This window comes from Miniopterus natalensis, chromosome 7 (assembly GCF_054644295.1).
Source record: "Miniopterus natalensis isolate mMinNat1 chromosome 7, mMinNat1.hap1, whole genome shotgun sequence".
Classification (NCBI taxonomy): domain Eukaryota; kingdom Metazoa; phylum Chordata; class Mammalia; order Chiroptera; family Miniopteridae; genus Miniopterus; species Miniopterus natalensis.
In genome coordinates, this window is record NC_142087.1 from 83178292 (window position 1) to 83243595 (window position 65304).

The window sequence follows — 65304 nt, forward strand, 5'->3', positions numbered from 1 at the left end:
GGAGTGAATTTGGTGGCTCTTGCCTTACTGGGCCTGGTGAGGCCACTCTGCCCTCGCTCAGGTCAGGATCACCAACCAGGCTGTCCCTAAAGCAGTCTTCTCAAACAGTCCTGCCTGTGGGAGCCTCCACAACACACAGGGGACCCAGCACAGCCCCAGGCTGCATTCTGTCCAGGCTATTAGGAGGACTTGGCCTGGTCTTGGGGTCCAATCCCACAACAAGGGCCCTTGTCCAGCACTCACTGCCAGCAAGGCTTTGAGGGAAGGGTGCTGTGTCCAGCCCCCAGGCCACCTTGATCACCTCCTGAGCTAGAAGCCTCCACCTGTCTCTCAGGCCCTTGTGGCCTCTCAGCTCCCAGCAAAACAGCACCACCACCACCCAGCCTGCCCTGCTGCAGGAAGGAGAAGCGCCATCTGAGTCCATCTTGGCCCATTTTTGCAGCACAAGTTCTGAAAGCCGCAACGTGCAGTAGAAAGGTGAGTGTTGGACCAATCTCTAAAGGGGCAAGGCCCTCCTCCTTCCGATGGCACTCACTTCCGGGAGACCCATTATACAGGTACCAGTGCCCTTCACCTGGAGGCCACACAGGTGCTACAATGAGGTGGGAAAGGGGAGAGAGTGGCTGCTTCCCAGCATCGAATCTAAAAAACACCAATGTTTCTCTTACAGGGAATGAGAGGTCCGCAGCACAAAGGCATCTCTCCCCCAAGATCTGGGTTTAAGCTGGGAAACACCTGTGTGGAGCCAGGACCGGGGCCTGCCACCCCAGCAGACTTCCTCCTGCCCAGCGTCCTTGGCATCCCACAGCCCTGGCCTAGGGGTCATGTGCTGCCCACAGCTGGAGTCTCCATGCAGGTCCCCTTCTCCCCACAACTTTCAAGAGCGCAGCTGGTTTCCTGGGAGTTGAACCCCCACCTGCCATACTCTGCAGGATCTTCATAGTTGTGTATTGATCTGTCATTGGCTGGGCTCCCAGTTCACAGCTCTAAGTGTCCCTGCTGCCATCCCCCACCCCTGCCTGCCTCTCTGCTAAGTAGTTAATTATCTATAAACACACTCCAGAGGAGGCTCCAGACTCCAGGTGAAACGCTGCAAAGTGAGGAGATGTTTGTAATAAGTAAGAGTGATGGAGCACTGTGTTGGCTTCCAGTCTTGCCATTGACCCAGCCAGCCCAGTGGGTGGTTGGACTTGAGCGCAAATGCTGGCTCCACCCCAGCTGGAGGGCACCTCTCTGAGCCTGTTTCCTCAGCTGTGAAGTGAGATGGGGACAGTCCCCAGCGAACGGCTCATCGTGAGGATGTACTTGGTAACTGGCCTGATGCCCGGCCGCTGCTGAATCATCACTGCCACTAAAGTCACTGTTGCACAGGGGTCACCTGGCAGTTGCTCCTCTGCTCTTTCAAAGGTAGGTCATTGCGCCCACAGCTAAGGACTCAGAGCTCATGGGCCAGGCCCCCGGGGCTGCAGAGTGTCCCAGTGGCATATGCCAGGGTCTGGGGCCAAGGACCCCCCCCACCCAAGGCTCTGACCAGGTAGCCTAACCCAGGACCCAACAGGAACAGGAGGTCCCTCCTGCCCACCCCTCAAAGCAGCCCCCCCTCCTCCCAGGCAGGCATTAAGAGAGGGGGAGAGTGTTCGGCTCTCTGTGCCTGAAGAATTATGTCCTGACAGGCCACCAGTACAAAAAAGCCCTTTGTCCTGGCCAACTGGCCGCCTGCCAGGGACTCCCAGCCTGAGCCCTGCAGAAGTCCCAGAGGGATCTGAGGCAGCTCCCTGAGGGAGAGGGGTGGGGAGGGAGAAGGAGGGGAAGAGGGGAGGGCTGGTGTCTGAATCCCTCTGCCTGTGGACAAAGAGCTGAGGCTTCTGTGGCCAGAGGGCAGACCTGGGAGAGGGGGAAGGACTCTGACCCTCCAAGAACACCAAAACCCCCTGCAAACCAGTCACCTTGCCCTCTCCCAGCCTCAAACCTGGCACCAGGTAGAGAAGAGACACCAGCAGCTCCAGATGGAGCTCTGCCTGAGGCCATGAGGCCCCAAGGTCTGGTCCCTCTGGGCCAACGGAAGAGCCATGTCGGGATTTGACAAAAGCCCCTCATGCTTAGCAAGGTCAGATACCCCAACTAACGCTCCCATTTGGGTTCTCATTACATCATATCGCGACCCTGCACTCTGGCGTGCATCCTGCCCAGACCAGGCTTGGCCACTGCCCATGAAGCCCCCCACCCCCAGGCCTGGGGATCTCGGAGGGAGGGAGGGAGGGAGGGAGGGAGGGAGGGAGAGAGGGAGAGAGGGAGGGAGGAAGGGGCCCCTTCTGGCATTGGAAATAGGGACTTACCTCCTGTTGGGCCCTGGGCTGGACTGCTGACCTCCAGCCCTGAGCAAGAAGGGCTCTGTCCCTGCAGTCCTGGGGCCAAGCTAAAGCCCCTCCCCAGCTTGTCACCTTCACCCTTGGGCATGTGCCCTTGGGCCCCTACTTTAGGAGAAGCATGTATGAACCACAGGACCCCGAGTTGGGAGGTCCAGGCCCAGGCCCCTCTGTCCATGGGACCTTGGGCAAGGCACAGCCTCTCACCCATAAAACAGGGCAGCTGCCCCCAGGACCCAGCTTGGAGAGCAGGGGCTTTCCTCACCAATGAGGGACAGCCTTGGAAAGCTCCTGTTACTGGAGATGTTGGTGTGGCTGCCTGAGGACAATGGCCTGAGTGGCCCTCATTGGCCTTCGGGCCAGTTTTGGGGGCCTGAGTTCCCACAGACACAGGCTGGAGAAGGCAGCGGCAATGTGGGTGCTCCCGGTTCCTGGCAATGCAATGTCAGCAGCCTGCGGACGTGTGCCTGCCACGCAGAGGCTGGAAGACTGCGTGGCTCTGCAGGGGTGGATCTCTCTGGAATCTGAGCTGGCTGAGGCCCAGTTGAGAAGGTGGGAGAGGAAGCCCTGCACCCCCATCCCAAGCCAGGGGGACGGCTGTAGGCCCAGAGGTCTATGGATATCCTGGAGGCCGCAGGACATTTCCTGGGCAGGTTACATAGGGAACATGTATGAAAGCCATGTGCCCCTGTTCCCAGACAGGGGCCTTGTTCCTGGGGCCTGAGGCCTGGCCAGCCCCCTCACTTCCACCCCTGTTTCTGTGCCCAGCTCTCCTGCCCTGGATGGGCCCCTGCAGGTAAGACAGGTCCCCAACATCCCCAACCTGCCCCACTCTGGGGGTATCTACACTGTCCAATCTCCAGCCTGAGAGTTGGAATTCAGGCCCCTAGGCCCAGGGGCTGATTCCAGAGGGCAGAGGCTCCCTATGCCAGGAAATTAGACCTTCAAATCAGCACATTTCATGGCCAGGGGCAGGGCTCCCATCCTTGAGTCCTCTAACCAGCATTGGGCACCAGGGATTCCTGAGGCTGAGGCTCAGGAACCATCCTCACACCAGGGCGCTGGCTGCTGACCCATTAAGTGTCCTCAGTGGGCCATCCTGCGAGGATGCACTGTGGCGGGGCTCTGGTGCTGGAATGTTGCAGGGGACAGGTGGCAAGAAGCTGCACTTGGCATCCCTGGGAGCCCAGGCACCCTGAGGATCTGGGTTAGTCAGAGCTGGGGAGGGGTGCCACGGGCAGCCCAAGAGCAGAGAGCCCCAGGAGCAGTAGGGCTGAGTGGTTGAGATGCACCTGCACCAGGTGCCCAGGCCCCACCCTGTGGATCCTGGGCCATCTAGTCTCCTTCTTGCTACTGCTCCTCTGTCCCAGGTTCATGGACACAGTGAGGTCCAGCTGGGCCCTCAGGCTCTCGGCGTTCATCCCTTCTAGGGAGGGGATGCTGGACATTCAGCTTCCATATAGGGAGACACGACCATGTGAGGTGCCTGTGGAAGGAGGACACAGAGCTTATCGATTAGGTATTTATTGATTAGTGTATTGATTGGGACCCAGCTGGACATGTCCTCTGAACCAAGCCAGTCACTAATGTGGAAATGAGTCCTGCCAGGAGGAGGGGCAGCTGGACTCCCCCTGCCCTTGGGTTTCTGAGCCCACCCCATTGTAGAGGGGGGAAGGAGGGGCAGTTTGATTCCCCCCCTTTTTTTAAAATTTATCTTTATTATTGAAAGTATTACAGATGTCCCCTTTCCCCACTTTGGCCCCTCCACGGCTATCCTTTTTTATTCCCAGTATGTTTTCAGGTTTGTCACATCAAATGGGTGTCACAAGCATCTGGGGTGGGATGTTTATTCTGCTACTTTCATCATGACAAAGCTGAGGCCGTCCTCATGCCATGCCCCTCCCCAGCATGCTCCCAGCTGTGCCCAGAGCTGTCTGCTCCATGAACCCAGCTCTGCTCCACTGACAAAGACACACCTGTAAACAGCTCATCAAGGCTCCAAGGCCGGAGACAGGAGCAAGCACAGCCAGAGCCAGGGGCTGGGCTACCTGGGTCATCCAGAGAGTGGGCTCATGAATGTTCAGAAGTCTTCCTGATGGTTGTCAATTAAGCCACCAAGCTCCCCGTGTAGGCTCCAAGCCCTTGGACTCTCAGCTCCTCTCCCCCATCTTTCTCTTCCTTCCTGCCTTGGGGACGTGGCAGGTGGGCCAGGCCTCAACCTCCCTCCCTGCGCAAGCCGGACAGTATCTGTTTGGCTGTCCAGGTGCCAGGGACCCATCCAGTTCATTGTCTCTTTCCAAAGTGCCTGACACATGCCTGGCCAGTTCTCAGAGTCGCTCTGGACCTTGTCCAGTGCTGGGTGAAGACAATCACCCTGACGTCTGCCTGTAGAGTTTAAACACGTGTTCTCAGCATTGGAAACGCAGATGGGGCTGTGGCACGTGTCCCTGCTCCTCTCAGCCCCACCGAGGAGGGCATCTCCACTCCCAAGGGCCAGTGGCTCCTCTCATCAGCAACCTGCACAGAGCTCAGCACGGATGCCACGCAAGGCGCTGCCTCCTTCTCCTGTGCCGGGAGCCATGTCCCTGAGTGCCCTGTGCTGGCCCGAAGAGGGGGCTGTTCCCGCACTCCCACAAGGGGTCTGGGTCTGGCCGTCTCCAAGGAGACAAGCACGAGACACACGCAGACAGGAGGATGGGCGGCTGGGAGCCTGGCCCCGTGGCAGCCCAGACGCTCCACACCTTTTCGTAGGTGCCACAGAAGTGTGTGCGGGTTTGGAAGCTGCCATCCATGAGGCCTGGTTGTCACTCACAGCAGCTCTGAGCTGTGACAGAGGCCAAGGTGTGACCATGGGGCCCAAACAGCAGCTCCTGGAGCAGGGCTCCAATTTCTGTATAAACAGAATTACAGACACTGGAGCTGCCAGAGGTGGCAGAGATCCTTGTTCTGAGGTGAGCAGACAGATGTCTGGACCTGGCCACCCACCAGGTCTCAGGACCCTCAGAATGGGCTGCCATCTGGCCAGCAGGAACCAAGGTGCCCTGCAAACATTCCATCAGCCCAGCAAAGAGTCCTGGTGCGTGACCAGCCCCACAGGGACTAAAACAGGGCAGGCCCATGGTCCCTGCACTCCAGAGCTTCAACCAGGAAGCTAATGAGGTCAGAGGGAGAGGGACCTGCAACCATGTTCAAGCCGTCCCAGGCCCTGCGTTCCCCTGGAGGAGAGGTGAGCAGCTCCAGGACGGGGCCTGCAGCCACCTGGTCATTGCTGACCCATGGTCAGGACAGGGCCTGCTGCAAAGTTTGGGAAGGAGGGATGGGGAATGAGGATGAGGGCAGTGAGAAACTGTCTTAGCACCAGGAGCCTTGGCTGGGTTTTAAGTGTGGACACGAGGGAGCAGCTCCGAGCCGGGGGGGGCTCCCCATGGCCTCATGGAAGAGCTCAGCTTCGGTTTATAAGGCTTACAAGGAGGGCACAGAATTGGCTTTTTACGTGGAAAATCCTGTACGAGGAAGTGGGTCCTGGCTCTCTGGGAGGAAGCCAGTGTCTACCCGCAGCTCAGGCCCGACCCCAATCTTCTCCCAGAATTTAGTGGCTCAGAGGTTTCCCCGCCAACGCTGAGCTTCCTGCTGGGTTTCAGGCCAGTGTAGATGCAGATAAGGGAAATGGTCTCCTTGTATCCTGCCTCCAGTGTCTTCTCACCCAAATCAGACTTCAGCCTAGTGAGTCACCCACAGGTGCTGGTGCAGACCAGGGTGGTGCTATTAAGGCCCACACTTCACCTTCCTGGCTAATTAGCTGAACGTCCCCTCTGCCTGCAGTGAGCTCTTCTTGTCTCCTCGAGATGCTGGGGATGCTGGAACATGCGATGCCTGCCCGAGATGAGCAACTGGAATGTGCATGTCCTTCATCTCTGGCCTCTGATGCTGGTGTTTTCTGGCCCTCCCCTCACCAGGGGCTTCATGGCTTCTGAGGGAGAGACTATGAACTCAGAGACCAGCAATTTTAATGGGATTTCTATGTCCCCAGAGTTTTGTGCTGGAGGCAGCCTCTAGGGAGGTGGGTATGTGGCGGGAGGATGTCCCGGGGCAGGGGAAGGGATCCCCCCTTCCCACTGACTCTCCCTGCCACCCTCCTTATCCCCACTGGCCCACACCCAGCCTCCAGGGTGTCCAAGAGCTGAATCCTCAATAAGGCATGACCAGGGCATACGGTACCGTGGCCGAGGCCACTGTCCCAGCTTCTGGAAGGCAGCGACCTTGGGAGACCTTGCTCACTCAGGCCTCCAGACAGCCTGGAGGTCTCACCCCTGTGTGGGCCCTTTCCACTCACACTGATTATGATTCAGATGATGATTCAGGGCAGAGAAGGAAAAAGTCAGGAAGCTCAGAGTGGCCCTTTCAGGGAACAGGGGAATGATGGGCTCTCCATTGCCTGTAACAGCTCTTGAGCGAACCTCACACGGGGAGCTGCCCTCAGGAGCCCTGAGTCAGGGAGACCGACGGACTTAGGGTCTGGGACCCCAAGTGACTCAAGGCAAACAGGAGAAGGGCTTTCCCAGGAAAGGCCCCAGCCCCCTGAGCACAAAGGGTTCCCTCCCTGCCTCTCCTCGGACCACGATGTCCCTGAAGTCAGGACTCCTCAGACCAGGTGCCTAGGGGAGCCTGCCCCTCCAGAGAGGACAGCTGCAAGCACACAGCCCCTGGACACGGTGGTGTAGATGGGCTCCACTTGCCCCACTTACCCACGTCCAATTCTGCAAGGGGATGCCAGGCTGTTCCCGAGAAGGTGGGTTTTGCGATGTGCAGGGGCTGAAGCCATGTGGTCATGCAGGTCTCCCTACTCGAGCCACAAGATATATTGGTGCCCAGTCCCCAGCCATCTACTCCTCAGCATTTGCCAAGGGCCAGGCTTGGACAAGGGTGCTTTGGGATGCAGCATGGAGCTGTGCCCAGGAAGGAGCCCTACCCCCTGATCTGTTGTTTGGGAAGAGCTGGGGAGGGACTTTGATGGGGGGACCATGAGTGCAGACACAGCAGGGAACTGGTGTGCCCCACTGGAGGGGCCCACCTGGTGGACTCCAGCAGTTGGCGTAGCTGACAGCCCGTGGCACCCACACCTGTCCAGCCCAGGTGTCTGCCAGGAGCTGCACAGGAACACATGGTGGGGAGGAATGTGTTTGCGGACTGGAGTAACCAGCAATCGAGGGCTCTGTCTGTGCACACCCAAACCTGGGAGCAGACAGAATGCTTTGCGCCCTACTGTTGGTTTTACTTAGAGGTTTTTATTTTTTATTTTTATTTTTTTTAACTATATCTTTATTGATTTCAGAGAAAGAAAGGAGAGAGAGAGAGAGAGAGAGAGAAACATCAATGATGAGAGCCATTGATCTGCTGCCTCCTGCAGCCTCCTGCACGCCCCCCGACTGGGGATCGAGCCCGCAACCCGGGCATGTGCCCTCACCGGGAATCGAGCCCTCATTGCTTGGATCCTAGGTCGATGCTCAACTGCTGAGCCACCCGGGCCGGGCAGGCTGAGAGGTTTTTTAGTAACAGTTCTGACTCTGGTGTGGACCCAGGTTGATTCCTCTCCAGCAACTCAGCAGCTCTGCGGTTGCCTGAAGGACATGTCCCCCACCTCCTACCCACCCTGCTCTGCTCAGAAAGGCATTCATCTTTCAACACGTTACCAGAGAAACCTCTGGGGCCCATCCCCCATCCCCCATCCCGCGAGTTTCCATAGCAACCTGCTGGTCAAGTCTCATCAAGCTGTGAGCTCTTTGAAGGCTCCGACCCTGACCTGGATCTCTGTGAGACTGGGAGCAGAGGGGCACTGTGGCAACAGCCCAGCTCCTAAAGGGCAGGCCAGTGACCAGGGGTGCTGTGTCCATGGCCTCATTCATTCCAGAGCACATCTTGAAGACAGGGAAACTGAGGCCCAGAGAGAATCTTCCCATTCAGCTCCAGTGAGGGGGAGTCATGCAGACGGGTTTTCACTGCCTGGTCTACCTCGGTCTTTATTGTGCTTTATTTCCTTGGTGAAATGATTGAAGGTCGGCTTGGTGTTTTAAATTACAAAGCTAACGTGTGATGCCTGTAGACATTTCTGCACAGAGAATTGGAATCAGGGAGTCCCTCCCACTCCCCGCTGCCCCGCCCCACTCCCCATGCTCCATCTGCAGGAGCTGGAAAAGACCAAGGTTCCTGGCAAGTGAGCGCACCTGCACCCCCAATAGTCCTCCGCAGCTGGGAGCACAGATGGGGTGTCGGGGTGTAGAGAGAAGAGGGGGGGTGTGGAGCTACCTGGCTCCTGTTGCCATGTGGTTGTGGGTGAGTAGCTTCCCCGCAAGCCTCTGTAGAGGCAGTGGGGAGATGGGGAGACAGGTTCCCTGGGCAGTGGTGTGACCTCGGGCGCTGTCTGACCTCGGCTTCCCTTCATCCACAAGCCCTGATCAGCCTCCCTGCAGCCAGGGGTTGGGAAGCCTGTTCCTCCAGAACAGTCCTGGCTCCCTACACATGCTCAGGGCTGACATGTCCTCGTGGACACCACAAGTGGGGACCACAGCTGAGAGGTACAGAAGAAGAGAGCCAGACACTGGGCAGGAAGGCTGGGCTTCACACCTGGCCTCTCCCTGAGGCGGGGAAGGGCAGTGACTCAGGGGTGAGGACTTGCTTTGAATCCTATGTGGTTCTCAGCCCCTTCACAGGACCAAGCTCCTACTCATGTGTTCTCTAAGGGCCAAGGACATCTGAGTCTGACGGCCTCTCTCCTGGCACCCAGACCACCCCACCTCTGCCTGTTCTGTGGGGTGCACCATCAGAAAGACCCTGGGAAGATAGAGTACACCCCAGAATTCACAGGTGCCAAGTCCCTGGAACCACCACGGGAGAGGGGCTGGCCCCAGACACCTCGTTGGCCCCATGCTGACTGGGAAGCCAGGCCCGCACCTCCTTGGTGTTTGCCCTCCATTAGCCACTTGACCTGTGCTCAAAGCCAGCTTTCTCCCTCCCCACCCCAACTGAACCCCAGCTCCACCCTTCATACCTGTCGCAAGCCTGGGGAGGGGCCAGGCTGGGATGAGTCTCCTCCCAGCAAATCTACCCAAGGCCACCTCCCTTGGGCCCTCTGTCTCCCACTTCAGGCTGCATTTGTCTACAAACAAGTGAGCCTTCCCCACCTGGAGCTGGCAGGTGCCCATCTGTGCCAGCTGTGTGTACAGCAGATCCAGCAGCTGGAGGGCGGGGTGGCACATGGTGAGTCACCAGTGCTGCTCTGCCTGACTGGTCACTGAGGGTATACAGGTCCTATGTCAGTACTGGGATGGAAAGGAAAGAAGAGCCAGCCCCTGACCCCTGGGTGGTGACAAAGGAGGTGCTAAAAGAATGGCGAGTGTTAAGATCAGGGTTCACTAGGGCCGATGACTCCAGGACGAGGGCCTATCAGGGAAACTTCCTGGAGAAAACTGTCCTGGGAGAGGCCTTGGGCAGGATGGTCAGTAATATCCTGAGGTCACTGGCCTGGCAGGAGCTGCAGGTGCCCCACAGCACCAGGTTTGTACCTGGGTGGCCAAGAGGAGCCCTAGAGACTCCCTTGGGCAGGGCAGGCCACAGGCAATGAGGGCTCACGGCTGAGCAGGCAGGAGATCTTGGCATCCACACCAGCTCAGGGAGGAAGTCAACACACTTATTCCAATGCAAATGTCAAACCCACAATGTGATGAAAAATTAGCAACGCTGAATGTCAGGGTGAGAGTCAGCTCTACCTCTGACTCCAGCTGGCAGAGGACGGGGCTGAGTCCTTTATCCAAATCCTGGGCTGTGGCTTTGGGAGGAGGTGGTAGCTAGAGTGGGGCCATCGCCCTGGCCAGTTTGGCTCAGTGGTTAGAGCATCTGCCCTTGGACTGAAGGGTCCCAGGTTTGATTTCGGCCAAGGGCACATAGCTTGGTTGCAGGCTCAATCCCCAGCCCCAGTCAGGGTGTGTGCAGCAGGCAACCAATAGATGTGTCCCTCTCCCACCAATGTTCCCCCCCCCTCTGTCTGGAACAATGGAAAAACGTCCTTGGGGGAGGATTAATAAGAAGACAGAGTGGGGTCTTCGAAGGGCTCACACCAGCCACCACCAGACTGCCTGTGAGGCCAGCGCACACGAGGGAGACAGTTTTAGGACTCTGATCTAGCAGGAGGGCCACAGGGGGAGAGAGCTCCGTCTAGACCAAGAGAGAAAATTTAACAATGAAAAATATCTGATCTAGAATTGCCAAACCCAGACCTGAATTCACTGTCCTGGGCTGAGGTCAGGTCACAAAGAAAGGACTGAAGGTATTCATGGACAGCAAGCTGCCCAGGACACAGTTTGTACTACAAAAGCTCTCTTGTTTGGAATGTGCCATTGGCTTTTGCCAAGCAGATGCCCTGGGGTCCTGGGCCCAGTTGTGGGCTCCATGCAGAGAGGAGTCTGGGTGGCTGGGCTACCAACACCCAACCATGGTAGGTATGACACAAGCCACCTCAGGGCAGTGGACAGACCAGGGCAAACTAAGGCTGAGTGACCACACATCATGTGGCTTCAGAACTGACTATGCTGTGTCAGAGAAGAGCTACATGACATCTAAGGGAGGGGTGACAGAGATTGCAGCCAGGGTAGCAAAGAGCTGCCCCCACAGCCCCCCAGAACCCCATTGTCCCCTCAGTCCCCTAGTCCAGCAGGTCCTGAGGGGCTCAAGGTTCTGGCCATGCTTCTCTCGGTCTCCCGCAGTGCTAGGAACAGAGTGTGCATACAGTAGGTGCTCCGCAGGTGCACTTGGCCAAGTGGTCTCTGGCTCCGCTGAGCAAGAGTCCTGGTTCCAGGTCCCTCTCTGTCCACTGGCTGATTGCAGACCTGGACAGGTCCCTTCCAAGCTCCCTCCAGGCAGGAGGGCCAGTTGAAACGGCCCTTGGCTCCACTCTGCCCACTGTGCTTCCTGCTGCCCAGCCCGCCACCTCTCGAGGCCTTCCTTGAAAACCAACAGATAGCTTCCATGTGAAGGGGTCCGAGAAGAACTGGGTGCCAGGGTCTCCAGTTACACCTCCTCTGCATTCCAGCTTCTTGAGCTAAACCATTTTACTTTCACATTGTAGAGAAATCACCTTTTTGCTGCACAAAAGTAGATGATGGCTGCAGCCAGGTAGGGATTCCTGAGGACCCAGTGGTGCCAGGATTCTGGGGCTTCATTGGTGTTCACCCCAGCAAGTCCTCAAGGACTCTGCCGCCAAAGCCAGGGACAAGCCGAGGGACGGGGGCAGAGCCCTGGCTGGAGGACTCAGGAGAAGAACCCATTGGAGAGGAGAACAGAGGGCGACCACCTGGGGGAGCATGAGTAAAGGTTTGCAAACAACCCCAGGGCGCCCCGCCCCGCCCCCGCCCTCCCCACTTCCTGTGTCCTTTACTTCTGGCTCAGGGACAGCTGAGCTGCAGTAGGAGATCAGGCGAGATTTGGGCATGAGCTTCCAGAAAGCGAGACCGTAACAACAGAGATGTCACTCTGGGCAGCTTCCACCTTGGATGTGGGGGACAGGCTTGGACCTCCTTTCTGCTCCAGTCTCTGGAGTCCCCCAAAATAGATTAACTTTGGCTTGGCACTGGCCAGCCTCCTGCCTGGGGCTCCGTCCCTGGGTTTCAGTTTATTTTGTTTATTTTTTTAACCCTCACTGGAGGATATTTTTTCTATTGCATTTCAGAGAGAGTAGAGGGAAGAGAGAGAGACTCAGCCATCTCCACAGCTGTGCCGATCAGAGGTACCTGGGACTGGACAAGGTGCCCCATGGGACCCAGGTGGGCCTGGTTCACCTGGTCCCCGGCAGGGGTGGGATGATACACAGATCATTCCAGAAACCAGGGTGGCTGTGTGGTGGGACCCCAGAGGGCAGCTCATTCGGGACCCAGTTCTGCCACATGCTCCAGTCGCATCCCCAGGAAGACTCTGGGGCCACATCCTGCCCCTCCTCTTCCCTCCAACAGGGGCACCCCCAGCTCTCTGTGCCTTGGTTTCTTCCCCTGCAGAATGCGGTGATTGGTGACACTCTCTTGTAAGGTTGGGGTGATGTGCGCAGAGCAGAGAATGAGATGCAGGCCGGAGTGGGCATGTGGCCACCTGGCTGGGCACAGAGAGGACAACAGAAGCTCTGGGCACGTTGAGGAGCAGCGGGGACCGTGGGTTGCGCAGAGCCTCAAACACCCATCTTTCCCCACTCTGCTCTGCTTATTCTGTCATCTGGTGGCCAGTATCCAACCCAGGGCCTGTGAGTCCTGTGGGGAGCAGAGCCTGGGCTGGGCTGGGCCCCCCAGGAACCTTTCCACTGGTTCTGAGAGTCGAACCCCTGTGTTAGCCAAGCACGTGGCACGCAGTAATCTTCCCTGCAGATCGACTGGATTCCATGGACTTAAGCAGACGCGGTGTGTGTGTGTGGGGGGGGGGGGGGACAGGGTGCCCTTCCTCACACTCCCTTCTGCTAGTTCAAATGAAGATGTAATGGCTAGACTCCAGCAGCCACACTGGCCTCTCTGGTGACCCTGAAGAGAAAGCCTTGTAGAACAGAGCTACAGGGCAGGAAGGACCCGGGTCTCTGGCCCCACAGGGCCGCCTGTCACACTGGTCCAAACAACCTACCTCTGGGCTTGTAGACCATGAAGGACAAGTATGATTCTATTCTATTGAACCCACAGTTACTTAAAGTTTCTGTTCATCGATGCCAAGCCCAAACCTAATCCTAATTCTAGGTGACAGTTCCTAGAAAAACAGAGAAATTTCTAAGGCAAACAGTTAAAAAATCCCTGAATAGAAGCAGATAATAAGTTTTTTCCCCCCACAGCTGTGGAAGAGGGAGGTCAGAGGGGGTCCCCTGCCTCCCATTGCAGCCTCCTCCTCACAGCACGAAGGGGCAGCTAGAGACTCCCTAGAGCACACTGGGGTCCAGGTTTTTCACCAGCCCCCTCAAGCCTGCAGAGAAATCCTGGTACAGTGTATCATGCTAGCCCTGGTGTCTGAGGGCCACGCTGGCCCTGGCAAACCCCAGCCTCAGGTCTCCTGGGATGACTGTGCAGCCCTCAGTCCCTTGTCTCTAGCAAGGACAAGCAGGGGACACAGAGGATCCTGGTTGGTGCTATGGGCGGACAGAAGTGAGCTCAGCAGCTGACCCTCAACCTGTAGGCACCAGCCCAGATGTGCCTGGAGCACCATCCAGTTATCCCAAAGAAAGGCACCCCAACCCAGAAGTTTCTGGAAGCCTTGCAGCATAAACCTCTGGTTGGTCACCTGGGCCTGCAGGCCCTTCCTCACACCCCCACCCCCACCACTGCAGGGCCAGGCTGGGAGAGGCTGGTTTGAGTCCTCCTAGCCCTGAGCCCAGCTGAGCTGCTCTTCCTGCTCAGCCCACCCCAGCGGCCAGGGAGGGTCTGGTGGTTGGAACATTCCAGAAGGTGGAGCAGCATAGTTGCTCAGCACAAACCTAGTGCAGCTGGGCCCTCACCCAGGACCCTCAGGTGGGAGACAGGATGTCCTGCCCTACCCCTAGCACCTCACCCAGTTGGGCCCTGGCAGGTAGCTGGAGGTCAAGGGGAGTGAGGTGGAAACCTAGGTGGAGGGAGTGACGGGGCAGGTGCCAAGGGCAGCAGAAGCTGGCTCCTAGGACACGAGGACAAGCACTGTGCACAGAGCGCACACCCAAGGACCAGGCTGATGTTTCCTCGGGCCCAGGACCCCGCTGCTCTGGATGGCAGAGGGAAGGCCAGAGGCAGGAGCCTGCAGTGGGCGAGCAGTAGTTTCTGCTGTTTGAGCCACAGCTTGTGGTCCTTAGTTATGGCAGAGAGAAGACACTGGCAGAGCCCAGCGCCCTGACCCTGAAGAGCGAGACCCCTCCCCAGTGGGAGCACAGTAGCCTCTTGGTGGAGGCTGTTGCTGTCCCTGCCACCATGAGTCCCTGCCACAGGCCAGCAGCCCCGAGACAGCATGTGAGAGGAAAGAGGCGCACACTGTCCAGGTTGAATCACGGTGTTTTACTAAGTGCGCAGGTCCACTGGGCACCCGGACTTGTCCCCGTGTCATCAGAACTTCCCATAACTTTCTACATGCCTCCCCGCCACCAGATTCCACACCCAAGGTCCCCGGGAACCCGTGCTGGACCTGTTCTCGTCAACCTGACAGTGAGCTGAGTGAGTTAGCATCTCTCTGGTCCTGGAAAACCGGACCCGTTCCCTGGGCATCTATCCTTGGAAAACCACAGGTGGTGGAGATGCACATGTGAGGTGGCGACACATTTATGGAGAAAAGGCCCGGTCACCGTGGTGCGGGGCGCACACCGTGGCCCCGTGCGTGTCACACGCAAGGCATGAGGAAACATTCTTTGGAGCATGAACGAAAGTGCAAACACAGCCAAGGCAACAGCGCGGGGGGGCTGCGGCCGGGCGGCCGGGCGCGTGGACATGGCGGGACGGGCAGGGGCGGCGGACCAGCACGCTGAGCCCAGTGCGCGGGAGGCAGCTGTGGGACCCACCCGCTCTGCGCCCTCTGTGGGGCTGGTTGGGGGACCACAGGTGGAGGAGGCCACGGGGTCCGGTGTCGGTGCCTGGTGGTCACCAAGGGCACAGGGGGTGACCTCAGTGAATTCCCATCAACATGCATTAAGGCAACAACTTTATGAAACCCAGTCGGAGTTGGGTGTGCGACAAACAGCCATGTGCGCACGCCTGCCTAGAAGTTCTAGGACTAGGGCCTCCACCAGGAGGGTCCCCTCCTGTCCCAACATTCTCAGTGGGGTCACCCTCATAAGTATCCAAGACAAGAGACCAACGACTCCTCCCCAACCTTACAAATGACTTCAAGATGTTGCGAAGAGGGGTCTCACCTCCCAAGGAGCATCCCTTTCCCACTCTCTACCCTGTTTCCTAAAGCCTCCCCCCTCCCAGCATAGCAGCCCTCTGATCAGCTGGGACCCTGTCCTTCTCAAGACTCCTGCATGCTACAGGAGCTACATGGTGTCCTGGCCTGGGCAGCCAGCTTTCCCAGGACCTGTGGAGAGAGGAGAGGCGCGGCCCTGATCCACCACACTGCTTCCTTCAGGAAGCCCTCCTTGGTTGTTTGTACTTAGTGCTGGGTCGGGGTCCAAGTGGCGACTGCCCCTGGGGACAGGAACAGAGGAGGGCAGCTGGGACAACCACACAGGCTCCCCAGGGCTCTAGAAGCAGCCAGCCCACCCCTGCTGGGCCCCACCAACCTTCCTACCTCACACCGATATCAGTACATACAGGCAGGTCACTTGGAGACCCGCTCGAGGGGTCATGGAAGGCAGGTCTGTGCCACCCCCTCAGAGGGCACCTGAGGACCATCTGTACATTATTTACAATTCAGGGTGAATATGAAATAGTTACAAACACCAGCATTTCTACAGAGATCCCCGGGGTCCAGCGCCCCTCTGGGTTTCAGAAAATGTCTAGAACTGTCTCAGCGCCGAGTTCTTTCCACCATCAGTGGGGACGGGGGTACCTGGTGTACGAGGGTCCCCTGAATGTGGGGCAACAAAGAAAATGACCCCCTCTCTCCCATGTTCACATCTCAAACCCACAACCACAGGAGGGGGACAGCCTAGTGAGGGAAAAGGTAGGTTAGTAAGTTAACACACTGAAAACGCACGATACTGCCTGGCTGGTGACAGTGCTGGGCTCAGACATGGGGATTAGCGGGCAGATGGCCCCTACGGAGCAGCCCTCGCGGCGTGGGGCCCGGAGCCGGGGCGGGCGGTGTTGCTGAGTGGGCAGCTGTATCCTCCAGTGGGGCAGGCTGGGCGGGCAGGCTGGGGGGCTCTACAGCCTGGCCATCCCTCCCACTCCAGGTGGCCCTGCGAGGCTGTGGCTCACGGCTCCACATGGACAGAAGAGGGGGAAGTTGGGCCAATAAAGAGAGCAGCACCCCACTTGGCGGTGATGAGGCCAGGCCACGGGGCCAAAGGGCCACAGGGAGCTGGCCAGCACCAGTGTCACATCTGGGCACCCCCACAGATGCCAAGACCTCCCTGGCCCAGCCCAAGCCATCGCTGGGCATTTTCTACTCTGGACAGGGACTAACCAGCTGAGGGGTAGGGCATCATGGGACCCTGATGGGCTCCAGCGGACCCTCTGCCACTTCTGCCCAGGAGCCCTGCCCTGGCTTCAACCTTCTAGAATCCCTGTGACTCCTCATGACTTAAAGCAGAGAGAGGCCAAAGGGCTGCCGAGTCAGAATACAATGCGTGTGCATGCATGAGGGAGAGTATGCATGTGTGCCTGTGTGCTTGTGCCCACGTGCACGTGCGCACAGTGTGAGGGGTATTGTGCACTTGTGCACTTTTGCTTGTATGTGTGTGAGGTGCATATTGTGCGTGTGCGTGCAAGCATGTCCATACGTGTGGGTATGTACATGTGCATGTGCGTGCTTGTGCACTTTTCCGTATATGTGAGCATGCGTGCACACTATGTGCCTCTGGGTGTGCCCGTGAGTGAGCATGTGTGCTACATGCACACAGGCATGTGAGTGGGCACGGGTGTGTGCCTGTGGAGTGGGGGGGTGTTCCAGCAAACACATATGCTCATCTTAGGAACGTCTGCTCTCAGCCATACTCTGGTCACACACTCACACCCAAGACAGTATGCAAGCTTCCAAAACACCCAGCCTCTGTCCTGTTAGGTTACTTCAAAGGTGGGGCCCCACACAGTGGATGGGCACTGAGGAGACATGTGCTGCTCAGGACTGGGTCTGGGGGCCCCTGAGGAGGAGCCTCGACCCCTCGTCTCCCAAGACCATCCCCCATACAGGTGTGGGCTCAGCCCCTCCTGCTGCAACCTCAGAGACCCTGCTGGCTCAGGTCCAAGTCAGTATGGGCTCATACAAGTGCCGTGAGGAGATGACAGAGGCTGTCCCTGGACCCAGTGTTCGGGGCAGTCGCTACATGGTGGCCTTAGCTGAGCCCAGCCCTGCGCCCATGGGGTAATTGCCTCAGAGGACGCCAGGTGCCAGGCTTGCTGTCCATCACCCCATATGCCAGGCGCCTGGCACTGCCTGCTGAGGGCCCACTCCAAATTTGAGCTCCTGGTTTAAAGTTGTTGCTCCTCTGTCCAGGTGCCCACAACAGGGGGATGGGGGTTCTTGCTCCCCAGGGCCCAGTGTCCCTGACTCCCAAGACATCAAGAGGCCACAGCCAAGGGACCAGTCAGCAGAGGAGAGCGGGTGGGAGACAGCTGGTTCCAGCGAGGACAGGAGAGACAACCTATAAGATAGAGCTGCCTTCGTCTAACGATGCTTGGGGACCTGGAAAGATTTTGCCAGTGGCTACGCCCTCATCCAGCCATGGGTCCTGTCAGGGCACTAGTAGGGGACAGGCGAAGCAGGGCCCTGGCAAAGGGCAGGGGAAGAATCTGCTCGCCCCCAGCCCCGGGACCCAGGAATGAAGCCCAGCCGAAGGCAGTGCCCCTGCCCGCCCAGTACAGCTCCCCATACGCAGGTCTCTGGCAGAGTGCTGGCTACAGCCAGCTGACTTGAGCCCAGCCAGGGGAGAGCAGAGAGGACAAGGGGATGCCCACCCCCCAGATCTCCTGTGGCAGGGAAAGCCCCCAAAGACCCCCTTCCAGAAACCTGTGGAGCAGGAGCTCCCCGCAGAGCCAAGCCTGGGGGCCTGAGGTCACCATGCTCCTGTGTGGTCCCAAGGCCCCATCCCTTCCTCTCTGGACCAGGGCCCTGGGTGCAGGGCTGGCTCCCACCACAGGACACTGAGAATGCAGGGGGAGGAGGGGACCATGCTTGCCGAAGCTCTCTGGATGGGTGCCGGAGGCAAGGGGCATCGCCCCAGCTGTGCGCATGAACCGGTCCTCACAGAGATGGGCCTGCCCCTTGCTAGGCACCCTCACCCTGGCCCTGCTCCCTGACCCTACACCTCCAGCCTGCCACCAGGGGCCTGTCTTCCGCCATCACCCCGCCCACTCACACCTGGGCTGGTGGTCCACAGAGTGGGCACAGCTGCCTGGCTGCCCTTCGTTGTTAAAAGACTTATGTTAACCTTCACTGAGGAGACGACCCCCCACCCGCCACCGCTCCCTGCACGGGCACCCACAGCGTGACTCCAAAAACAGGCCCTGAGGGTCCCGCCTCGAAACCTCAAGGTCAAGAGTCAGGGAGAGGCAGGCAGGGGCTTCATTTCCGGGGCCCTGCCCAGCCCACGTCGCCAAAGGGGCCCTCGCCCGTGGCCGAGCGCGGCGGTGGCCCGCACGGGGTGCAGAGGTCCGAGTCTGTGTCCGACTCGCCCTCGGCGATGTAGGGTCTGACTTTAGCACAGGGTGCCACGGCCGCGTAGCAGCTGTTGAGAGCGTCCAGGTTCTCCTTGGACTGGGAGATGCTGAAGCCGCTGAAGGAGCGCTCCAGCTCCTCATGGTCCACGGACGGGATGGAGATAGACGTGTCGCTGTCCCGCAGCGCGCCCTCGTGTGGCCTGCTGGCTGGCCCGTCCTCCTGCCGCAGAAACTCCGTGCTCGACCGGTTGCCCCCGCTGTAGGCAGACAGTGAGCGCTCGTGGACAGGCGGTGGAGGGATGCGCACCAGCGGGCCATGGTCCCCCACGGGCGAGGCACCGTGGCCCTGGCGCTGGTGGCCCTGCTGCTGCCACGAGGTGGAGGGAGGGCACTGGGTGGGGTGTGCAATTGGGGGAGCTGAGAAATTCTTGTGGCCGACAGAGCTGGTGGAGCGGATGAGCTTAACAATACAGCCGCCACGGTCCCCGTGATCACGGCTGTCCTCGGGGCTGTGGTATGGCGGCGCAGGCTCCGGCTCCTTGGCCCCGAAGTACGCCTCAGTCTCTGAGGGCGGGATCCCCATGCGCTGTGTGTAGATGCTGACCAGGAAGTCCAGCTTCTTCTCCATGGACAGGACCTGCAAGAGGGGCTGCTGGGCAGGCTGCTTCCCAAGGTGAGGAGACCAAGCTACTCCCTGAGGTGGCGGGACCCGGGCTGATCCCCGCAGGGGTGGGGACCCAAGCTGTTCCCTGCAGAGGTGTAGAGGCCGTGGGAGGCAGACCCACTAACAGCTCAGCATCTGACCCCACCTATCATTGTGTGTGGTCTCAGGGCTTCAGAGCACTGGACTTGGGCCCTCCTGCTAATCTGGCTGCCACGTTGCCCACCATGGGCTCACCCCTCAGAGCAATCGCCACAGAGGGATGGTGCCCTCCCCTCAGAGGACTCATGGCCCCTCCTCCCTCAGCTGCCAGAAGCAGAGCCCAGTAGGAGACCTTGTGCATGGATCCTGAGAACTCACTCCTAGGAGAGAGCTCTAGGAACGAGGCCCCAGGTGAGTCAGAGGGCAACCAGCAGGGCCCTGGTATGTGGCGTCTCTCAGTGGCCCCCACCACTGCAAGGGGAGGGGGTGTAAATGATGCTCCTGGCCCTGAGGGTCTGCAGCCTCAGAAAGGAAAGTGCCTCCGACCTGGGAGGGGTCCAGATGTAGCACACTGAGCTGTGATGGACCCACGTACCTAGAAGTTCGAGGGCCCCTCCCTCAGCGTCCAGCCCCAGACACGCCCAAGCTAAGGGCAGGGCGGCCTTCCTGGACTCTCCCACCTGCTTCTCCACCTTGCCCAGCCGGCCCATCATGCTGGGGTCCTCTGGCAGCTCCGCCTCCGCCGAGCCCTTGGTGCGGTCCTTGTCTGTCATTGCCTGGCCCCTCCCCACGATCTGGTCCACTCTGCCGGGAAAAGACCCCGCCCCGCAGCATGAGTTCGAGTGGGTGTGGTGGCCTGTGGCCCCCTCTTCCTGGACCAGGCCATAGCCCCCAGATCCAGGTTCCAGGCTGCACCCAGAGCTGACTGGGGGGCAGCAGGTGCCAGGACAGATGGACGCCGGGCACCTGTTCTCACCTGGTTCTGGACCTCCAGGGCCAGTTCCCTGTCCACCCTGTTCCAGTGGGCCAGCACATTGGTGAGAAGGCACCTGAAGGTACTGGGGCCATTCACCCCTCAGCTATGCCCCTGCATGCTCTGCCCCCCAGCCCTGCCCCCACCCGAGCTTCCCTCCTTCATAATGTGCATTGAGCCCTCCACGCAGCCGGTCTGGTGGGAACAGAGTAAAATGTCCGCAGTGGGAACAACAGAAGCAGGGAGGCAGGGACACAGACCAGCATGGAAACTGCCCACGCACAACCAAAGAGGGGACAGGCAGAGCCACCGCCAACCAGAGAGAGGGTCTTTGTGTGCTTGCACGTGCACATGCATGTATATGTATGTGCACACGTGTCGTGTACATTGTGCATGTGTGTGCCTCGTGTTCACTGTACATGTGTATGCCGTGTACATGTGTGGGCATGTGTGTGCATTGTGCACACCATGCACGTGCACATACCACACACGTGTGCCTGTGCACGTGTGTGTGTGTGTGTGTGTGTGCGCGCTTAGTGTGTGTGCACACACATGTGCAGGATGCAGAATGCAGCTGAGCTTATCTCAAATCAGGCCTTAGGTCATGAATACCAATAAGAGGAGAAGGAAGCTTCCCTTAGGGCGGGGGCTTGTTTGACCAGCAAGAGTAGGAAGGGCTCACAAGGGCCACAGGCGCATGAGCCTGAGAACGCTCACTCAGCATCCAGGGCCTGGCTGTCTACAAGCCATGGGGCGGCTGCTGCGAATCTGCCAGGCAAACAGCACTTAAGCCAGGGTGCAGCCGAGCAGGGCAGCGACCCAGGCCGAAGCTGGCAGTCCCCACCTCATCTCTGGCTTGGAGCCCCCAGCACAAAGCCCACTTCTCAAGTGTGGGATGCAAGGTCCTCATGAGTTGGCTGGGCCACATTGGGGCTTCTTTACTGACCACAGGGCCGCCCTGTCTGCCTCTGATGGGGGTACTTTGGGTGGTTTTCTTTCTGTTGCAGGAAGCAGAAGAGGGGTTCAGGCTTGCATCAGTCACAGTGCAGCCTCCTCATGCCCCCTGGGCATCATGCTGGACTCATGCACCGAAGGGTCAGCAGGGTGGGAGGTGACGGCGGGGGGACCCTGGGGTCCAAGCAGACACCAGTGGAAATGGACAGGGAGAAAGGGTTCTTGGTGTTTCCACGTGTCCATACAGTCCAGGCACAAGTGCTCAGCGCCTTCACCCCTGCCACATGACGGGCCACTTGCCTGGCTAGTCCCCCTGGGAGCCGTGGCCGAGGGATCAGCCTGCTGCTGCTGCTGCTGCAAGGGGGGTGGCTGGGAGAGGGTCCTCTGAGGAGCCCGCACCACCCCTTCCCCAGGCCTCAGGCTGAGGAGTCAGGCTTAACTCCCCTGTGCTAAGACTGTCCTCCTGCCCCCTTTTCTGGAACCGTGAGTCCCTCTGGCTGTGATGGTCTGGGAGGCCTGTGGGGCTCTGAGGGCAGCAAGACCTTCCCAGCTCATGGTTCTCAACATCCAGCTCCATCACCTGCAACAACACCCAGGAGGACAGCGTGGTACCACATCCTTGAGGTTGCAGGACATGGCAGAGCAGGAGATCCAGAAAATATTGTCTGGGGCTGTCTTGGGTCAGGCCTGCTCCCCCTAGAATGCCAGGTTGAGATGTCTGACAGGCTGACCTTGCCTCCAGGGGCCCAGGCCCCTGGGCCCCTCTGCTCTGGAACTGTCAGCACTGCCAGGTGTGTCTCTCCTCACCCTTACATCCCTGCTCCGGGGACTCTGCTCTCCCTGGACCAACCACACCTGCCAGAGAAGGTGAGTGGGTTGCAGGGCCCTCTGAAGGGTCCCAGGGACGCTGAAGGGCTCTGAAGTCTGGATTTGTCACTAAAGAACCTGCATGTGCTAACTCACCTCCTAAGTGTGCCCTCACCATCCATTCTGCCCATCAGTCAATGTCCTCATCAGTAACGCTAACTGTGACGTTGATAACACTCACTGGGAACCTGACTCCCATTTATCCACAAGGACTACCATCACGAAAAGCACAGGAACTACTCAGATCCTCCCAGGGCCCAGGTCAACCCTGGGGGGGTGGGCAGGTGCCTGGCCTCTGAGTCAGGCCTCAGGTCTGGAAGGCAAGGACACCATGGTCCCTGGAGCCCTGAAGTTCCTCCCTGCACATCTGGATGCCTCCAATCCTTGCGGAGCTGGCCTCTGTCTCTGCCAGGGAGACCCCACCCCAGGAGGAAGTCACACAGACTGTCCTTGGAAAACTTCCCCTGCTGAGAGGAGCAGCCCCTGACACAGCCCACCCGAGCCCTGCAGAGGAACACCTGCTCCTGGCCTGGCTTTGTCAGGGACAGAGAAACATCCCCTCCATCCCTCGGAAGAGCAGTAGGGGCTGCCGTCATGTGGCCTGGAGCGAAGGGGGCTGGCCATTCCACAGACACAAGGCGGGAGTGGGTTGGCATCCTGACCTAGGTGAGTACTGGGGTGACTCTCTCGGAGGGGCCGTGGGTCCTTTGGTGGGGTACTTCTTGTGCCGGGGAGTTGAAGGGGGTGGGGGACCCACAATCATATCTATCCTGGCAAGTAAATAAGAAAAGAGACACCAGCAAGCGCGTCGTGAAGCACCACAAGGGTCAGCTGGGGACTTGCAGAGACAGAAGGCACAACCTAGCTCGAAGCAACAGACACTCCTTACAACCATGTCCACGCGCAGCAGCAAGCTCGCTTGATCCTTCCCGTGTCCCAGGGGGCATAGCACGGGCACCACATCGTGGTCGTGCCCAGCCTGCCCAGCTAGGCCTGTGTGCGGGGTCCAGCACCAGAGGCGCCAGCTTTAACGACACTCAGGACTGCTGGCCAGTGACAGACCCCTGGCTCCTTGGGGACACTTAGCTTCTCCTGACATAAAGAGGAGGAAAGGGAGAGTTTAGGAAAGAAGGGCCTGGGGAGCACCTCAGCGGCAGAGAGGCGTGCGCGGGAGGCCAGCAAGGGGACTGTTCTCACACACACGTGTGCACACGCACTCACATCTGCTTGCAAACCCAGGCAGACTCACACACTTGTATGCACACTCACACACTTCTGCTTGTGCACACACATACAGACTCACACTCGCAGAACACTCAGACATATGCACACTCGCACATGTTGCTCACATGCACCTTTGCTTGCTTGCACATACTTGCATACCTGATTTGTTTGCACACATGCACATGTGTTTGCTCTCAGACACTCGCACATTTTCCCCATGTTCAAAATCACACCCACATTTGCTCACATGCACAGCACAGGTCTAGTCAGTGCTCTGGGAGGATGCTGAGCAACTTGCCACAGCCTAAGCCCCGGTAAAGGAAAGTGTCACCCCATGACCCCTGCCCACCAGGAGCAGCTTAAGGCCCAGGGAGACCCCTCCCCTGGCATCCAGAAGCAGGACAGAGGAGGCACCCCAAAGTGGAGTACGCTGACCTCCCAGAATGAGGACCTTATTCCTTCCCTGGGCCGGGAGCAAGGCTGCTCTCCGGGACTGTCCCCCGACTGTCCCAATCCTCCCGCAGCCAGGGCCCACAGTGGAGCAGGTTTGTTTGAGGGGCTTGCAGGCAGGGAAGGGGCTCTGACAGGCAGAAGCATGTCACCCACCTCAGGAGTGGCCCACAACAACAGCTATGTGACCTGCTCACAGGCACCACAAACACACATGTGTACACAGCTTGTTTGTATATGTGGAGGGTGGGTGCCTATGATCATGTGTACTCGGTGTACATGTGTGTGTAATTATGTGGTACATGTATGTGGGCACCAGGCTAACAGCATGCTTACGTGTACTCACATGTACCAGCACACATGGGGTGAACATAGGTCTATGTACACACCTGTTCACCTGTTCACAGGTGTGCTTGTGTGTTCCCCAGGTCCTTGCTCATGTCTGTATACATGCATGTACAGGTGGCTTCTGAGGTGAGCAAGCCAGTCCTCACACATGCGGGCCTGGAGACAGCAGTGTGAGCCCTGCCATTGCCATGCCGCAAACACACTCCCCAGCCCCGCTTCCTGCCCAGGAGGTGGAAAGCCCTGTGAGATGGGGCGGGTGGACGAGCCCCTCTGTCCTGGAAGAAGAGATGCCAAGGTGCATAACGGATGCCTGATGGGGCCCATGAATGCCCTACAGTTTTACCTCTTAAAAGAACTACTCTGTTCCCAACACACATGGACACATGTGCACATGCATGATGTGCGCCATACAGGGCATATACAGAAACACAGGCACACATGTGTGCACGCACGCACATGTGCACATACATGCACAGGTATACATGCACACAGAGACCTATACAGTGCACTCACGTGTGTGCATTCACACATACATACATGTGCGCACATACATGTGTAAGTACACACACACACACATACACATTTGCCCATCATAGTGTGGGCAGGAGGAAAGAGAAGGAGAGACAACAGAGATGTTAAAAACAAACACTACAGGAAGTCTTTGCAGGGCCAAGAGGAAGGGCCTGGATGTGGCAGCAAGCAGGGCTGGCCACCGTGCCCCTACAGCCCTGTGCATCGCCCCGCCTTGGTGGGGAGCGTGCAAGGCCCCCACGGCACCCATCTCCCCACCTGGTGGCATGCTGGCATTGGCCCAGGAGGACCTGCCTCGGCGCCCCGGAGCTCGGGGCGGCTCTTGCCTGGACTGCAGGTTTTTGATGCGGGACAGCATGTCTAGGTGTCCGGCTGAGTACTGCTCGATCACATCCATCACGTCATAGGGCCGCAAGCTCTCCTTAAACTTCCGCTTGGACACCAGGAACCTCATGACACTGAGGGAGATGGGCAAGGGCCATGAGCCCCGGGAAGAGACCACCACAGGCCACCCGCCAAGCGGCCTGGGGCCCTCCCTGCATGTCCGAGAATGTGTATTGGACAGCGTGTCCCAATTATCGGGGCCCAGCTGTGCAGACAGACCTTCATCCACCCAGGACCCTGTGTGGGGGCTGCTCCTGGCCATCCACTGACAGCCTCGAGCGACAGGCAGGTGGACACTGTGAGCCACAAGGAGCCGGAACTGAAGGGGTGTCGGCCACAAGGTATCCCCCCCAAGTACATACCCTCACACAAGCCCCCCAAAACCCAACACACCAGGGACAGAGTGACCTTGCCCCTTTATGGGCCCTGTGAGGGGGCGCCTCAGACACCTGGGGCCACTTACCACACGGCCCGGATGCTGACTTTGAGGCCGGGGGTCAGGTCTTCCGTCACAAACTCGCAGTGACAACTCTTGTTGTCATCCACAATGTCCTCCCCGGGGAGACTTGCTTCTGGGTAGAAGGGGATACAGCCCATGAAGGGATGGGTTCTTTGACACGGTGGCAAATACTCATCAGGGAACCCCTCAGGCACCCCGGGTGCACTGTCCACCCACGTGCTCTAGATTCCACCTCTGTTCTCGCTCAGTCACTTTGCCGGCCGTGGCCTGCCGGGCGCGCCACGAGGATTAAAGGGGCATCCCTGCGAGTGGGCAGATGGAGGGACAGAGTGGGACGCATCCACACCCAGTAACAACGGAACATCGCTCAGCGTGAAATAGAACATGGTTCTGTCCTGTGCGCACCAGGAAGGAGCCCAGAGAAGGCTCTGTGAACAAAGCCAGACACAGAAGCACAGACGCTGCATGGTCCGCTCGTGTGACTCGTCCAGGACACTCCGAGAGGAGGGTGGCTGGTGCGGCCAGGGCCCGGGGTGCCTGCTAACGGGGGCTCCTTCTGGGAGAGGAGATGTCTGGCGCTAGACAGTGAGCATGCAGAATGCCCCTGCACTGTTCACTTTAAAATGGCTAATTTATGCCACATGAGTTGCACCTCAATAAAAGAAGAAATGGGTAAAATGGGCGCTGTGCTCAGAGGTGGGACCCTGGAAGCAGCTCGACACAGGTGGGCAGCGACCTGACCCACCTTCCGAGTTCTGCCGAGACGCGGCCCCCTTGACCCGGAAGGCCTGCCGTGCGCGGCTGCGGTCCCCGAAGCTCCAGCTCTTGGGCACCTTGCTGGGACTGTCCTCCAGGCTCTGGTCGGCACTGGGCGATCGCCTGACAGGCTGGGCCTGCGGGGACCCCTTCCCCTTGGCGGCCACGCCTCGGGGGCTGGAGAAGACACGGTCTTTCAAACTGACCTTCTGACTGCTCCCAGGACAGACGGGCACACACGCACACAGAAAGACAGCAGAAGTCACTCGGCAGAACGCTCACGCCCATAATCTGCTCTTAGCCGACGCCGTCCCACATGGACGGGAGAGCTGCAGTCCCAGCCCGGAGAAACTCCCTCCAGGGCAGCTGCCCTGGGCCGGAGCCCTCGTAGGGGAGGGAGTCACGGGGTGAGGGAGACGGAGATGGCTGTGGGTGGTGAGCTCCACCGGGGGTCCCGGGCTGGCTCAGGTGCTTGGCCGAGCCGAGGTGTCAGTGGACTCTTAAGTCACTTTTGTCTACCACCAAAAGGGGCTCAAGCCCTGTTCGGACTGTCTGGCCAGGCCTCCCTCTCCAAGGTGACACCCACAGCAGGACAGGCCTCCAAATGCCCAGCAAGAGCAGCTTCTCCCTGGGCACCAATGCGGGCTTACACCCACTCAGCAGGTTCCCTTTCTGCCCCTCCACACCCTGTAACTGCCCCAGGGTCAGGAGGGCAAGGTCTGCAGCTGAGTGCTGGACCCCTCGCCGCCCAGGGAGCAGGGTGAGCGCAGCGGGACAAGGAGCATCCTGGGGGTGGTATCTGTCCACCTCCCCTCACCCAGGGGCTCCGTAGGCTCCGCACCTGCCCCAGGGCACACTGGGAGCTGACCACCAGATCCCGGAGGGTGGAGTGAATGGGTCTGCCCTAGCCTGAGGCCACAGGGAGTGGGTGACCACCAGCCACAGCTCTGTGGGGGTCCTCGGGCCTCCCTGTCCACATGTCTCTTGGCAGCCATGGAGATGGGTCTGACACCCAAGTTCGCCTGGCTCTCATACAGCAGCCAGGACAGAGGGTGGGTCACCGTGGTCAGGGTGCAGCATTAGGCCAGGGGCCCGGCGGCCACTTGCTTTCCCCCACTGAGCAGTCCCCCAACACACACCGCATGTGCTGAGAGAGGACAGCAAGGTTCTGAACTGTGAGCCCGCTTACCCCCTGAGCAGGGCCCCTTGCTGCCCCTGGGGGCTTGTGATAAACCTGCGCAGGGGGCCCTGTGGGAACCCATCATGCCTGCTCCTCCTGCATCACCGGCCCCCCCGCGGCTACCCCAGGTCAGCCCTCCATCAGCCCCAACCCCAACTCACAGCCTAGACACACCTGCCGGGCGGCGCAGAGATGACCAGCCATGGAAAGGAGGTGGCCCGCCACCCAGTCCACCTAGCCAGGACACTGTGGCCCAGGTTGGCGCCCCTGCTTGCCTCCGGGCCCTACAGACTGTCTGTGTTAGTTCAGGGATCTCTGCAGGACAGGGAGAAAAGCCTCTTGGGCAGATGACCCCACGGTGTGGAGCCCTTTGTGGGGGCAGTTCCTCTGGAGCCTCTGGGTGTCCTGTGTCCTGTGAGCACAGGACCGGGCGTCAACTTGCTCAGGACACCGGCCCAGAGCTCATCACCACTGAATCCAGGACAAGGCCCAGACGGGCAGGTGGGGACCAGGGGATGCTCAGTACCAGGCATCATGAGGGCCTCTGTATAAATGACCTTTCTGTGTTCCTGTCCCAACAAAGGCCACCAGCTGGTCCAGTGAGACCATGAGAAGTGATAGCCCTGCCCAGCCAGGAGAGCTGGGGACCCCAACAGAACCTGTTGCCATGCATCATGAGGACAGAGCCAAAGGAAGGAGCCTTTCCTGGTCTAGTCTGGCCCTGCAGTCCCCTGCTTAGACCAGAGAAGGGTCCCCTGCTGGAGGATGCCACAGGGTGGGCACCTGGACTTCCACAGTCATGGAGGCTCAGTGACCCCAGGCACTTACCCCCTACTCCAGCCACCCAGACCTGCCCAAACTCCAAAAATCCAAACGCCAGTGGTTCTGCAGGTGGTGAGGGAGAGTGCTCGCTCACTTCACAAGCCAAGGACGGACACCAGTGCATGGGAGGGGCTCTTGCCAGATGACCACAGTGTGAGGGACAGTTTTGAGGTATCCATGCTCTGGCATTTACATGGGCTGGGGAGCACATGTAGGAGGGTGGGAGAAAGCCGCAGTTCAGCTCCCCCCAGGAAAATTCAAATATGTGGGGCCAACTGCAAGCTGGGATGGGGTGAGTGAGAGGTCCGCACAGTGGGCCAGCTCAGCGGGGCGGGAGCTGGCATCCCCAGAGCGCTGCCCACCATGGTTGGACCATGGGTGCCCCAGGGAAGGGGGAGGATGAGTGATGCTTGTGGCTTGTGCACAACAGGGCTGAACTTGGCCCGACTCCTGGCCCCTCTAGTCCCCAAGCAGCCTCACCACAGCCCCTGACCCGAGGGAGCAGCCCATGGCTGGAAGCACCATGGACAGAGCTCCAGGCAAGCAGAACAGCCTGTGCCAGACCCAGATCTCCCCTCCTGGGGTTACAATTCACCCCCACAATGCCTACATCTGTGAGCACACAGGTAGCATGGACAAGTAAGGGGCGACCCTCCGAGCCACGCTCAGGGTGGAGGGGATTCGGAGCATGCACAGGTGCAGAGGTGTAAGCATGCGGCCGCCAGGGCCCTGATCCTGCGGTGCAGCCCCTCCTGACACCTGCAACCCCACACTGGCCACATGCACATGGACAAGTGAGTATCTGCCCACACCTTGCAGTGCTGCACCAGTCAGGGCTGGAGGCGGGCAGGAAGAAGATGGGGCGAGGGGGTGGAGCACTCAAAGCAAGCAGAAAACAGACACTTCCAACACCCACCAGCTGACAGTGGACAGAGGAGTGGACGCACAGTCAAGGTGCCCACGGTGCCAAGGGCGGGCACTTCTTCACTGGCCCATTTCCAGTCTGCCCTAAACCAGGCCTATGCATGAGAAGGGGAGCCGTGGACCTCTGGATTTCTGGTGTGTCTAGTGTGTCAGGACCACCGGGAGCCGGGGACACACACAGGATGGAACTGCCCCCGGCAGGCGCGAGGCGGTAGTTAAGGGGAGCCACCCTCAGGTGCCTAATAGAGGTGCTAGATTGATGCCTGGAGAAAGGCTTCCTGAGTGGTCAGGACCCTGGGGCAGATGCCCTTTCTGGGTTCCAGAGCCCCGGGCTGGCCCCCTCCTGCTTGGAGCAGGGCTCCTTTGGCTTCTGGAGAAGGGGTGTTGGATCAGAGGGTGCCTAGTACTGCCCCACGCAGGCCATGGGCCAACCTGTCAATCAGAATTCGGTCTGGGGGCCGGGGGTGGCCTCTCCCTGGCTCATCTAGAACCTCTAACAAGCAGCGTTTGGAGCGGGAGAGCCGTGCAGCAATGGTTGTCCGTGCCACGCGTCCACGGTACCTAGAGTGTCCAGGACAGCATCCACACAGGCCCTCTCTGCACGGTCTGCCTTTACTGGAAATGAGGAGAGCACAGTTAGTCCCCGGGCAGGGAGCCTGGGCAGGACGAGTGGGCACAAAGTGCAGGTAAACTGAGGCACCACGACCGCCCCTGGGGTAGCTCTGGGCTCGGGATCCACTAGCCACAGAGCTTGCATCTGAGCAAGGACCGTAAGGAGGCTGCACATAAAGTCTTCTGCCGGCCTGGAAAAGAAAACAGTCCCCTATTTTTGGAGAAAAAAATTCCCTGTTTTTCCCTCCAAAAATACCTTTTCCTTCCAGAGTCAGAGCTTGGGCCACGTCTTTTAAAAAGATGTATTATTTTTTGCTGTATTCATGCAAACAGAAAAATAATACATGGGCTGAGACTTTGCAAAAAGCTTGTTCTAGATGGACAGGATTCTGGAAAGCACATGTTTTGGGGAAGAAACATGCAGTTTGGTTTCACAAACCAATCAATGAGATTTCACTGAGCCTGGCCAGCTGCCCAATCAGAGGTGGGCCTCGCTTTACCCAGGAGGCAGTGGCTGCCTCTACCTGGAGGGAAGCTCAGGAGAAGGGGGTCGGGGGCCAAAGTCGGTTCATCTTGGGTCCCTGTAAAATCGGACTCCATGAGCAGAGGTGGACCTGCCCCAGGGAGGGGGCTCTGCAGGAACTGCTACTCCAATGGTCAGCACCCCAGGACCCCCGACAGCCTGGGACTTATCTCTGCACCAGAACACGCACATTTTTAGCAAAAATGAAAGCAACAAACAAGAACTACAAGAAATCCTTGGTTTTCCTGGGGCCTCTCCCTCTCCCTCCGCCTTCAAAGCTGTTGCCCTGAGACAGCAGTTCTCAAACTGTGCACCTGAGTAATGCAGACACGCCTGGTGGTCTCAGCTCCAGGGAGGAAGGCTCAGCTTTCACACGTTCATTTAAACATTCGTGGCACCTGCTGGTGTCTAGACACCTCTCTCCACCCCTGTACAAAGAACACACCTAGCTACCTCTGGTGCAACAGCAAACCCAGGGTCCTTGGAACCATCACTGGCCCTTCCCCTGCTCGCTCTCTGCTCCCCCAGGAGGACCCTGCGAACCTGGCGAGTTTCTTCTCTGTGGGGCCTGCCTACCATCTGGATGAAGGAGGGAGCTGTGATACAGCTGTCCCAGCAAGTGCTCTCACACAGAGCAAACCTCCCTGTGACTTCCAGACCTGGACCCGCACCTGGCAGCTCTGGCTGCTCACAGAAGCCTCTCAGATTTGAGGCAAATGCTCTCTCCCAGGGCACCACCTATGTCAGCCACAGGTCCATCAGAGCCTGCCACAGCTAAAGACAGGGACCCCTCAGCCAGCTCCTCCTGGGGTCCCAGGCCTGCGTGTGCAGCCCCCACCTTCAGGCTTTCCCCTGGGGAGAGGATGGTGGGGGTGGGCTCTGTTTCCAGCTCCTGTGAAGGGTCCTGCTGTGACCAGTTCCCAGACCAACTTTTCTGCTGCAAACCTCCCAGCTCAGCGACCTGCCCCTGAAGTACCTCCCAGGGGCCCCTAGGCCCCACGCCAGGACGGGGACAGTTCCTGCTGGTGTCTGATGGGGCAAATGCCCCACACCTGGCTCCTGAACACCCAAGACAGGAATAGCTTGTTAACTTTTTTCCTGTGGCTCCTGTGTAGGGAAGCGCAGCCTCAGACCCTGACGGAGCCGAGGAAGGTGGGCTACTGACTTCCCTCTTAGAACACATGGCTTCAAGGATTCTTGACTCCAACCTGTCCCCTCTGGGCTCCAGGCTGCCACTGGGGTTTTCCTGACTGTCTGTCAGTCAACCCGAGTGTCACCTGAGAGCTGCCGCTTCAAGCCCAGGGAGCCCAGGCCCACAAAGGTAGAAGACCCATCACAGACACTCACCAAGACCAGACTAGACAGACACGCCTATGACAAGGAGGGGACCCACATGGACAAGGGGCAAAGCAGCTGGGGGTAGGGGTCTCCTCCAGGGACAGGGCAGGGACAGTGGAGGGGGGGAGTCAGATATGGGAAGGGTCAGCAGGTGGGTCAGGGATATACCCAGAGCAGCACAGCCCGAGACCCCTGGCTGCCCCAGCCCCCAGCTCCAACCCCAATAGGAATGGCTTTGGTCTGATGCCACCACAGCCATGGCACATGCCCACCATGAGCCAAGCCCCAGAGGGGGTCTCACTGGAGCTGAGCAAAGTCCCAGCATCCACCCCATCCATCTACCCTTTACGGAACAGGGTCACCTCCCAGGCAGGCCAGGGACACCCACCACCTCATGGGTACATGTGGCAGAACAATTTCTCACACACTTACTGTGGTGCTAAAAAGGGTGTGTGACTGCCCCAGGGGAGAAGCAGAAACTCACTCTCCGTTACCTGGCTGACAGGTGCGCCTCCCAGGAGAGGCAGGCCCTGGGGGAAGCCTCTGGGTCATGGGCAGGCAGGGACACAGGACACACGGGGAGGAGACGGAGGACTGGTGTGCGGGAAGCAGGGAGCATACCACAGAGCCTGGGAGGCCCCCGTGTGTCCTCACCTTGAGTCCTGCTTTCAGGGTCAGCACCTCATCCCCAAAGACAGAGCGCACGTGAAAGGGCCCAAGAAGGGCAGTGACATGATTAAAGGCACTTGGGGGGGGATTTCCAGATTGGGGGAAGGGAGGGCAGGAGAGGAGAGAGAGAGAGAGAGAGGCTGAGACCAGAGTTGCCAGGAGGGGAGTAAAGCCGGGGCCATGAGCACAGGAAGCCGCCTCAGGCCACAGGTGGCCTCCAACCAACAGATGGACAGACCAGTGAGCAGGGAGATGAGGCACTGAGGCTGCCCTTCCACAGGCGCCCAGCGAGGCAGAGCCCGGCCTCTGACTCCTCTGGGCTAAATCAACTCCCATCCATGGTTCATTTTCTCAGCCTCTTTGAGGGGTCCCTTCACTGTGGATCTTTTGCCAGTTCAAGGCAAAATAATTGCCCATAATTTCCATTCCGGGCAGCCATCATTCCTTTCTTGGGGGTCCGGGGAACAGGGTGGGCTCAGTTCAACTCCATCTCCCCCACCCAAGCAGCCAGCGGAGCTGCCTGTGGTCCAGGAGGGCGGTGTCTCTGGCCCGTGGTCTGGGAGACTGGCCTCCCTCTGTAATGTAGACAGGGCTGTGGGGGCCCTGGAGCTCAGAGAACTCAGCACAGGGACACCCACGCAGGCTGCAATTCATCAGACATGAAGTTGTAATGGGACCTGGACTTTCTTTTTAACACCAGGAAGATGGCGGGCCACCACCCCCTTTCTGCCTGCAGCAGAAGTCACCCACAGAGTCCCTCCTCAGGGTCACTAACCTGCCTGCCACAATCAGAGCAGGGGGGACCTCCTGGGACCCCTGAAGATCAGGAGACCCTGTGCTAAAAAGGAACCTTCCCACTCTCCACAGAAACCTTCAACAAACCAGGATCTCCCCCTTTCAGGCAGTGAAGACCCCTCCTCAGAGTGGCCCTCCTGCACCACCTGACCATGACTCCCAGGTACTGACCCTGCTGGCCTCCCTCACAGAAATCCCGGCCTCGGGGGCCTGAGACCTGCACTCAGGGGACACAGAACACTGATATAAGGGACACATCACCATGGGCAATCACCATCGGGCAGGGGTCCAGCCACAGCCCCACACGGAACTCCCATGGGGCCCCGCAGCAGCCCTCACCTCCCGGCCAACACACATGCAGACACGGGAGGTGGGCGGGCACTGACCTGGGAGATGGCTCCGGCTGCGGCTCCTTCCTTCAAACAGAAGCAATAAGACTGTCAGGGCTGACCGTCAGACACACCCCACCCAGGGCCCAGTGGGCCTCCCCTGCCTGGCATCCATCACATCCCCATCTTGCCCTGCCCACACCCACAGCCCATCACCCCTATACCCCCAAGGAGGCAGGTCCTGGAGGAAGAGGGAGTCCGGCATTACAGAGGGCTCACGCTCTCTGCTGGAGACCCATCTCCACGTCTGCTTCTGCCAGAGGGCTGGTGGGACCCACCGGTCATGGAATCTCTCCCACAGAAGTTGTCCTGCCAGCACGGGACCCTCTCCCCAAAGCGCACTTCCCCCAGTGGGTCTCCCTCCCAAGTTACTGTCCTTTCTAATCTGGACAGTGACACCCCCACATCTGCGAGGCTGGTTTCTCTCTGCTCAGCAGTTCCTCCTTGGATCCACCTCTCCCTCCCACCCTTTTGCATCAGTGGCCTGAGAAACCAGGTGACACCTCCCATGCCCTGCTGGAAACCTCGGCTGAACATCCCAGCTCGTCTGTCCATCTGAGCAGGTTCTGCTGTCCACCCAGCCCTGCGACACGACTCAGTCCATTTCCTGCCACGTACAGCAGGGACATGTTCCTTGTTTCCAGCCACGACCTCACCTGGGGCCCTTTCACATCCGTAGCTCCTGCAGCATGCTGGGAATAATAGCCTTTCATGTCCCATCCCCAGCAGTCTCTCCTTCCCCACAACCAGGGCCTCTTGCTCTTGCTTGTCACAGCTCTCCCAAAACTGCCCGCCCGTCACCCAGTCCCCAGGCCACTTCTGCATTCATCACAGCAACACTCTGCTCCCACCTGGGCCTGTGCGGGTTCCCTGTCTCTGCCGTGATAGAGGGCCACGAACTGGGGCCTCATCCACAGAAGGCTGCCCTGTCCCCTCCTAGAGGCCGGGGATCCAGGCTCAGGAGTCGGGGCTCCCCTCCGAGGCTGCAAGGGTCGGTCCTTCCTGCCACCCCTACTCCTGGTGGACCCAGGCGTCCCTGGGTTTGTGGCCACTTTGTCCCACCTCCACTCACATGGCTCTCTCCACTGTTTCTTGTAAGGACATTTGTCATGGGGTTTGGGGCCACACTGGTCCAGAGCAACCTCACACTGAAATCCCTCATTTAATCACATCCACCAGGGCTTTTCCCAAATAACGTCGCATTCACAGGTTCAGGGCACCTGGTGTCTTTGGGGGGTGGGGCCAGCACTGACCCCACTGTAGCTCCTCTGCCCAATTCAGAGTTCTTGACACGGGGACCTTGGGGACCACACTCCTCTCCACTGCACACCCCACCTCTGTGCCAAGCACTCAGATATCACCAGGTCCGGGGCTAGCCTGTGCCGAGGTGTCCTTCCCTTGCCAGGGTTCCCATGGGCTGCGTACCCTTGGGAGGACAGACACGCCCAGTTGCCCCACCCCACCCAAGTTGCAGCCCTGGAGCCCCTCTGCTGACCTGAACGTGAGTCCGGATTTACTCTTGAGGTTCCGAAGCAGCTCCAGCTGGTTGAGCGGCGGGATCAGTCTGCGGAGGGGGAGAGGCCAGTGAGCTCCCCCATACACACATCCCCCAGAGCCTGCGGACACCTCACCCTGGTTCTCGCCAGCATCCACTTCACACACAGGAGCTCAGGGGACATGGGGTATGGCTGTCACCAGCAGAAAAAGGAGAAGTCCATAGCAAGGAGCCCAGGGGCACCATCTGCATTCTCTGGCCACAGCTGTCCCGGGGCCTCCGCCCTGGAAGTGGCTGATGACCAGCATGCACAGCTGAGGGACCGGAGACTCTGGCCCCTGACCACATGGAGCCAGTCAAGCAGGGCACTGGAGCACAGACGGGGGCTTGCACCCTCTGTCCCCTTCCCAATCCCTGGGCCCCAAGGGCAGCACAGCTATTAACAGAGCACCCAACAAGCTTAGGCTCCCAGACTCCTCTCTGCACAACCAGCAAGGTCATGGAGCTTGCTGAGCTATAGAGAAGCTGCTTGGACGGGGAGAAGCCCTGGACCTGGGACAGCTGGCTTGGCCCTGCTCCAAGCCCTTCCCCAGACCCAGTCACACCTCCTGGGACAGCCTCACACCCAGCTCTGCCTGCTGGCCACTGGGCAGGTCCAGGCAGAACTGCCGTAAAGGCCAAGAGTAGAAGCAAAGCCCTCCTTTCCCACCAGGGCATAAGATCTATGGACCAAGGAGGTTCCTGGGGAAGCCCCAGGCTCCCCCACCTCCACCCCCAGGACCAGGCAGAAGCCTCATCTGGGACTTGTGTCTCCACCCAATGTCAGGGGAAACTTCCACACCCCACTCTCAGCTCCTTGCCACCTCCTGCCCTCACATTCTCACCTCATTTTAAGGACCCAGCGCCCACCCACCGTGACACCCCACTTAGCCTTCAGCTTGCTGAATACCAATCCCTCCCTAAAACCATTCTCCAAGACCCCTTCCCAGCCCTAGACCTCAGCCTTCTCCTCAGCCTCCATCCTTCTTGTCTCTGGGGACCCCTGACCTGCCCAGGGACTGTGTCAGAGCCTCTACTTGGCGACCTCACTTGGGGTCCAGCCACATAGGCCTCACCCCAGCCCCTCCACGCCAGCCCCTCCTGGGCCTGCTCCACCCCTCCCAGGGTTCAGCCCTGTACCTTCCAGAGTCCTTCTGACTCTCTGTCCCCAGGACAGGCTGCAGCCCACCTCACCTGGCCATCTGCCACCCTCAATGTGATAAGCTCTTGTCATTCTCATGCTCACACACTCAGTGGCTCCCCAAAATAGAAAGGCTGTGGACCCCACTCCCCACTGCACACATGCCCCTGAGGTTGGTCGCTGTATCTCTGGCTTTGCTCTGGTCCCTCCACACTCCTCTTCTGTCCTTCACACCCCTCCCTCCCCCAGGGCCTAGCAGTCACTGCTCCTCTGCAGGCCCTGCACAGCCGGCCAGGGCAGTGGTGCTCCCTGCACACGCTGGGGAAGGGGTGGTCCTGGGAGCTCTCCCCCACCCCCACCCCCACCCCCAGGGCTTTTCCCTATCCTCATGGATCGAGACTAAGCAGAGGGCCTGGGCCATCTGGTCACTCATGCTGTGGGAGCAGAGCCCCCCGGACTGGACATGGGAGCAGAACTGGCCTCCCCACTCCCCTCCACCACCCACCCACCAACGGGCCTGGAGCAGAGACCCTGGGACTGCCCACACACACGCAGGTCCAAGATTAGGGACCACATGCCCAGGGCACATAGCAGCAGAGGACAGAACACAGGCGGGCAGGGCTGTGGGCAGGAATATGCAGGCGCCACGCCCACGCCCACGGTCCGTCACCTCCGAGGGCCGTTGCTCGTGGAGGACAAGGGTGCAGTGTGCTGACGAGTGGGGAGCACGGCAGGGGGCATCGCCCAGGAGAGAGCGGTGGCTTCTCTGAGGGTTAGCCTGCTCAAGGACAACTCTAGCCTCCCGGGCCCAGTGGGGGGGCAGCGGCGTCTCTGCAGACCCTGGGGGATCTGGGCCGGCTGGAGGTGAACAGGAAAGTCTCCTGGGTCTAGGAGCCTGTCAGGGCCTGAAACAGGGCCGCCCCCACTGCTGGCAGCCTGGAGCCCAGGAGTCCCAGTTCCGCAGACAGAGGACACTGCTCCCACCAACACCTTCTCCTTGCATGAGGCCTCAGGGTCAGCAATGGTGATGCCCGTGGGGTCTCAGGGCCTGCCCACCGTGGAGCCTGGCCCTGCCCTGCTCAGCATGGCACCCTCCTCCCCTCTGGGGCTCTTAGGGTTAACTTTCTAACGAGGTTCCACACAAAATGCCACAGAAGAATGTGACCCCTGGAGGTGGCAGGGGAGAGCTTCTGCCCGGGACCCCAGCTCTGTCCACGTGGGGAGAGCGACCCCTGCCTCTGCAGGCCTGCACCTGGACACCCAGCACACTCCCATCCACTCCTCAGGGAAGCAAGGAGTACTGCGTGGGGTGGAATTTCCTGAAGCAGCTCAGCACCCCCAATCTTGGCAAATGACCCCATTTCCTCCCTTCAGGCAGGAGGGAGAGTCCCGTGCAGACACAGTGATGGGGTCCACAGGGAGGACTGCACGCCATCTTTCCCGGGGCCTGTCTCCCTCTCACGGCAGCAGGAAGAGGGGGTGCCGAGTCCACAGGAAGGCACCACGCAGGCTCAGAGAAGAACTGCCCAGGTAAAGGCCCTGTGGGCAGAGTGGAGCTGCCTGCCAGGAGCGGACCCACTGGGGGTCCCCAAGCTGGAACGTGGGACCCCAGCTCCAGCAAGGCTGTGCTGTGCATACATGGGGCCCATGGGGTGGGGGTGGAGGCACCAGGGAGAGACCCCAGCCACTGAGACAAGGCAGGAAGCAGGACAAGGAACAGAAGACCTGGACAGACGGATCCAGCAGAAGAAAGCGGCTGAGGGGGGTGCAGAGGACAGTTGAGAGAGGGAACAGGGAGGCGTGGAAAGTGCACTCCAGGCGGGGACACAGGGTGGCGAGGACAGCGCCTGGCCACCGGCCAGGTCCAAGGGCTGGGGCAGGGGTGCAGGGTGCTTGGCGGGCAGCCGCTGGCTCTGCGCACCCGGGTGGCCCGCGACAGCTCCACAGAGGACACCACACCACACACTTTCTGTCCCATGCATTTCCTACCTGGAGGCCCCGTAGGTTTGAGCTTGCGAGCTTTCAAGTGTTTTCACACACACACAAGGGAAAAGAACGAAAATTTAAAAAGAACAGGGTAAGAAAAGAAAATGAGAAATAGTCGAGGAGAGTGGGGGAAACAACAGAACAGAGAAAATTAGCACGCAGTCCACCCGCCTCGGCTGGGAGGCGGGCACGGTGCTGACTACTGGAGGGCGGAGCATCCCGGCCAGCGGAGGGGCTGGCAGCCTGCCCGGTGGAAAATCCTCCGAGGCAGGTGCCCGTGGGGGAGGCCTTTGGCCTGCCAGGCCATCCCCTGACTTCAACACCCTCAGGAGGATCCTGCCCAGCCCCCTCGGGTGAGGGGTCCATGGGTGGAAACCCCGGGGGTGGGCACGGGGTCTCCTTGGGCTGGGAAGCCCGAGGGCTTAGCTTCACCCCACAGGGTGGAGGGCTGGGCAGTGCCCACCCACCCAAGGGCATGAGGCCCAAGCAGACACCGGCAGCCCCCAGCCCGTCACCTCAGACCTCCATTTAAGCAAGAGCCCAGCAGACAAATCCTAGGGGCGGCCACTCTTCTCCAGGCTGCCAACTGCTCTTGCCCAGAAAGCCCTTTGCCTGCTGACCACACAGCCTCAAGGGCCTGTTGGCAGTGCCTCGGCCAACCACGCCCAAACAGGGCTTCCCGCCCCTTCTCACCCAACCCAGGGCGCCTGGAACCCCAGGGTATCTGGGCCTCCTGGCCTTAAAGCCTCGCTGGGGTCTGGGGTCACACTCCTTTCTCCATGCAGAGACCCCGGTCCTCTAAAGTGTGGAGCCGCCCCAATGGTCACTGTGCCTGGGGCGTGTGCCCGAGCTCTTGGGGGAGCCGTCCCTGGAGGGCCCACGACACCATGCACCTGGCGAGGAGGCTAAGGGGCCTGGGGGATGGAGGTGGAAATAAAAGCCACGAGCTATGAAACAAGGCAAAATCAACAGCGAAATAAACCACACACAGAACTCCATTTTGAAAAGTACATACATTTTAAAGAAAACAAAAAACAAAAATCATTCAAAATAATGGACAACAAAAAATGAGGTTTCAGGACAGACAGGAAATGAAACCGCCGAGGCACGGGGCTGGGCCGTGGCCGTGGCCGTGGCTGCAGTGGTACCTGTACATGGGCACGGTGACCGTGCGCTCGTAGTACTGCCACGTCGAGTGCAGGTCCGTGCGCGACAGGTTGGTGGCGTAGAACCTCCAGGCGGACTGGCGGGGGACACAGGCGGGTCAACCTCAAGGGCAGGGCTGGGGACATAGCGAGCACTCGGGGCCCTCCCACCTCTCGAGGGCATCCAGGAACCTGTCCCCGCCCCCACAGGCCTCAGTTTACCCTCTGTAATTGGACAGCATGGCTGCCTGCCACCGCTGATGGCGTCGTGGCGGGGACAACAGAGCACACGGCAGCCTGCTCCTCCCCTCATCCTCCTCGCCTGACACCCAGCAGTTACAACCCGGCATCACGGTCAACTCCTGCCTCCCCAGTCCTGAAGGGACATACGCGGCCCATGCAACCTCAGGAGCTGGGAGAAGGGACACAGGCCTCCGCCTCCCAGCGTGGCAGCCCACAGACAGTGGGAGAGCCAAACCACACAACGTGGCGTCCTGGCCTGCTGGTTAGATGTCCTCTACCTGACCTGGGCCTGTCCCCAACTTTTGTACGTGTAGTGAAGTAACACAGAATTCCCTGTGTTAACCATCTTAAAGTGTACAGTCCAGAGGCATATAGTGCATTCATGTTGCCGTGTAATCCTCACCACTGTTTGGTTTCACACCCTCACACCTGAGAGTGAAGCACCCCCACCCCCACCAGGCCTGGCAGCCCCCGGTCCACACAGTGCCCCAGGGGTTCCTGCCAATGGAATCCTATAACGTGGCCTCTTGTGCTGGCTTCCCTCACGGAGCATGTTTGCAAGACCCAAATATGTGCCACATTCTTTCTAAGGCTAAATGACATTCAGTCTGATGGGTGACACCACACTGTTTACCCTTCATCGGCAATGGGCAGAAGCCGTTCCCACCTTTTGGCTGTTGTGAATGAGGGCTGCTGCAAACATTGGTGTGAACGGTTCTGGTTAAACACCTGTTTTCACTTCTTTTGGGTGTATATTTAAAAGTGGGATTGCTGGGTCATATATGAAAATGTTTATTTTTTTTCAGGAAGCCCCAAGCTTTTCTGGAGTGGTTACACCATTTCACGTTCTTGCCAGCAGTGCTCGAGGGCCCCAATACTCCACATCCTCTCACACACTCTTCTATTTTTCTATTTTAGTCACCCCATGGATGTGAAGTAGTGTCTCACTGTGGTTTTGACTTGCATTTCCCTGAGGAGTAATGATGCTGAGCATGTGCCTTTGTGCTTGTCGGCCACTTGTACATCTTTGGACAGATATCTTTTGAAGTCCTTTGCTCACTTCCTAATTAGGTTGAGCTGTAAGAGTCCTTTATAGCTTCTGCACACTAGGTGCTTATCAGAGATCTGATTTGCAAACACCTTTGCCCGTTCCACGGGTGTCTCTTCATCCTATAGTGTCGTTTAATGCACCTAAGTTTTTTAATTTCAATAGTTTTATTTATCTATATCTTTTGTTGCTTGTGCTTTTGGTGTCATTTCTAAGAAACCAAAGTCATGAAGATTTATACCTATGATCTCTTCTAAGAGTTTTATAGCTTTAGCTCTTATATTTATTTTCTTCATGGTTACCCGGGATTGCGATTAACATCATAAACTTCTAACAATCTAGTCTGAATCAATACCAAGTTAGCATCAATAGGATACAAAACTCTGCTGCTGTGCAGTCCCCCTTATGTTGTTACTATTACAACTACACTTTTATACATCGTGTGCCCAGAAATGTAGATTTGTGATTACTGCTTTATGCATTTGTCTTAAATCATATAAGGAAAAAAATAAGCTATAAACTAAAAATATACTACTTGCTTCTATCTCTACCTCTGTGGTTACCTTTACCAGTACTCATATGGCCTGGGTTACTGTCCAGTGTCCTTTCATTCCAGTCTGAAGGACGCCCTTTAGTGTTTCTTGTAGGCAAGTCTACCAGTGATGAACTCCCTCAGCTTTTGTTTACATGGGAATGTCTTCACTTCTTCATTTTTGAAGGATAGTTTTGTCAGAAATATAATTCTTGTTTGACAGTATTTTTCTTTCAGGACTTTAAATATATCATACCACTGCCTGTGGCTTCCATAGTTTCTGACAAGAAATCAGCTGTTAGTCTTACTGAGGGTCCTCACCCGTGAAGAGCCCCTTCTCTTGCTGCCTCTACAATGCTGTATCTGTCTTTGGGTCTTAGTAGTTTGATCATAAAGTCTCTTGTGGTCTGTTTTTACTCCTTGGAGTTCATTGAACTTCTTGGATGTATAGATTCATGTCTCTCATCAAAGTTGGGAAGTTTTCCACCTTATTTCTTCAAATATGCTTTTTTGCCCCTTTCTTGCCCTCTCTTCTTCTGCCTCATAATTTCTGGTTGAAAATTGGATGCTTTGAATGTTGTAAGAGCAACTTGGTGGCACCTGTGACAGTCTGGCCAGGGCCCAGGGCCCACACTCGGCAACAGCCATCTGGAAGTCAGATTCTGCTCCCTCCCCATGGTTTGTTGTTGCTGCTTGTTGTTGATTGCATTTGTCTGTTTACTGACTTTTCTAAACTATTTCATACACGCTGTATTCTTTGTTGTGTGTGGTCACTCAAGTCTCTGCTCCATAAGCTCAGTGGTCAACTAGTGATTTGACAGAGGTTTCCTTAAACCCAAGGAACCCAAAAGGAAACACTCAGTCTTTACAGGTTGGCTGTGTTGGGCACTCCTTCAAATTTACTGAGGCTACTTACAACTCTGTGTTAGCCTACACTTCCTGCTTGCACAAAGCCCAAAGTTCCACCTGAGGGGAAGGCCTAGGGTCTTCTCCAGTCACCTCTGATCCTGTATCCAGCCCTGGACATGTGTGTGGCCTTCTAGTTCCCCAGTACATGGGGGTCTTCCCAGAGTCCCAATTTTTCCATGTGTCTCATTCCCAAACCTGTTCATCCCAAGTTTTTCAGTTTGTCCATTGCTGGTCCCATCTGCTGTCCCTGGCCCTAGTGGCTGCAACTAGCACAACCACCTTCGCATTCAACAGACACCACCTAGAAGGCTGCTCCAGCCCTGTAAGTTTCCAAGTGAGTAAAACAAAGGCAAACGCTCGAGGTAACTCAGAAAGCACTGTTGGACATGGAGTGGCTGCTGCATTTCTCATGGTGGGGCTGGCTGGGTGACTTAGGGCAGCACAGATGTAGCTCAAGCACCTACTGGCTACCTGAGTGGAGGGTGTCTTTGAGCCCCAACCCCACATATGCAGGACAGGTGAGATAGTGTCCCTGTCTACCAGGGCACTGTGAAGAGCAACTTGGTGGCACCTGTGACAGTCTGGCCAGGGCCTGGGGCCCACACTGGGCAACAGCCAGCACCAGCATCATCACCTTGTGCTGTGCTTGCTGCTATAAGGCCTGGGGCTTCTAAACTGATTCTCAGCACATGAACTTGACTTCCCATGCCCAGCACGTTCCTGCAAAGGGACAACACTGAGCAGGGCTTTGCTCCTGGACATGCTGGAGTCAGGTCAGGGGGTTCCACTGGTCCTGAATGGGGACCACCTGGACTCACCTGGATAAGGCCTGCAGCAGGGTTCCGCCTCTTCTCAAAGTGTTTCTGCCGATGCTGCTCCTGAACTTTCAGGGCAAAGCCAGACCCCAAAATGCCCTGCAAGTCATTGGGGTCAGATGGTGCCCCTGGGACCATAGCGCCCCACCCTCACCCCTCACTTACCTCTTGGGCTCCACCTCCTACCTCCTTAGTCCCTAATCACCTGGACACCAGGCTGGGGGAAACACTTGGATTTGGGGTAAAGGACACATCGGTTTGTAGAAGCGTGGCAGTGCCCACACTGAACACATCTGGGCCCAAAGGTTAATCGTCCTTCCCTGGTCTGTTCACATTGTAGCAAGTGCAAGCCAGGATCTCAGTGAAGGGGCCACCTAGGATAGCAGCCTCTCCAAGACTGCCACTTGCCAGCTGGTCCTCTGCCCAGCCCGGCGGTGGGTGGACAGTTGACAGAGCCCTCACCCCTTCTGCAGAAGTTGGGGTCTTTGGTCCCCTGGAGACCTGACAAGGGAGCTGTGTCAATGTGCAGCATTGATCCTAGCCTACTGGCCAGTCTCACCAGACTGGGAGGAGCTGTGGGGTCAGAAGATGTGGGGTCAGAAGCCACAGCCTGGGGATGCTCGGAGCACTCTGATGCTGTGTTAAGAAAGCTACCAGCTTCAGGCCAGGGGAGCCCCACTCAGGTTCCCAGGAAGGGTGCCTCCTTGCACCTGAGCTGCCATCTCCAGCACCCTGAGGGCTGTGGACCGTACTGGGAGCCCCGCTCCTATCCCACATTCCCTTAGGGGATGGGTGCACAGGGCAGCCAGTGGTCACCTGGGGAGCCCTGAGACCCCACCTTCATCAAAGGCAGGAAGGGGAGCAGGACTCACAGCAGGAAGAGCAAAGAAGGAGACACCAATGAGGGTGAATGTTGCTGCCAGGAGCCTCCCGTTCCAGGTCTGGGGGTACTTGTCCCCGTAGCCAATGGTTGTCAGGGTGATCTGCAGGACAGCGAGTAAGGTCACATGCCAGACCTAGCAGTGGCCACGTAGGGGGTCAGGGGGCACAGGAGAGGTGTGGATGAGGGTCCCCAAGGAAGGCATGCCTGGCAAGCACGTCCTCAGTAAAAGGCAACAAGCCCAGCAGCTGGGACTCACCAGGCCCCACCAGAGCGCATCTGCGTAGGTGTCGAAGTGATCATTCTCCCCCTTCTCTGCCAAGTACACCAGAAACGAGGCCAGGATGAGGCAGAGGAAGCCGATGTACCAGGCAGTAACCAGCTCCTGAAAGAAATGGCCGTGTCAGAACACCTGGCCAGTGTCCAGCCCAGCCCGCCCTCAAGAGCACTGGGGCCGGCTGCCCGGAAGCTGTGTCTGCAGGGCTTTAGGAGCAGACAGTCCCCAGCAGCCCAGGCAACAGCTGCCCAGCCACATGGTCCCAAGCTTGGGGCAGGCAATAGAGGTGGCTTGTTTTCCTGGGTGTCCCCACACCTGAGCACTTCACACCCGGGAGGACGCTGGCTAAGGAAGCCCAATATGCATGTCCGTCCAAGTTTGGGAGTGTCCCCAAGCACCCAACAGGCCATCAGGCCACAGAACGTTGGAACCTGATACCCTAGCTCAACTTCCCTGAGCCTGGGGGAGACACCCTGATTACCTGCAATCCTTGGGGGATCCAGCACCACAGCACCTTGGGGGACCAAGACACTTGGTCCTGCTGAGCAAGTCCCCACCTCAGGGCTCAGACAGGAGGGAGAGTGGTTAGCGGGGGATGGGGGCCAGTGAGCCCACCCACCACCAGGGTGGCACAGCCAGGTAGGGCAGGGTCTGGGCCTCCTGGGAGCTCCCTAGAGTGTGGGGAAGTGCTCAGGCTGGGACGCGACTACAGCCACCTCCTGGGTCCCACTGCCAGCGACCACCACCAGCTGCAGCCTAAATGGGTAGTGACTGGGGTATTGATCCCAGCACACCTACCCAACCTTGGAGCCAGTGGCTGTGGGCAGGGCCAAATGGACTGGGGGCTGCTCAAGAAAGCTGGCCAGACCTTCTGGGCTCCATCCAGCTAGCCCTTGCACCCTTCACCTATGGCTGGCTCACCTTGCTGTGGGCATAAACCACAGAACCCAGGAGCTTCCAGGTGCCGCCACGCCGGTCCATGCGGATCATCCTGAGGATCTGCAGGAAGCGCAGGCTCCGGAGCGCAGAAGTGGCGAAGACGTTGCCTTGGGAGCCGGCGGCCAGCACTGCGATGGAGGCGATGAGCACCATGATGTCTGCAGAGACGGGGAGCTCAAGGCAGTTGTGCGTGGGGGACAGTGCCTCCCACCTGGGTTCCAGGAGGATGGACAGATGGGTGGAGGCATGTGCAGAGCGTGCGGTGGGGGGACCGTGACTACTGTCTGCCCAGCCCTGCCCTGGGCACCCCTGCCCTGCACTCCCGCCTTTCAGGCCACATTAACCATGAGCCCTGATGCCAAGAGGGTGGAGCATCCTGCAATCTTGCTTGGCTTTCCCGCTCCTTCCAGGGCCCGTGTCCATCCTGCACCCTCACTGGGCCTCACCGATCACACAGAAGGGCTTCCGGGCAAACTTGAGCCGCCCCCTCCAGCCACGGTACCGGCAGCAGCAGCCCGCGGCCCAGATCCGCACAAAGTATTCCACACCAAACACCACGATGGTCACGATTTCCTGCCGGGGAAGCTGCAGCTGAGCCACCTCAGGGACTAGGGCAGCAGCTGGGTGGCACGGGCAAGCTAGAGCCATTAGGGTCCTCCCCAAAGCCTAGGGCAGCCCCCGGAGAGACCAGGGAGGGAGGGCTCCCCAGAGGTGCATTCTAGACAGGGGAGGCCCCCCTGTCACCAACAGCAACACAGGAAGTACAGTGGTTGCCATGGCGCCCACCCCTGCCCCTCATGGGATTGTAGTGTCACCACTCTTGCCCCACCTGCACCCATGCCTGTCAGGGCACACACCGTGTCTCCATGGCTGGGGGGACACGGGTCCTCAGGTCAGTGAGAACGGAAGGTGGGGATGGGGCTGACCAGGCTGGGTCAGGCTGGGGTATAGCCGGGTATAGGAGGAGGGGCAGGTGGGACCCCTTGCCAGAGGCCAGCTCCCCTCCACCTCGGGGGCCTCACCAGGATGTAGAGGGCACCCTCCGAGCTTTTCTCGTACTCCTTGATGGTGGAGAACACGGACAGCACAAGGCAGGAGAAGACCAGCAGGAACCTAGGACCAGGGAGGCACCGTCAGGCAGCGGCAGAAGCCAGGGGGCCAGGGCCGGACGCAGAGCAGAGGTGACTGCTGAAGAAGCCCCCATTCCCCTCACCCATCTGGTCAGCCCTGACACCTCCTGCTTGGGGGAAGTCCCCAAAACTCAGAGTAAAAGGGAGCAGGCCCGGCAAGACCCCCACCTGCCCCACGGCGTAGGCGGCATTCCCCTCCTTACCCATGTGCCCTCCCCAGGCTCTGTGACAGAAACTTCCTGTCTTCCTGTTAACACTGACCTTCACAAAAGGCCACCCCAGGGCCGTTGGCTATGTCAGTGTGGGAGGTCCCATCATGCATGACCAGGTGTCCATATGGGGGTCCCCTCTTGTGTGACCTGGCATCCATGGGGTTCCCCTTATATGTGACCCAGTGCCCAAGGGGAGGGTCCCCTCCTGTGTGACCTGGTGTCCGTGGGGGTCCCCTCCTATGTGACCCAGTGCCTAAGGGGAGGGTCCCCTCCTGTGTGAACTGGTGTCCGTGGGGGTCCCCTCCTATGTGACCCAGTGCCCAAGGGGAGGGTCCCCTCCTGTGTGAACTGGTGTCCGTGGGAAGATCCCATCCATGGACCTGTGTCTACTGGCCACCCTATAGGTTCCTGACTGACAGGCACTGGGAACCACTGTGCAGGCAGTGTGGACACCGAGGCTCTGTCCAAAGCGCCAGCCAGAACAGATAGGGTGGGTAGGGGTGGGGTCTCAGGGAGCAGAGCCCCTCATGTTGAGGACCTAGTCCAGGGCTCCTCAGGGGCACAAAGCCCATAGCTTGGGGAAGCTGGATGGGAGCCCCACACCATGCCCCTCCCGTGTGTCCTCACCACCCGGACACCCCACCACCCCAGCCCCAGCTCCATAGGCCCCAGGAGCAGAGAACATCAGCCTCCTGGTGGCCAGGGGAGAGGGGGCTGAGGTCCTTTGGGGCCAGTGCTCCATTGTCCAACCTGAGCCTGGACCCAGCGACACGTGCTCTGGCCCAGCCCCACCCTGTCCTGTTGCTGGACATCCCGCCTGCACCCAGCCCGGGCTGCGCTGAGTGTGCTCAGTACCAGGGAGCCTCTGGTGGCCCTGCCCCGTGAGCCCCACCACCTGGCGACTACGCCAGGGACACAGACCCCCCTACGGGGCTAAGGGCCCCTCCCAGGAGGAGTATGGGCATGGCAGAGGCGCCAACAGAGGGTAATGGGCACAGACAGTGCCTGCTGACACGGTGCCCACAGAAAAACAGTCACATTTCAAAACCACAATTAATTTCCTTTGCTCATTAGCCAATTCATTCAATTAACTGAGCCCTGGAAGAAAGGCCAGATATCTCGTGGGCCTTACATTTGTAATTGTCTATCTGCCTGGTGGTGTTTTCTCCCGATCCAGCTGTGGGGAAGGAGTGCCCATGCCCAGAGTGGATCCGCCAGGGGCAGAGGATGGCAGACTCCAGGTTGGGACCTGGAGGTTGGGCATGGGAGACATGGAAGGCACTGCCCACCACAGAAGGGGCACCTCTTGTGAAGCAGGGAGCCAGGGAGTCATGTAACCCAGTGGGCTTCCCTGGGGAGGTGTCCATGAGGATGATCTGGAGTTGGCGGGGCCAAGAGTGCAGAAGGGAAGGAGCTCCTGGCAGAGGGAAGAACAAGACGGAAGGCCACAATGGGGAGAGTGGCACATCCAGGACCCAGCAGAGGGCGGGCCTGCAGGCTGCAGAACGGGCAGGGAGATGCCTGGCACTGCCATCCCCATGCGGGGATTCAAACAGCCGAGTACAGGGCTGGGCCCTCACCGACCACTCCTCATGCCGCACAGAAACATTCCTCAGAAGTCCCGAGGTGACCAGGCCCTCTCAGCCCTGCTTCCTGAGGGCAGCTCTGACGGGCATTCCAGAACATTCTGGGATGGCCTAGCCATGCTGTACAGCCTGTCCCAGCAGGCAGTAACCGGGAAGTAGGGAGAAGACAAGCCCTCCCCTCCCCAGTGACCCTACTCCAGAAGGTGCCAGCAACAGCTCCAGGCTTGTTTTTGAAGTTTCAGAACAGACAGTCACAGACGGTACCCAGTTGGGGAGGCATCACAGACTCAGGAAGGAGGCTCCCAATGCCCACACCCGAGGAGGAGGGTCAGACAGGGAGGCCACATGCGTCTCCTGTCACATCCCCAGAGCAAAGACAGATTCCACTCGCCATGCCTGCATGCCCAGGACTGGGGGGCCCGACTCGGGAGAGGTACCCCTCCAGACTGCAAGGCCTCCCTTCTCTGCTCCTCCAAGCAGATGAACATCAGACAAAAGACTTTTATTTCCAAGCCTCTTTCTGTCCGTAAGCACCTTGGTGTCCAGCTACTGCCGCCCCCAGCACACAGTGGCATCCCAGGCCCCCTAGTGGGGACCTTAGAGATGGGGAAACTGAGGCTTTGAGAGGGTGATGGGGGCTTTGCCTCTGGCCTCATGGTCTCTGAGCACAATGCCCTCAGTGCCCAGAGACACCGCATGAAAGTCCAGCCCTGGGGAGACCGATCTCAGACACGAGGCTCCACTCTCCTGCAAGGGGGTGGGGTGTAACCATCCTTAGCCCCGCAGTCCATCCAGGGGTCACCCTGGGCAGAGCCCGAGTTTCCCTAAGACGCTCAGGGATGTGAACATAGCAGTGCTCCTGCCTGTTCTCCCACAGACCTTTCCCATCTCCTGCGCCCGAGCATCCTGGTCTCTGGGAGCAGGCAGCTGCTGGCCAGGAGCTCCTCTGCCTGTTCCTGCAGTTCCTGCCCCTCGGGAGAGGTGAGGGGGCAGCGCTGGCATGCTGTGGCCCTGCTGGGGCGGCCCTGTGTGCCCAGAGCACTGACCCCCTCAAGTCCCAGAGGACAAGTGCAGCCCATGAGGATCTAGGTCCGCTTCCTCCCGAGAGACGGACAGGACAGGTGAGTAGCCTTGTCTGCCCGCAACTAAACGCCAGCACCGCCCTGCCTCTCCAATATCTGGATCAAGGCCCTGGGACCCCCGGGGGTAGTGTACCAGCCTTCCAGCCAGGTAACTATCCAGGCTGCAGGGAAAGAAAAGATGGAAGATGGGAGGCTAATTATGATAATGAATTCAAAGTGGAGACTATCCTGGCAGCAGTTGCCAAGGAAACAAGCATCTCAAGCAGCTGGTCCGGATTCCAGGGGCCAAAATGTGGGGCAGGCAGGGCAGCCAGTGTGGGAAGCGACCTCAGACAGTGCTCACCTGAGCGGTGGGAGAATGGCCTCCCCGACTGCGAGCAGCTGACGCAGGCACTGTGCTGGCCAGAGCGCCCAGTCACTAGAGGCCACAAGGGAGGTCGGCCCCAGCACTCCAGGACCCACAGCAGCAGGAGACACCTCAGCCAGATGTCAGGGGTCTTCCAGGAACAGCCTGGGCTCCAAGCAGAGGCACGACCCCTCATTTGAAACAGGAGGATGCAGGGCAGAATCCTGAGGGGCTTCTGGGAGCCCCCACTCAGGAGATGGCTGGGGTTATTAATCTCATTTTACATATTTAATGAAACAAACATTTAACGAGTGGCAGAGGTGGCAGGGGTGGCAGAAAGGCAAGGCAAGTCATAGCCTCCCCTTCCCCTGCATCAGGAGGCTGATGTACAGAGAGACGGGCAGGGAGGGGCCAGGGTGGGTGGGAGGTGACAGGAGCCACCAGGGTGGTGGAGGCATAGTCATCACCTAGAGGAGCCCAAGTCAAGGCCTGAGGACACCCCTCCAGGTGGCCAGCCCCAGCCGCACCTACAGGTCTCAGGGTGCACGTTTACATGCAGGCGTGTGTGTGCATTCTTCCTGCCCTGCACACTTGGACGAGGGGGGCCCCCCCACCCCCTTACCCCCCCCACAGGGAGAGACCTCTCAGCTTGTCTCCCCTCCCCCTCCCCATCTGAATGCAGGACATATTTTTTTTGGGAAAAAGATAAAGCCAATGCCGCCTCATTCCTGATTCCCCTCCCCTGGGGGGGGGGGGCAAAAGGGAGGGTGCCTCTGTGTAGGTGGGATGGAGCCCCACTCCCCTCCAAGATCCCACAGCCTAGATTCCCTCATTCCCTCCAAAGACTGACTCAGGAGATGGCTGGGGTTATTAATCTCATTTTACATATTTAATGAAACAAACATTTAACAAGTGAATGGCAGAGGTGGCAGGGGTGGCAGAAAGGCAAGGCAAGTCATAGCCTCCCCTTGCCCTGCCCCTGCAGGCTGCTCTCAGGCAGAGCTGGAGAGGTGAGTGGGGAGGGGTCCCCACATCGAGTCCCCATAGACTAGAATTGGTAGCAACACCAGTCACAGGACAGCCCTGAAAGCTGGAAGGCCCTCTTGTCATTTCACAGATGAGAAAACGGACACGCTGAAGCAGCTCTGGGATCCTGCAGGATGGGCCCAGCCCCCTCCTCCAGGAGGGGGTTCTGCAGAAACTCCCCTTCCCAGAATGATGTCCATTCCTACCAGTGCCCGGGGACTGGGGGCCAGGTGAGGGGCAGCCAGTGTGAGGCCCAGGCAGGTCCCCCTGCAGCCTAGTGGCCGGGCTTTCCGGGGAAACCCCTCCTGCCTCATTGGCAAGGACTGCAGCTAGCACTGCAGCCTGGAATCTAATTTTGCCCCCTAATAAACTGCTTTGCCTCGAGGACCCACTGCCACTTCCAATCTGTGGAGTGATGGGAAGCCCAACTGCTGAAGGCTGCTCCAGGCACAAATCAGACGTGAAAAGCCACTTCGCGATCCTGCCAGGGCTGGAGAGCAGGAGGCCGCATTCGGGGGATTGTCCTGCACGCAGACAAGGCTCACCAAGGTACAGCCTCCCAGCCCACCTTTGTCCAACTGGGCACCGGACTGAGCCTACTAATCTGAAGATGGAAGGTTCTGGCAGCTACACCTGAGCCTAAAGGCACGGGGAGGGGATTCAGGCAAGCCCTCAGGACCCTGCCTCGTACAAAGTGAGCGAGCGCTCAATAAACTGACTCGAGAGGCCACGGCTCAGGAGGTCCCAGACCTTCGGAGGGTCCAGCTCCTGGCTTAGCATTCTAGGCCTTGGATGGCCTGTGCCCCAACCCCACCCGCTGGCCCCTCTCCCAGCTGGCTGGACAGCCACTCCACCAAGCCTTTTCACACCAACCCCTCATCCAGCCCTCCTCTCCCAAAAACCAAGGCAGGAAGGTGACCTCAGGGGACACCTCATTGCCCTCCACTGGCCATGGCCCCCGGATGGGCAGCGTCCCTCCCCAAGCTTCAGCCATGGACTTTTTCCACGACAGGAGGTTGTGAAGGTCGGGTCTTACCCTCCCCCAGAGAGAGCGGGCATCCCAGGGAAGTCCTAGGTGCTCCGGGAGCTGCAGGCCATGTGGAGGGCTGTCCCCCTCAGCCAGGCCTGGCAGGAAACCCGGTCTCAACACCCACCCAGCTAAGGCCACTTCCCCAGGTGCCTCCCAGTCGATCCCCAGGGACAGTGGCTGCACATGGGGTGATTAGCTCCCTATTAATCACCTATGCGCGCACAGAACAAAGGCTGGACAAAGGCTTACCAGAGCGCCTGCCCCCATCCCACAGCAGAGCCCACCACCACCTGCCCACACACATCTGGCCAGCAGCGACCCTGTCTCCACCGTGGGTCCCTCACCTTCTCACCCCCTGCTTCTCACAGACAACGGCCCCCAATCAGGTGTCCTTCTGCACATCCATCTCCCTCCCAAGACCTCAACTCAAGCATCTCAGCTCTTTTTTGTTGTTAATCCTCACACAAGGATATTCTTTCCATTGACTTTTTATTTTTTTTAGAGAGAGCAGGAGGGAGGGAGGGATGGAGAGAGAGAGACTGGGGGAGAGAAAGAGAGAAACATCAATGTGAGAGAGACACATCAATTGGTTGCCGCTGCACATTCCCCAGCCAGGGCTGGAGATTGAACCTGTAATCCAGGTACGTGCCCTTGACCAGGAATCGAACACGTTACCCCTCAGTGCAAGGTCCTATGCTCTAACCACTGAGCAACACCAGCCAGGATGCCCTGACTGTCGCATCTCTCCATGTCTCCATTGCAGCCACTGTGACTCCCCCACTGAGACCAGAGGAAGAGCACCCCACTCCCCTCCCGCCTGTTTCTCAGCCTCACAGGCCAACTTCCCTGCACCAGGGCCCTTGCACATGCTCCTCCTGCTACCTAGAATTCTCTTCCGCCCCACACCCATCACACAGCCACTCCTCCTTGACCCCTCCAAGTGGGGGTCCACCACTCTCCTCATCTGCTCTGCTCACCCAGCCCCCAAGTGCACAGCAGAACCCACACTCAGCATCACTGAACTGTTTACTTAAAACTGATTAATCATGTGTTCTGTGGATTTCACTGCAGTTAAAGAAAAGGAAGGAAGAGGAATAAGACAGGGCCGTGCTGTCAGGTCTGAGACGGTGGGCAAGCCCCTGGCTGCCCCAGGCAATGCCCTCCCCACCTGTGCCTCAGTTTCCCTCTGACAGGACAGACTGGGATGGGGAGAGCCATGGGCACCCACCTACTGGCAAGGACCCCATCTCCATCACCACACCAGACACCCGCTTGTGAAACCTGAGTAGGGACACTGTGTGTCACACTGAGGTGGCTTCCTGACTTGGGGACTCCCCTCACAGAAGGTGTCTCTTTCCATGGCTTACACTGAGCTCTGTCTTTGTCCGCCTCAGTCCCCCCCACCCCCGCCTTGCTCCAGCTCACTCTATGGGGCTCAGTCCAAGGCTGCATCCCCCGGGCCTGCCTGTCCTGAGCTCCCCTGCCTGCCACACAGGCCCCCCATGCCTCATCTTGGGCTCCTGTAAGTGCCCTGCTTTGTCCGCAGAGCTGGCCTGAGCAGAGGGCCACCATGGCTGACTCCACCCCTGTGGGCCCCATATCCCCCACCCTGCTAGGTCCACCATGCAGGGCCGGGTGTGGGGAGATGGTGGGGAGAGGGCAGCACTGCCCTCTACTCCCCCAGGTTGACAACAGCTAGGCCTGTCTCCTCCCATATCAGTCTCCCCCTAACTTGTCCTAAAGACCCTCCAACCGGCTCTCAGGATGGCCCCATCCCTATGCTCCCACAACTCAGAGTTTGGGCACACTGATCCCCTGAAAACGTCCCTAGTGACTGTCATCTCAGTCTCCACTTGTACACCTCCAGCAACAGAGGGCTCACCACAGGCAGGACCTCATTTTAACATGCCCCCTCCCAGGCCAGCCTTGGTCCTGACTTCCAGGTTGGCCACCAGACGTGTCACCACTCAGGATCCATGTCTCCTCCCCTGAGCCACCAAGGGCCCAGAGTGAAGGGGAGTTGGGGACAGGGCCTCCATTTGGAGGCACGAGGATGTGCTATTTGGAATTCCATGAGGAAACCATCGCCACATGTCGTTAGCACAGAAAAGGGTCAGAGTCGAAGTCTTAGCTTGTTTAAGAAATGCACAAATAAGCCCAGATGCTTAAAAATAATTCAGGAGAGACCAATAATCGTCCTGCGTTTTTCAGCATCTTCCCAATTTCCCACAGTGGTGGTTGTCATTTTTGTGATCAGAAAAGGTAATAAATCATAATGGCGTCCCCTTGCTGAGACGTGTGGCGCTGTCTGCCCACTGTCTGGGCCAAACACCGATTTCCTTCCCCACGATGTTAATTCACCTCAGCCCATTAACCGCACATGTCAGAGAGGATGCTAGCTGGGGAGCAGAGAGCCCTGTGGGCACAAAGGGCTGAATATGAAAATGGAAGCAAGTTGTCCAGATGAGCAGCTCCTTCCCCAGCACCACTGGGGTCAAGCCCCCACTCTGAGGGCTGGGCTGGTTCTCACAAGGAGACATGGTTCAGGACCATGGCCAGCATCTGCTCGACCCTCTCCTCCAGGCTGGCAGGGCCTGTCCCAGGAAGCCACTGTGTCCTTCAGGAAGGCTGGGTCTCTGGGATAACAAACTTCTCAAGTCCTGTGGACCCAGCCAGGCTCCTGTGGTGACCTGTCCACAGAGTGTCCCAGCTTAGCGCCCTGCATGCAGGAAGCAGATACCAGCCAGCAAAGTGCTGGCCAAGGCTCCTCCCACCACCATACCCCCTTCTGATGGACCAGCTGCTGGAAGCACTTCGTCACCTCCCCCTAAAACCTGGGGTCCCAGGAAAAACTGACCTTACCTCCTACAAAGCATCAAATATTCTTTCCAAACCTAAATAGAAAAGCAAACTCAAACGTTCTAAGTTCTCTAGTTAGGTGAAGACTGAAGCTCCATGTAGGGATGGAGCAGACTGGGCAAGACCTGGGGGAGGGAGAGGCCTGCACTCTGCAGACAGCCGGACAATCTAGAGGGAACACCATCCACACTCCTGGAGACAAAAGTCAGGCTCGGGCTGGCAGCCTGGGATACACCCACCCTCCCATTTCCTCACAGTGGAGCTGCCAGAGCCCAACCATCAGAGCATCCACAAGGAGCTGCCAGAATAGGCATGGCCCTGTCTGCCCCAGCGTCCCCTCCCTTTGGCCAACGCCTGCTGCTGGGCAGTGGGAAGGAGACTCCAGGCAGCCAGTGGCTGGGGAGATGCCACAGCCTCCTTGAGGCAGGCAGGTCACCACTCCAAGCATGCACCTCCTCACTGTATACCAGGGGCTTCGGGGGAAGGCTGGGGCCCCTGGAGCCCAGCGCCTGCCGGGATACACCCTTGCTGCCCCACTCACCTCACCTGGGGCCCCGCACCTCAGCACCTGGGGCTAGACAGCAGGTGTGTGAAGCACCTGAGAGGAACCCCATCGAAGCCCAACACCTGTTGTCCCAGAGATGCGCCATTCTCACCGGTTCCTGCAAACCAGGCATCGCAGGGCAAGGAGACTCCTTTTCAGGATCCCCTGTGACCGACCCCCACACCTAACCAGAGCGCAGGCCTGCTTTCACAGGAGGAAATCCTGACACTGGGACCTGTGTCCCTGCCCTGAGCGTCCCCACCCTGCACTCTGCACAGCAGGCTCCTGGTGCGGACCAACGCTGGCACTCCTGTGAGTCAGCTCTGAGTGGGCTGCAGAGACAGCCACACACACTTACTGAGGCAGAGCATTTTAGAAGCACCCTATCCTTCTGGAGTGTTGTTCCCACAGCTCCCACTTGGGTCCAGAAGAGCCTCCAGAATGCAGGTCCCAGCACGGCCAGAGTATTCCCATCCAGGGGGCACCGAGACCCTCGGAATCTTCAGTCCTGTTTCCTTCCTGATGAATTAAAAGCGTGGCCCATCCCAGCCTCAAACAACAAAAACCCCAGCACTGCCCCCAAACACCAGATCAGCACATGTGCTAAGCGGCCCCTGGGCCCCCTGACTGTGGCGTGGCTCTCTTAGTTCACATGAGGAACAGACAGGCTTCAGAATCAGTCATCTCTCTGGCACTGACCCTCTCCTGCATCAGCTCCCTCACCAAGAACAAGGACAACAAACACATTTTGTTGGCTCACTGCTGTAGCACCAGCAGCCGAGGAAGCGAGTGGAGAGCAGGTGAGAGGACACAGGAACTGCAGAGACCTGCCCAGTGGGGACACATGAGGGAGCTCATGTGTCACGAACAGGCAAACCCGAACAGGCCCAGAACCTCGCTGTTTTCTCAGAAACCTCCCCCAATGTGGAAGACGTTCTTTGGGGAGACTCTTGGGTCTGCTTCTCTTCTTTCTGCCTCGGATCCAAAGAGGCTGCTCAGGCTCTGTGGGGAGGCCTGCAGGTGCCATGCAGCCATAAAAGGAAGGCATGCCTCCTCCCAGTGCCAGCGTCGCCAGCGCCTCACCATAAAGGAGGCACCGATTTAAGAGGCTGAGGGAGCTGTCAGCAGATTGGTGTCAAAAAGCTAAACTGAGCTCCAGCCCTGCTTGGCAGGCATCTCCCACGCTCCAGGGACAGTGCCGTCCGAAGGTGGGCTGGGCCTCCCGGCCCAGGTGAACTAGGAGAGTGGGGGCTCATCAGACAGCCTGCATGGCGACTAGAGGGCCCAGGGCCCATGCGGCCTTTCTTCATGGTCTAGGGGTCATTGGTACAAGCTGCCCGCAATGGCGTTTTTCAAGCCAAAGCAGTGCCAGTCTCCACCCATGGAGGCTCAGGATGCCATAATGCCCGTCACTCAGAACAAGACTATCTCCCAACACCCGGGCAGGGCAAAGCTCGAGTCTCCTTAGGAAAGCAGCCAGTCCCTTGGACAAGCGCCAGACCCAGGCCTCATTTCCAAGGTGCGGCCTCAAGTCTAAGTAGCAGTCCCAGGCCCCTTGGTAACCGCAGAGCCAGTTCAAACAAGTCTTAACAAGTCCCTGTTCCTAACAAGACCCAGGACCAAAATTTAAACCTTGGATACACCTCACGAGTCACACCTCACAAGTCGCCCTTTGAACGCCTCATGGGTCATCCCTGTGAACCCCACTGACGAGTAACCCTGTGAACCCTCAGCTGCTTCCCCCACAGAACCCCGGATGAGACATGACCTGGAGCCAGAACCTTTCAGAAGCGCAGGGTGCGCTGTCCAGGAAGAGCCGGTGCTGAAACCCCTCAAGTCCCGCCCACCCTGGGTGGGGAGAGGGGCTGGAGCCCTGCCTCCTGTCTCCGTGCCTACTGACCTTACAATAAAAGCCTTTTCTTTTTTCAAAAGCCGGTGCCACAGTGCTCTCTTCTATGCGCACCAGGCACCAGGCCCTTGCTTGGCAGTAATGCCTTTTTCCAAGCCCAGGTGCTGCCTGGAGGTACTGAGAACTGGAGAAGGCTGGGCTGAGGGGCAGGCAGCAAGGACACTGTGAGCACAGGCCAGCCCCTGTCCGCTGGGCCCTCCAGCCCCCTTCAGGACGAGGCCTTTCATCCTGCTGAGCCACAGTCATGGCAACAACACTGACAACAGCTGCAGGCTTCGTGAATGTCACACACACCGGGTGTTGCGTTGAGTGAATCACAGAATTGTTAGCCACGTCATAGACAAGGAAACTTGGGGCTTGAGGTCCGGGAGCGTCCATGGAGGCAGGGTTCAAGCTGGGCTGGCCCAGAGCCCGTGGTTCCCCCCCTCACAGGCCCTCTCCCAAATGCATCCTCTGAACCCCCTGCAAACTCCAGACCCTGTACCAGAAAATCCTCGTACACAGAGAATCCCCCACTCTCAGGGTGCACACACCCTCAGGGACCTGAGACCCTGCCCCGTGGTATGAGGGGTAGACCTGGGGAGGAGCATCTATAGGGCTGCCTGGGGCTCAGTCGCACCCCTTCCCACCCCACAGCCCAGCTTCCCACCCACGGGCCCTCTCATTGCTGGCAACGCTTGAAGGAGGTGACACCTGAGGCAGCTGTGGAAACTCTCAAGCTGCCCTCCCAGAGTTCTAGCCAAGATCTGGCGGCTTCATCCTAAACCCATGTGTGCCCTGGGATTCCCGCTTGGGGCCCACTCTCCATCCAGCACAAGCACTGGAAGGACCCTACAGAGGCTTCGAGGATGGGAGAGGTGGGTCTCTGATGTTTCTGCTGAGGTCAGCCCCCACCTCAGGGTCTCTGGTCCCCTCTGAGTCCGGGAAGGCTCCTGTCTCCAGAAGTTCTTCTGGCAAAGCTCAGAAGCACAGGCCAAGGGAGGGCTGGCTACGGTTCTGCACCCAGAGCACATCTACAGAGAAAGCCCCTTCTGTGGGAGGGGCTGGGAGGACCTGGCCTGAGGCCCACTAAGCCCAGAGGCCACAGGGCAGTCGCCTCTCTCCCACCCCAGGTAGCAGCTGCCCCCTGGACCCACTGGGACACCCCGATCTTCCAGAAACCAGGCTTTGAAGACAAAAAGCAAGAGAAAGATGGCCTAGGAGGACTCAGCACTGCCCCAGACCCCAGGGCTGATCGCCAGCAAGCCTGCCAGCCCTGGGCCTGTCCCCACCCTCCACTGGCTTCCAGGCCCAAAGCAGGACCCGGTGAGGAGGAGGAGCCTGAACTTCACTTAATTAATGAATCCATAAACCAAAACAGGAGTCAGTCCATCAGTCCGAGCTGGGCAAGGGAGCAGGGCACCAGGGCAGTGACACCCTGGGGGGGGCGGAGGGCCTCCTGTGTCAGGGTGGGGTTGGGCTCTACTGATGGACTGGTTCCAGGGACAGTGGAGAATTCCATGCCCAGGGACAGAATGACGATGGGCAATGAGCAGCAACAGCAGAACGGATGTGTCCCCACAGGGAGAGCCCACTGTGCCAGCCCTGCGAGTTCATCGCCACCAGGCCGGGCTGTGCCCACTTTACTGATGGGAAACTGAGGCCTGCAGAAACTAGACTTAAGTGCCTAACCCAACAGCAGCTGCAGACCCCTCCTGCCTATCACACTCCCCAGGAGAAACTGCCTGTCACTGGGATGCCTTTCTCTAAGTTGGGGAAAGGGGAGCTCAGGGGAGCTTGTGCCTTCACTCAAGGGACCAAAGAGGGACCTGAGCAAGCTGCAGGGCAGGGCTGCCTTGATAGGGAGGGCCAATGCCCCTGAAGCCTCCCACGCTGCCAACCCACCTGTCATGATTCAGGGTTGCCCAGGAGGGAGACGACACAGACTCTACAGGCGCGCGAACAGAGCCTGACCCAGGGTCCCCACACATCCTGCTTCTGCTTCTGATTCTGAACGCAGCAGCTTTTAGAAGGCAGTTGGCACAGAGAAACGTCCACTTTAGGCCCAAGCAGGGAGAGACCACTGAGGGCCAGGGCCAGGGCCACCCACAAGGGCTCCCCAGCCAGGGACATCCATGCCCAAAGCACAGCAAACTCTGTGCCTGCCACTGGGCTGTGGGGATGGACTGTCTATGTACCGAAGGTCACCTCAGGCCAGGACCTGGATGACCAGAGCCTCACCCACCAGGAGGCCCCTGGGCTCCAGCCAAGTAGGGAGGGCAGCAGTAGTGGAGGGCCACGGGTGAGGAGACACAGGGCTCTTCCCAGGATGAAGAGCATGTCTGAGCATGCCTGCCCGGGAAGAGCCTGAGCCACTGCAGGGGGCCACTGGGGACTGCAGATCACCATGCCAAGGGAGCCCCTGCTTCTTGGGACTCCCAGGGTGGCTGGGGGTAATGCCCAAGGTGGCTCCCAAAGGTATCATCCCCCCAGGACACCCTCCCCACAAGCAGCCTGGCATTTCCCTCCCAGGGTCACCGCCCGCATCCCACAGAGGGTCTGTCCAGAGCACACAGGCCCAGATTCCTGGCACACTCAATAGGTCACACTCACAGGCACACCCCCCTCTTATCCCAGGTGGGCACCAGGTTGAGTGGAGACAGTTTCCCAGAACCCGCCCCTCACCCCCATCCCAAAATCCTTCTCACACAAAATGGCCGAGCCAGCCCAGTCCAGCTGGGATGGGAGAGTGCATGCTGACGACACAGGCGCACCCCCGGAGACTCACACAGACCCCGCACAAATACCCATGTGCACACAACAGCAGCCAGGGGCCGCTGGCCTTGCCCTAGGAGCCAGGAGTGCCCTGAATACCAGGCCTGGGGAGACCAACAGCCTGTCTAGGGCCAGGGCTGGCAGGCCCCAGGGCAGCAGCACAGGTCCACCCCCACCTGGGTGTCCTCTCTGCCAAGGAGGGTCAGAGCTAGGGATGGGAAGGGGGCGTCAGACTCCCACCCCTCCTCCAGCTAGCGGCTCCAGAGAGGAGCCAGGGCTGCCTGGAGGGGTGGGGTGGGGAGCCGGGGATGCAGGCAGGCAGGGGCTGTGGCGGGCACCAAGGGGCAGGAGTCAGCTGCCCTGAGCGTCCGGCTGGGGTAGGGGAATAACGTTAGGACCCCTCCCCATTGCAGCAACCCAGAAGCGCGCCCCAGGCGGAGCGAGTAGCTTGGGGGGCCGGGAAGGGGAGGCCAGCCCTTCTCGCCATCCCCTTCCTTGGGGGCCCAGCCCACGGAGGCCAGCGCCCAGGGGTCCAGACGCGGAGCGCGGGCAGCGCCGCCCCTCCCGCGCGGGCCTTTGTCTGGTGCAGCGCCGCGGGGGGGCCGGGCCGGGGGCGTCCTGCGGGGCGGGCGCGGATGGGCCGGGCCGGGCGCGGGGCGCGGGGGCGGGGCGGCCCCCGCGCGGCCTGAACCCCGCGCCAGACCCTTCCTGCCGGCCTCCGCAGAGAGCTCGGCGGCCCGCGCCCTCGGCCGGCGCGGCGCGGACACTCACACGTAGGCGTGGTAGACGAAGGCCCAGCCGCGCGGCCGCTCCAGCACGTTGTAGAGGAAATTCTGCAGCTTGCGGTAGAAGGCGTTGCGCTTCGGCGGCTTCCCGGCGCCCGCGCCGCCCGCGCGCGGCTTGCTGAGGATGCTGCCGCGCTTGGAGGCCTCGGCGCCCGCGATGAGCAGCGCGCCGTCCCGCGTGGAGTCGGGCGCGCCGGGGTCCAGCCCCACGAAGCCCACCTTGAGCTTCTTCTCCGCGCCCGGGCCGGGGTACACGCCGCCGTTGCGCGACTTCTGCACCATGGTGCCGGCGCCCGGCGGAGGCGCGGGGGCGCGCGGGGCGGGCGGGCCCGCACCCTGGCCCGGCCCGGGCGCCGCAGGCCGAGCGGAGCGGCGGCTCCACGCTCCTGCCGCGGGGCCTGAGCGGGAAGCGGCGGCCGCCCCGCCCCGCCCCGCCCCGCCCCGCCCCGCCCCGCCCGCGCCCGCGCCGCGCCGCCCCTTTAACCCCCGCGGCGCCGGGGCGGGGGGGAGCTTGGCGCGCGGGGCAGGACGGGCAGGCACACGTCCCAGGGCCCCAGCCCTGGGGTCTCAAGCTCTCGGCCGAGCCCCACCCCACCCTGTCCCCTGGTGTGCAGGGATCCTCTGGGGAGAACCCCCAAGAGCTGGCTGAGCTGGGCCCGGAGGAGGGGTCCTAGAAACAGGCCGGAGAGCCCCTCCCCACGTCAGGCAGTGAGCACAGTGGTCAAAGATGGGGCCTGAGAGGCTGGCCCTGGAAGCCTGGGCTTTGTCTGCAGACCTCCGAGAGGGCCTGCTGCTGGGGCAGGGGCTGGAGGCTGCACCCCAGGGTGAGACAGGCCTGAGGCCCGTGGGGATGCTGGCGTCACAGTCCAGGACAAAGGAGAGCAGGCTCCGGACACAGACAGCAGGCTGTCCCCTTGGGAGAAGCGGGCAGAGGCGGCCTTGCCCAGCCAGGGAGCTAAGGGTGGCCTGGGCAGTTCCTCTGGAACCTGCTGCCGGGGAGCCAAAGGGAGTTACCCCTCAGCCTCTGAGGGGCCCCTGAGCAGGCCCCAGCCTGCCCCCCAGGGCCTCCCCCCACCGGGGATGAAGGTGCTCTCCTGACCACATCCAGCCTCTCCCCACGCTCTTCCGCCCAGCACTGAGGGCTTATACCAAGTGAAGGTCTGTTTAGTAGCCATCGCTGGCCTCACCAGTCAGTACCTTGGCTCATAAAACAGCCTTCTGGTCTCCAAAGCAAGTAGCCATGTAGCCTGTTTTTTCTTTTTAATTCTGCAGAAAACATAACGGCCAGTGCAGGCACGGTGCTGATCTGTCACCCAGAGTGTTGAGGATGGAAGGCGGCTCGTGCCACACACGCCTGCGCACATGGGCAGGCCCCAACCGCCCGCCTCCCTGCCCCGTCATCAGCCCCATGGCCTGCACCCCTGCGGAGCCCAGGCCCGAGAAGGAAGCTCCAGCCTGGTCCAGTCAGGCTGGCGGACAGGCTGGGCAGCAAAAGGAAAGAGGGGGCACCCTGCATTCCCCACACAGCGGGGCCCACAGGGCAGCATCTCACTCTAGAGGACTGGACAAAGTGATTGCAACTTAGGTGTGCAAACTCCAGAAGGGAGGCTGCCTCCACCTGCTCAGGGGAAGCCCAGACTTGGGGTCCCCTGAGCTGGGCCACTCCCTCCCAGGGGAGTCCCTTTGGGGTCTTCAATGTGAGAGTGAAGCCGGCCCATGAAGGACGAGCGATGCTGGGAGCAGAGGGCTTGAGAGGGAGGCCCTTCCAATGAGAACCTGCTGGGACCCAGGCAGGCTTCGCCTCCTGCACCCTCTGTTTTTTCTGTAGGTTCCAGAAGGCACATCCTTCATTGAGGTTTGAACCTCAGCTTCCTCTGTTACGATGTCCTTTCAGTGAGCCAGCTCATTGGTCATTTATGTCTTCAGTTTTATGTCCTGCACACAGACTGTGCAGCACATCTGGTGTCCCCCCAGCACACCTGCAATCCAGGTGAAGCAAGTCACCTCAGTTGGGGTGAATTCCATGCAAGCGACAGGAATTCCATTTATTTAAAAATAGATGGAAAAGCTTTCAGGTTCAAGCCATGTTTGCCAAGACAGCAGTGCAGACCCAGAGAAGAGTGGACAGCTCAGACGCACAGGGCGCCCAGCTCCACCCTGGAGAGGCCATGCCAGCCGCAGCTGCCAACTGGGCGCTGTCCTGTCAGCACCTCTGCACTGAGCACTGTCCCCAGACCCCAGCTTCCTCCTCCATCCCCCACGTCACTGACAACACTGAGCAGCCCAGCACAGACTAGTGAATGAGCTGAAGAAACTGATGGTGGCCACTGTCGTCTCAAAGGCCAGCGCAGAGCTCTCAGGAACCAGCCCCATGCCCAGTTCCCAGCATGTTTCTCTGCATCCCCTCCCCACAGGGAGCTCACCTCGCAGGCCTGCTCCCTGCCTCTGCATGCCTCTCGTCACTGTCATGTCTGCAGAGCTTGGCACAGATAGAGCCAACAGTGGGTGGTCAGCAGACGTAGCAGCTGCTGGTGGTGGGTGCCAGATCAAAGCACATCTGTACTGTCCCCTCGGGGGCCTGCGCAGTGACCCTGCCCAAGGTGGTGTAGGTCAGAAACCAGGCTCAGCACTTCCTGGAAACCCACTTCTCCCAACCCTGGGGGCCCTGACTACTTACTTTCTCAGCCTTAACAGGAGACCAGACAAGACGGGGCAGGGGACGCTAGTCTGGAAGAAAGGGGCTTCCCCTGGCTAGTGGGCCAGGCTGAGGCCATCAGCGGTGAGGCTGGTCCCCTGGTGGACAGGGATGTGGAGGTGGACAGGCTCTGAAGTCCTGTGTGGGGGCCCTTTGCTGCTCTGTTGACACCCAGTGGGCTCACAAGTGACACAGAAGGTATTTATTTATCTCCAGTGTTCAGCCATCCTGCAGTTCTGTTGGCCGGTGACCTGAAAAGCAGCTTCCTGTCTCACCAGCACCAGCACCCCCATCTCCTCCCAGTCGGAAGGGAGTGAGCTCCTCCCCCATCCAAGGCCTGCAGAAAACAGATGATCCCATCAGAGACCAGAGGGAAAGCTCTGCCATGGGAGGAACGAGACTTAATTTGGGGAAATGAGAAAGGACAGCTTCTCAATCATTCAGCCTGGGTCAGAGCTTTGCTGTCCTGATCCTATAATTTGGACAACAGGATGTGCCTATGCAGACAGCAAGCCCCAGCCTCCATCCCGCCTAGGAATTTTCCACTATTAGGAGGTAGGGCTGCATTTATCAAGCTCATGGGGGAGTGGGAAGTGAGGAAAAGACTTAACATATGAAAGCATTGATTTTTTTAAAAACATCTTACACTAAACTCAATAAAAATTTAATTTATACTTTTTTTCAAAGGATCAGAGTTCTCAAAAAGCCTCCTAGACCCTGCAAACCAGCTAATTGCACCAAGGAGCTGGCTCGTACCCCTCAGCCTCCAGCAGGACCTTGAGACCAGGAGTCCACAGCCGGTGGCCTGTGGCTGGGGAGGCAGCAGGCAGTGGAAATAGCAGAAGTCAATCTGTAGATTCCAGGCTCTTGGGGAACCCCTGCTGCGAGGTCCCAGGTCCCCTCCCTCACTGCTGGCCAGCTTCCAGGAGCAAGGGTGGTGTTTGGGAGGTTGTGGGTTTTGTCATTCTCCATCCCACACTCTCCTTCCCACACCTGACGAATGAAGACTGTGTGACAATTGTCCCTGTTCTGTGGCACATAAAACGTGAGGAACAGACAGGCCCCGCAGCTCGTGCGCTGTGCCGCTGAGGTTCACCCACGAGCTCGGCCTGTCAGAGCTCCCGTAGCACTTTGACGCTATCTAAACACTTCCTCACCACAAACTCCCCACCCAGGTGATGTGGCTTTGTGGCTCTCAGACCACCTCACCCCACCTGCCCTCCATGTCCCCCACCTCCATCCCCCCATGGCCATGCCCAACAAGCACATGAAGGCCTCAGTGGGCCTGAAGCAGGCGAAGGAGCCTTTGCACCACTGTTCCCTCCACTAGGAATGCTGTTCCTAGCACTGGCACCTGAGGTCCCTGTGCATCTTCTCAGGGAGGCTCTGCTTGTGGGTCCTCCCTGAACTGGAACCCTCGCCATTGCCCTCAGCTCTGACTTCTCACCATAATCTGAAGCTGTCTTATTTGCTTGCCTCCTGTTCCCTCTCCACTAGACAGAGGTCGGGGAGGAGGGCCACGCAGATGCCTGCAGCCCTGCACACACTCACATGCACACGCTCACCCCTTTGCACACTCCCACATCCTGTGCACACTCACACCTCATGCACATATCCACACTTTTGTGCATACATTCGCCCCTCTGCACACAGACACCCCAGTGCACACACTCACACCCCATGCACACACTCACCCCTGTGCACACCTCCACACCCCTGTGCACACCCCCACACCTCATGCACACACTCACCCCTGTGCACACCTCCACACCCCAGTGCACACCCCCACACCTCATGCACACATTCACCCCTGTGCACACCTCCACACCCCAGTGTACACACTCACCCCTGTGCACACCCCCACACCTCATGCACACACTCACCCCTGTGCACACCCCCACACCTCATGCACACACTCACCCCTGTGCACACCCCCACACCCCAAGCACACACCCAAACTCCATGCCCACACTCTCCATGCACACACTCACCCCTGAGCACACACCCACACCCCATGAACACACTCCCATGCATACACACCCCCATGTAGACACACACCCATATACAAACTCACACCCCTGTGCAAACATTCACCTTCATGCACACACCCACAACCTAGTGTACACCCATACCCTGTGCACACACCCACACCCTCATGTACACCCCTGTGTACACACTCACTCTTGTGTACACACCCTGTGCACATGCTCAAACTTGTGCACATACTCACACCCCCTGCCCAACTCTTCCACATTCCTTCGAGTGAACAGTCACTTTGTTCTCGGGTGAGCATCACTTGGATCCTTCAGCCAGGATGTGCCTCAATGACCGGCCTGGGGCTTGTGTGGCTGGGTGGTCTCTGGAAGGACAACTGCAGCTTTATGCCATGGAGACAGGCTC

At 59.1% G+C, this 65304-nt stretch overlaps 1 protein-coding gene across 9 annotated transcripts; it reads right to left on the reverse strand.

The window, feature by feature from the left end:
- Nucleotides 1-18546: 18546 nt before the first annotated feature.
- Nucleotides 18547-60491, reverse strand: KCNQ2 (potassium voltage-gated channel subfamily Q member 2). 9 transcript variants are annotated; one of them, XM_087819230.1, is made up of 19 exons: nt 60196-60491; nt 52666-52710; nt 52620-52629; nt 51138-51154; nt 45969-46059; nt 45393-45519; nt 44929-45104; nt 43990-44115; nt 43723-43833; nt 42854-42949; nt 39307-39401; nt 38162-38191; nt 34993-35061; nt 33495-33524; nt 26235-26458; nt 25493-25601; nt 24972-25103; nt 19979-20102; nt 18547-19292 (listed from the first exon to the last, which is right to left on the reverse strand). In XM_087819230.1, exons 1-19 carry the CDS (start codon nt 60489-60491, stop codon nt 18561-18563), a joined length of 2640 nt encoding a protein of 879 aa, XP_087675356.1. In that variant the 3' UTR covers nt 18547-18560. The 9 variants fall into 9 exon arrangements, with proteins under 9 accessions (XP_087675356.1, XP_087675351.1, XP_087675352.1 ...); XM_087819225.1 differs by lacking the exons at nt 51138-51154; nt 52620-52629; nt 52666-52710 and adding exons at nt 22755-22862; nt 29733-29786; XM_087819226.1 differs by lacking the exons at nt 51138-51154; nt 52620-52629; nt 52666-52710 and adding an exon at nt 22755-22862.
- Between the last annotated feature and the right edge of the window lie 4813 nt (nt 60492-65304).

What these genes read in the sequence shown, in the direction of transcription:
- KCNQ2 (XM_087819225.1), bottom strand. Translation starts at nt 60,491, where the DNA reads ATGGTGCAGAAGTCGCGCAACGGCGGCGTGTACCCCGGCCCGGGCGCG. An exon ending in CAAACCTACGGGGCCTCCAG is followed by an intron (nt 35,062 to 38,161) that starts GTAGGAAATGCA and finishes CCCCCTCCGCAG; the next exon opens with ACTGATCCCGCCGCTCAACC. An exon ending in TGGGCAAGGTGGAGAAGCAG is followed by an intron (nt 19,293 to 19,978) that starts GTGGGAGAGTCC and finishes CCCCTCTTGCAG; the next exon opens with GTCCTGTCCATGGAGAAGAA.